This window comes from Hemitrygon akajei, chromosome 1 (genome assembly GCF_048418815.1).
Source record: "Hemitrygon akajei chromosome 1, sHemAka1.3, whole genome shotgun sequence".
NCBI classification, from domain to species: Eukaryota; Metazoa; Chordata; class Chondrichthyes; order Myliobatiformes; family Dasyatidae; genus Hemitrygon; species Hemitrygon akajei.
In genome coordinates this window covers 72,637,523-72,709,611 of record NC_133124.1, presented here as the reverse complement: position 1 = coordinate 72,709,611, position 72,089 = coordinate 72,637,523, and positions in this window count along the sequence as shown.

Here is a 72,089-nt window from a genome sequence, read left to right as displayed (position 1 = left end):
TACACCGGGCTCGCTGATATCAGAATGCTGTAGATGTACACCGGACTCACTGATATCGGGATGACATTGACGTACACCGGGCTCACTGATATCGGGATGATATAGACGTACACCGGGCTCACTGATATCGGGATGATGTAGATGTACACCGGGCTCACTGATATCGGGGATTCTGTAGATGTACACCGGGTTCACTGATATCGGGGATACTGTAGATGTACACCGGGTTCACTGACATCGGGATGATGTAGATGTACACGGGGCTCACTGATATCGGGATGATGTAGATGTACACCGGGCTCACTGATATGGGGATGATGTAGACGTACACCGGGCTCACTGATCTCAGAATGCTGTATATGTACACCGGACTCACTAATATCGGGATGTTGCAGATGTACACTGGGCTCACTGATATTGGGATGATGTAGACTTACACAGGGCTCACTGATATCGGGATGATGTTGAGATACACCGTGCTCACTGATATCCGGATGATGTCGAGGTACACCGGGCTCACTGATATCGGGCGATGTAGATGTACACCGGGCTCCCTGATATTGGGATGATGTAGAGATACACCGGTATCACTGATATCTGGATGATGTAGATGTACACCGGGCTCACTGATATCGGGATGATGTAGATGTACACCGGGCTCTCTGATATCGGGGATTCTGTAGATGTACACCGGGCTCACTGATATCGGGATGATGTAGACGTACACCGGGCTCACTGATATCAGAATGCTGTAGATGTACACCGGACTCACTAATATCGAGATGATGTAGACGTACACTGGGCTCACTGATATCGGGATGATGTTGATGTACACCAGGCTCACTGATATCGGGATGATGTTGATGTACACCGGACTCATTGATATCGGGATGATGTTGATGTAAACCGGACTCACTAATATTGGGATGATGTAGACGTACACTGGGCTCACTGATATCGAGATGATGTAGACGTACAACGGGCTCACTGATATCGGGATGATGTAGACGTACACCGGTCTCACTGATATCGGGATGATGTAGATGTAATCCGGTCTCACTGATATCGGGATGCAGTAGGCGTACACCGGGCTCACTGATATCGGGATGATGTAGACGGACACTGGGCTCACTGATATCGAGCTGATGTAGACGTACACCGGGCTCACTGATATCGGGATGATGTAGATGTACACAGGGCACTCTGATATCGGGGATACTGTAGATGTACACCGGGTTCACTGATATCGGGGATACTGTAGATGTACAATGGGCTCACTGATATCGGGATGATGTAGATGTACACCGGGCTCACTGATTTCGGGATGATGTAGAAGTTCACAGGGCTCAATGATATCGGGATGATGTAGACATACACCGTTCTCACTGATATTGGGATGATGTAGAAGTACACCGGACTCACTGATATCGGGAAGATGTAGACGTACACCGTTCTCACTGAAATTGGGATGATGTAGATGTACACCGGGCTCACTGATATCGGGATGATGTAGATGTACACCAGGCTCACTGATATCGGAAAGATGTAGATGTACACCGTACTCACTGATATCGGGATGACATTGAGGTACACTGGGCTCACTGATATCGGGATGATATAGACGTACACCGGGATCACTGATATCGGGATGTTGCAGATGTACACTGGGCTCACTGATATTGGGATGATGTAGACATACACAGGGCTCACTGATATCGGGTTGATGTTGAGATACACCGTGCTCACTGATATCCGGATGATGTCGAGGTACACCGGGCTCACTGACATCGGGATGATGTAGATGTACACCGGGCTCACTGATATCGGGATGTTGTAAATGTACACGGGCCTCACTGATATCGGGATGATGTAGACGTACACTGGGCTCACTGATATCGGGATGATGTTGATGTAAACCAGACTCACTAATATCGGGATGATGTAGACGTTCACTGAGCTCACTGATATCGGGATGATGTAGACGTACACCGGGCTCACTGATATCAGAATGTTGTACAGGTACACCAGAATCACTAATATCCGGATGATGTAGATGTACACTGGGCTCACTGATATCGGAATGATGTAGATGTACACCGTACTCACTGATATCGGGATGACATTTACGTACACCGGGCTCACTGATATCGGGATGATATAGACGTACACCGAGCTCACTGATATCGGGATGATATAGACGTACAACGGGATCACTGATATCGGGATGTTGCAGATGTACACTGGGCTCACTGATATCGGGATGATGTAGATACACACCGATCTCACTGATATCGGGATGATGTAGACGTACACCGTGCTCACTGATTTCGGGATGATGTTGAGATACACCGTGCTCACTGATATCCGGATGATGTAGACGTACACCGGTCTCACTGATATCGGGATGATGTAGATGTACACCGGGCTCACTGATATCGGGATCATGTAGATGTACACCGGGCTCACTGATATCGGGGATACTGTAGATGTACAACGGGTTCACTGATATCGGGGATACTGTAGATGTACACCGGGCTCACTGATATCGGGAATTCTATAGATGTACACCGGGTTCACTGACATCGGGATGATGTAGATGTACACGGGGCTCAATGATATCGGGATGATGTAGATGTACACCGGGATCACTGATGTCGGGATGATGTAGATGTACACGGGCCTCACTGATATTGGGATGATGTAGATGTACACCGGACTCACTGATATCGGGATGATGTTGATGTACACCAGGCTCACTGATATCGGGATGATGTTGGTGTAAACTGGACTCACTGATATCGGGATGATGTAGACGTACACTGGGCTCATTGATATCAGGATGATGCAGATGTACAACGGGCTCACTGATATCAGGATGATGTAGACGTACACCGGTCTCACTGATGTAGGGATGATGTAGACGGACACTGGGCTCACTGATATCGAGCTGATGTAGACGTACACCGTGCTCACTGATTTCGTGATCATGTTCACGTACACCGGTCTCACTGATATCGGGATGATGTAGATGTACACCGGGCTCACTGATATCGGGATGATGTAGACATGTACCAGTCTCACTGATTTCGGGATGATGTAGATGTACACCGGGCTCACTGATATCGGGATGATGTAGACGTACACCGTGCTCACTGATATCGGGATGATGTTGACGTACGCCGGTCTCACTGATATCAGGATAATGTAGACGTACTCCGGGCTCACTGATATCGGGATGTTGTAGATACACACCGATCTCACTGATATCGGGATGATGTAGACGTACACCGGGCTCACTGACATCGGGATGATGTAGATGTACACGGGGCTCACTGATATCGGGATGATGTAGATGTACACCGGGCTCACTGATATGGGGATGATGTAGACGTACACCGGGCTCACTGATCTCAGAATGCTGTATATGTACACCGGACTCACTAATATCGGGATGTTGCAGATGTACACTGGGCTCACTGATATTGGGATGATGTAGACTTACACAGGGCTCACTGATATCGGGATGATGTTGAGATACACCGTGCTCACTGATATCCGGATGATGTCGAGGTACACCGGGCTCACTGATATCGGGCGATGTAGATGTACACCGGGCTCCCTGATATTGGGATGATGTAGAGATACACCGGTATCACTGATATCTGGATGATGTAGATGTACACCGGGCTCACTGATATCGGGATGATGTAGAGATACACCGGGCTCACTGATATCGGGATGATGTAGACGTACACCGGGCTCACTGATATCAGGATGATGTTGATGTACACCGGGCTCACTGATATCGGGATGATGTAGACGTACACCGGGCTCACTGATATCAGAATGCTGTAGGTGTACACCGGACTCACTGATATCGGAATGACATTGACGTACACCGGGCTGACTGATATCGGGATGATATAGACGTTCACCGGGCTCACTGATATCGGGATGATGTAGATGTACACCGGGCTCTCTGATATCGGGGATTCTGTAGATGTACACCGGGCTCACTGATATCGGGATGATGTAGACGTACACCGGGCTCACTGATATCAGAATGCTGTAGATGTACACCGGACTCACTAATATCGAGATGATGTAGACGTACACTGGGCTCACTGATATCGGGATGATGTTGATGTACACCAGGCTCACTGATATCGGGATGATGTTGATGTACACCGGACTCATTGATATCGGGATGATGTTGATGTAAACCGGACTCACTAATATTGGGATGATGTAGACGTACACTGGGCTCACTGATATCGAGATGATGTAGACGTACAACGGGCTCACTGATATCGGGATGATGTAGACGTACACCGGTCTCACTGATATCGGGATGATGTAGATGTAATCCGGTCTCACTGATATCGGGATGCAGTAGGCGTACACCGGGCTCACTGATATCGGGATGATGTAGACGGACACTGGGCTCACTGATATCGAGCTGATGTAGACGTACACCGGGCTCACTGATATCGGGATGATGTAGATGTACACAGGGCACTCTGATATCGGGGATACTGTAGATGTACACCGGGTTCACTGATATCGGGGATACTGTAGATGTACACCGGGCTCACTGATATCGGGGATACTGTAGATGTACACCGGGTTCACTGACATCGGGATGATGTAGATGTACACGGGGCTCACTGATATCGGGATGATGTAGATGTACACCGGGCTCACAGATATGGGGATGATGTAGACGTACACCGGGCTCACTGATCTTAGAATGCTGTAGATGTACACCGAACTCACTAATATCGGGATGATGTAGATGTACACCGGGCTCACTGCTATCGGAAAGATGTAGATGTACACCGTACTCACTGATATCGGGATGACATTGACGAAAACACGGCGCTCACTGATATCGGGAAGATATAGACGTACACCGGCTCACTGATATCGGGATCATGTTGATGTAAACCGGACTCACTAATATCGGGATGATGTAGATGTACACCGGGCTCACTGATATCGGGGATACTGCAGATGTACACCGGTTTCACTGATATCAGGATGATGTAGACGTACACCGGGCTCACTTATATCAGGATAATGTAGAGATACACCGGGCTCACTGATATCGGGATGATGTAGACGTACACCGGGCTCACTTATATCAGGATGATGTTGATGTAGACCGGGCTCACTGATATCGGGATGATGTAGACGTACACCGGGCTCGCTGATATCAGAATGCTGTAGATGTACACCGGACTCACTGATATCGGGATGACATTGACGTACACCGGGCTCACTGATATCGGGATGATATAGACGTACACCGGGCTCACTGATATCGGGATGATGTAGATGTACACCGGGCTCACTGATATCGGGGATTCTGTAGATGTACACCGGGTTCACTGATATCGGGGATACTGTAGATGTACACCGGGTTCACTGACATCGGGATGATGTAGATGTACACGGGGCTCACTGATATCGGGATGATGTAGATGTACACCGGGCTCACTGATATGGGGATGATGTAGACGTACACCGGGCTCACTGATCTCAGAATGCTGTATATGTACACCGGACTCACTAATATCGGGATGTTGCAGATGTACACTGGGCTCACTGATATTGGGATGATGTAGACTTACACAGGGCTCACTGATATCGGGATGATGTTGAGATACACCGTGCTCACTGATATCCGGATGATGTCGAGGTACACCGGGCTCACTGATATCGGGCGATGTAGATGTACACCGGGCTCCCTGATATTGGGATGATGTAGAGATACACCGGTATCACTGATATCTGGATGATGTAGATGTACACCGGGCTCACTGATATCGGGATGATGTAGATGTACACCGGGCTCTCTGATATCGGGGATTCTGTAGATGTACACCGGGCTCACTGATATCGGGATGATGTAGACGTACACCGGGCTCACTGATATCAGAATGCTGTAGATGTACACCGGACTCACTAATATCGAGATGATGTAGACGTACACTGGGCTCACTGATATCGGGATGATGTTGATGTACACCAGGCTCACTGATATCGGGATGATGTTGATGTACACCGGACTCATTGATATCGGGATGATGTTGATGTAAACCGGACTCACTAATATTGGGATGATGTAGACGTACACTGGGCTCACTGATATCGAGATGATGTAGACGTACAACGGGCTCACTGATATCGGGATGATGTAGACGTACACCGGTCTCACTGATATCGGGATGATGTAGATGTAATCCGGTCTCACTGATATCGGGATGCAGTAGGCGTACACCGGGCTCACTGATATCGGGATGATGTAGACGGACACTGGGCTCACTGATATCGAGCTGATGTAGACGTACACCGGGCTCACTGATATCGGGATGATGTAGATGTACACAGGGCACTCTGATATCGGGGATACTGTAGATGTACACCGGGTTCACTGATATCGGGGATACTGTAGATGTACAATGGGCTCACTGATATCGGGATGATGTAGATGTACACCGGGCTCACTGATTTCGGGATGATGTAGAAGTTCACAGGGCTCAATGATATCGGGATGAATTAGACATACACCGTTCTCACTGATATTGGGATGATGTAGAAGTACACCGGACTCACTGATATCGGGAAGATGTAGACGTACACCGTTCTCACTGAAATTGGGATGATGTAGATGTACACCGGGCTCACTGATATCGGGATGATGTAGATGTACACCAGGCTCACTGATATCGGAAAGATGTAGATGTACACCGTACTCACTGATATCGGGATGACATTGAGGTACACTGGGCTCACTGATATCGGGATGATATAGACGTACACCGGGATCACTGATATCGGGATGTTGCAGATGTACACTGGGCTCACTGATATTGGGATGATGTAGACATACACAGGGCTCACTGATATCGGGTTGATGTTGAGATACACCGTGCTCACTGATATCCGGATGATGTCGAGGTACACCGGGCTCACTGACATCGGGATGATGTAGATGTACACCGGGCTCACTGATATCGGGATGTTGTAAATGTACACGGGCCTCACTGATATCGGGATGATGTAGACGTACACTGGGCTCACTGATATCGGGATGATGTTGATGTAAACCAGACTCACTAATATCGGGATGATGTAGACGTTCACTGAGCTCACTGATATCGGGATGATGTAGACGTACACCGGGCTCACTGATATCAGAATGTTGTACAGGTACACCAGAATCACTAATATCCGGATGATGTAGATGTACACTGGGCTCACTGATATCGGAATGATGTAGATGTACACCGTACTCACTGATATCGGGATGACATTTACGTACACCGGGCTCACTGATATCGGGATGATATAGACGTACACCGAGCTCACTGATATCGGGATGATATAGACGTACAACGGGATCACTGATATCGGGATGTTGCAGATGTACACTGGGCTCACTGATATCGGGATGATGTAGATACACACCGATCTCACTGATATCGGGATGATGTAGACGTACACCGTGCTCACTGATTTCGGGATGATGTTGAGATACACCGTGCTCACTGATATCCGGATGATGTAGACGTACACCGGTCTCACTGATATCGGGATGATGTAGATGTACACCGGGCTCACTGATATCGGGATCATGTAGATGTACACCGGGCTCACTGATATCGGGGATACTGTAGATGTACAACGGGTTCACTGATATCGGGGATACTGTAGATGTACACCGGGCTCACTGATATCGGGAATTCTATAGATGTACACCGGGTTCACTGACATCGGGATGATGTAGATGTACACGGGGCTCAATGATATCGGGATGATGTAGATGTACACCGGGATCACTGATGTCGGGATGATGTAGATGTACACGGGCCTCACTGATATTGGGATGATGTAGATGTACACCGGACTCACTGATATCGGGATGATGTTGATGTACACCAGGCTCACTGATATCGGGATGATGTTGGTGTAAACTGGACTCACTGATATCGGGATGATGTAGACGTACACTGGGCTCATTGATATCAGGATGATGCAGATGTACAACGGGCTCACTGATATCAGGATGATGTAGACGTACACCGGTCTCACTGATGTAGGGATGATGTAGACGGACACTGGGCTCACTGATATCGAGCTGATGTAGACGTACACCGTGCTCACTGATTTCGTGATCATGTTCACGTACACCGGTCTCACTGATATCGGGATGATGTAGATGTACACCGGGCTCACTGATATCGGGATGATGTAGACATGTACCAGTCTCACTGATTTCGGGATGATGTAGATGTACACCGGGCTCACTGATATCGGGATGATGTAGACGTACACCGTGCTCACTGATATCGGGATGATGTTGACGTACGCCGGTCTCACTGATATCAGGATAATGTAGACGTACTCCGGGCTCACTGATATCGGGATGTTGTAGATACACACCGATCTCACTGATATCGGGATGATGTAGACGTACACCGGGCTCACTGATATCGGGATGATGTAGATGTACACCGGGCTCACTGATATCGGGATGTTGTAGATACACACTGATCTCACTGATATCGGGATGATGTAGATACACACCGATCTCACTGATATCGGGATGATGTAGACGTACACCGGTCTCACTGATTTCGGGATGATGTAGATGTACACCGGGCTCACTGATATCAGGATGTTGCAGATGTACACTGGGCTCACTGATATTTGGATGACATTGACCTACACCGGGCTCACTGATATCGGGATGATATAGACGTACACCGGGCTCACTGATATCAGGATGATGTAGATGTACACCGGACTCACTGATATCGGGATGATGTTGGTGTTAACTGGACTCACTGATATCGGGATGATGTAGACGTACACTGGGCTCACTGATATCAGGATGATGTAGATGTACACTGGGCTCACTGATATCGGGATGATGTAGACTTACACCGGTCTCACTGATATCGGGATGATGTAGACGTGTACCGGTCTCACTGATTTCGGGATGATGTAGATGTACACCGGGCTCACTGATATCGGGATGTTGCAGATGTACACTGGGCTCACTGATATTTGGATGACATTGACCTACACCGGGCTCACTGATATCGGGATGATGTAGATGTACACCGGGCTCACTGATATCGGGATAATGTAGATACACACCGATCTCACTGATATCCGGATGATGTAGACGTACACCGGGCTCACTGATATCAGAATGCTGTAGGTGTACACCGGACTCACTGATATTTGGATGACATTGACGTACACCGGGCTGACTGATATCGGGATGATATAGACGTACACCGGGCTCACTGATATCGGGATGATGTAGATGTACACCGGGCTCACTGATATCGGGGATTCTGTAGATGTACACCGGGCTCACTGATATCGGGATGATGTAGACGTACACCGGGCTCACTGATATCAGAATGCTGTAGATGTACACCGGACTCACTAATATCGAGATGATGTAGTCGTACACTGGGCTCACTGATATCGGGATGATGTTGATGTACACCAGGCTCACTGATATCGGGATGATGTTGATGTACACCGGACTCATTGATATCGGGATGATGTTGATGTAAACCGGACTCACTAATATTGGGATGATGTAGACGTACACTGGGCTCACTGATATCGAGATGATGTAGACGTACAACGGGCTCACTGATATCGGGATGATGTAGACGTACACCGGTCTCACTGATATCGGGATGATGTAGACGTGTACCAGTCTCACTGATTTCGGGATGATGTAGATGTACACCGGGCTCACTGATATCGGGGATACTGCAGATGTACACCGGTTTCACTGATATCAGGATGATGTAGACGTACACCGGGCTCACTTATATCAGGATAATGTAGAGATACACCGGGCTCACTGATAACGGGATGATGTAGACGTACACCGGGCTCACTTATATCAGGATGATGTTGATGTAGACCGGGCTCACTGATATCGGGATGATGTAGACGTACACCGGGCTCGCTGATATCAGAATGCTGTAGATGTACACCGGACTCACTGATATCGGGATGACATTGACGTACACCGGGCTCACTGATATCGGGATGATATAGACGTACACCGGGCTCACTGATATCGGGATGATGTAGATGTACACCGGGCTCACTGATATCGGGGATTCTGTAGATGTACACCGGGTTCACTGATATCGGGGATACTGTAGATGTACACCGGTTTCACTGACATCGGGATGATGTAGATGTACACGGGGCTCACTGATATCGGGATGATGTAGATGTACACCGGGCTCACTGATATGGGGATGATGTAGACGTACACCGGGCTCACTGATCTCAGAATGCTGTATATGTACACCGGACTCACTAATATCGGGATGTTGCAGATGTACACTGGGCTCACTGATATTGGGATGATGTAGACTTACACAGGGCTCACTGATATCGGGATGATGTTGAGATACACCGTGCTCACTGATATCCGGATGATGTCGAGGTACACCGGGCTCACTGATATCGGGCGATGTAGATGTACACCGGGCTCCCTGATATTGGGATGATGTAGAGATACACCGGTATCACTGATATCTGGATGATGTAGATGTACACCGGGCTCACTGATATCGGGATGATGTAGAGATACACCGGGCTCACTGATATCGGGATGATGTAGACGTACACCGGGCTCACTGATATCAGGATGATGTTGATGTACACCGGGCTCACTGATATCGGGATGATGTAGACGTACACCGGGCTCACTGATATCAGAATGCTGTAGGTGTACACCGGACTCACTGATATCGGAATGACATTGACGTACACCGGGCTGACTGATATCGGGATGATATAGACGTTCACCGGGCTCACTGATATCGGGATGATGTAGATGTACACCGGGCTCTCTGATATCGGGGATTCTGTAGATGTACACCGGGCTCACTGATATCGGGATGATGTAGACGTACACCGGGCTCACTGATATCAGAATGCTGTAGATGTACACCGGACTCACTAATATCGAGATGATGTAGACGTACACTGGGCTCACTGATATCGGGATGATGTTGATGTACACCAGGCTCACTGATATCGGGATGATGTTGATGTACACCGGACTCATTGATATCGGGATGATGTTGATGTAAACCGGACTCACTAATATTGGGATGATGTAGACGTACACTGGGCTCACTGATATCGAGATGATGTAGACGTACAACGGGCTCACTGATATCGGGATGATGTAGACGTACACCGGTCTCACTGATATCGGGATGATGTAGATGTAATCCGGTCTCACTGATATCGGGATGCAGTAGGCGTACACCGGGCTCACTGATATCGGGATGATGTAGACGGACACTGGGCTCACTGATATCGAGCTGATGTAGACGTACACCGGGCTCACTGATATCGGGATGATGTAGATGTACACAGGGCACTCTGATATCGGGGATACTGTAGATGTACACCGGGTTCACTGATATCGGGGATACTGTAGATGTACACCGGGCTCACTGATATCGGGGATACTGTAGATGTACACCGGGTTCACTGACATCGGGATGATGTAGATGTACACGGGGCTCACTGATATCGGGATGATGTAGATGTACACCGGGCTCACAGATATGGGGATGATGTAGACGTACACCGGGCTCACTGATCTTAGAATGCTGTAGATGTACACCGAACTCACTAATATCGGGATGATGTAGATGTACACCGGGCTCACTGCTATCGGAAAGATGTAGATGTACACCGTACTCACTGATATCGGGATGACATTGACGAAAACACGGCGCTCACTGATATCGGGAAGATATAGACGTACACCGGCTCACTGATATCGGGATCATGTTGATGTAAACCGGACTCACTAATATCGGGATGATGTAGATGTACACCGGGCTCACTGATATCGGGGATACTGCAGATGTACACCGGTTTCACTGATATCAGGATGATGTAGACGTACACCGGGCTCACTTATATCAGGATAATGTAGAGATACACCGGGCTCACTGATATCGGGATGATGTAGACGTACACCGGGCTCACTTATATCAGGATGATGTTGATGTAGACCGGGCTCACTGATATCGGGATGATGTAGACGTACACCGGGCTCGCTGATATCAGAATGCTGTAGATGTACACCGGACTCACTGATATCGGGATGACATTGACGTACACCGGGCTCACTGATATCGGGATGATATAGACGTACACCGGGCTCACTGATATCGGGATGATGTAGATGTACACCGGGCTCACTGATATCGGGGATTCTGTAGATGTACACCGGGTTCACTGATATCGGGGATATTGTAGATGTACACCGGGTTCACTGACATCGGGATGATGTAGATGTACACGGGGCTCACTGATATCGGGATGATGTAGATGTACACCGGGCTCACTGATATGGGGATGATGTAGACGTACACCGGGCTCACTGATCTCAGAATGCTGTATATGTACACCGGACTCACTAATATCGGGATGTTGCAGATGTACACTGGGCTCACTGATATTGGGATGATGTAGACTTACACAGGGCTCACTGATATCGGGATGATGTTGAGATACACCGTGCTCACTGATATCCGGATGATGTCGAGGTACACCGGGCTCACTGATATCGGGCGATGTAGATGTACACCGGGCTCCCTGATATTGGGATGATGTAGAGATACACCGGTATCACTGATATCTGGATGATGTAGATGTACACCGGGCTCACTGATATCGGGATGATGTAGATGTACACCGGGCTCTCTGATATCGGGGATTCTGTAGATGTACACCGGGCTCACTGATATCGGGATGATGTAGACGTACACCGGGCTCACTGATATCAGAATGCTGTAGATGTACACCGGACTCACTAATATCGAGATGATGTAGACGTACACTGGGCTCACTGATATCGGGATGATGTTGATGTACACCAGGCTCACTGATATCGGGATGATGTTGATGTACACCGGACTCATTGATATCGGGATGATGTTGATGTAAACCGGACTCACTAATATTGGGATGATGTAGACGTACACTGGGCTCACTGATATCGAGATGATGTAGACGTACAACGGGCTCACTGATATCGGGATGATGTAGACGTACACCGGTCTCACTGATATCGGGATGATGTAGATGTAATCCGGTCTCACTGATATCGGGATGCAGTAGGCGTACACCGGGCTCACTGATATCGGGATGATGTAGACGGACACTGGGCTCACTGATATCGAGCTGATGTAGACGTACACCGGGCTCACTGATATCGGGATGATGTAGATGTACACAGGGCACTCTGATATCGGGGATACTGTAGATGTACACCGGGTTCACTGATATCGGGGATACTGTAGATGTACACCGGGCTCACTGATATCGGGGATACTGTAGATGTACACCGGGTTCACTGACATCGGGATGATGTAGATGTACACGGGGCTCACTGATATCGGGATGATGTAGATGTACACCGGGCTCACAGATATGGGGATGATGTAGACGTACACCGGGCTCACTGATCTTAGAATGCTGTAGATGTACACCGAACTCACTAATATCGGGATGATGTAGATGTACACCGGGCTCACTGATATCGGAAAGATGTAGATGTACACCGTACTCACTGATATCGGGATGACATTGACGAAAACACGGCGCTCACTGATATCGGGATGATATAGACGTACACCGGCTCACTGATATCGGGATCATGTTGATGTAAACCGGACTCACTAATATCGGGATGATGTAGACGTACACTGGGCTCACTGATATCGGGATGATGTAGACGTACAACTGGCTCACTGATATCGGGATGATGTAGACGCACACCGGGATCACTGATATCGGGATGATGTAGATGTAATCCGGTCTCACTGATATCGGGATGCAGTAGACGTACACCGGGCTCACTGATATCGGGATGCAGTAGACGTACACCGGGCTCACTGATATTGGGATGATGTAGACGGACACTGGGCTCACTGATATCGAGCTAATGTAGACGTACACTTGGCTCACTGATATCGGGATGATGCAGATACACTCCGATCTCACTGATATCGGGATGATGTAGACGTACACCGTGCTCACTGATATCGGGATGATGTTGACGTACGCCGGTCTCACTGATATCAGGATAATGTAGACGTACTCCGGGCTCACTGATATCGGGATGTTGTAGATACACACCGATCTCACTGATATCAGGATTCTGTAGATGTACACCGGGCTCATTGATATTGGTATGATGTAGACGTACACCGGTCTCACTGATATCCGGATGATGTAGATCTACACCGGGCTCACTGATATCGGGATGATGTAGACGTACACCGGTCTCAATGATTTCGGGTTGATGTAGACGTACACCGGGCTCACTGATATCGGGATGATGTAGAGATACACCGGGCTCACTGATATCGGGATGATGTTGAGATACACCGTGCTCACTGATATCCGGATGATATCGAGGTACACCGGGCTCACTGATATCGCGATGATGTCGATGTAACCCGGGCTCACTGATATCTGGATGATGTAGATGTACACCGGGCTCACTGATATCGGGATGACATTGACGTACACCGGGCTCACTGATATCGGGATGATATAGACGTACACCGGGCTCACTGATATCGGGATGATGTAGATGTACACCGGGCTCACTGATATCGGAGATACTGCAGATGTACACCGGTTTCACTGATCTTAGAATGCTGTAGATGAACACCGAACTCACTAATATCGGGATGATGTAGATGTACACCGGGCTCACTGATATCGGAAAGATGTATATGTACACCGTACTCTCTGATATCGGGATGACATTTACGAAAACACGGCGCTCACTGATATCGTGATGATATAGACGTACACCGGCTCACTGATATCGGGATGATGTTGATGTAAACCGGACTCACTAATATCGGGATGATGTAGACGTACACTGGGCTCACTGATATCGGGATGATGTAGACGTACAACTGGCTCACTGATATCGGGATGATGTAGACGCACACCGGGATCACTGATATCGGGATGATGTAGATGTAATCCGGTCTCACTGATATCGGGATGCAGTAGACGTACACCGGGCTCACTGATATCGGGATGACATTGACGTACACCGGGCTCACTGATATCGGGATGATGTAGATGTACACCGGGCTCACTGATATCGGAGATACTGCAGATGTACACCGGTTTCACTGATATCGGGATGATGTAGATGTACACGGGGCTCACTGATATCGGGATGATGTAGATGTACACCGGGCTCACAGATATGGGGATGATGTAGACGTACACCGGGCTCACTGATCTTAGAATGCTGTAGATGTACACCGAACTCACTAATATCGGGATGATGTAGATGTACACCGGGCTCACTGATATCGGAAAGATGTAGATGTACACCGTACTCACTGATATCGGGATGACATTGACGAAAACACGGCGCTCACTGATATCGTGATGATATAGACGTACACCGGCTCACTGATATCGGGATGATGTTGATGTAAACCGGACTCACTAATATCGGGATGATGTAGACGTACACTGGGCTCACTGATATCGGGATGATGTAGACGTACAACTGGCTCACTGATATCGGGATGATGTAGACGCACACCGGGATCACTGATATCGGGATGATGTAGATGTAATCCGGTCTCACTGATATCGGGATGCAGTAGACGTACACCGGGCTCACTGATATCGGGATGCAGTAGACGTACACCGGGCTCACTGATATCGGGATGATGTAGATGTACACCGGACTCACTGATATCGAGCTAATGTAGACGTACACCGGGCTCACTGATTTCGTGATGATGTTGGTGTAAACTGGACTCACTGATATCGGGATGATGTAGACGTACACTTGGCTCACTGATATCGGGATGATGCAGATACACTCCGATCTCACTGATATCGGGATGATGTAGACGTACACCGTGCTCACTGATATCGGGATGATGTTGACGTACGCCGGTCTCACTGATATCAGGATAATGTAGACGTACTCCGGGCTCACTGATATCGGGATGTTGTAGATCTACACCGGGCTCACTGATATCGGGATGATGTAGACGTACACCGGGCTCACTGATATCGGGTTGATGTAGAGATACACCGGGCTCACTGATATCGGGATGATGTTGAGATACACCGTGCTCACTGATATCCGGATGATATCGAGGTACACCGGGCTCACTGATATCGTGATGATGTCGATGTAACCCGGGCTCACTGATATCAGGATGTTGCAGATGTACACTGGGCTCACTGATATTTGGATGACATTGACCTACACCGGGCTCACTGATATCGGGATGATATAGACGTACACCGGGCTCACTGATATCAGGATGATGTAGATGTACACCGGGCTCACTGATATCGGGATGATATAGACGTACACCGGGCTCACTGATATCGGGATGATGTAGACGTACACCGGACTCACTGATATCGGGATGATGTTGGTGTTAACTGGACTCACTGATATCGGGATGATGTAGACGTACACTGGGCTCACTGATATCAGGATGATGTAGATGTACACTGGGCTCACTGATATCGGGATGATGTAGACTTACACCGGTCTCACTGATATCGGGATGATGTAGACGTGTACCGGTCTCACTGATTTCGGGATGATGTAGATGTACACCGGGCTCACTGATATCGGGATGTTGCAGATGTACACTGGGATCACTGATATTTGGATGACATTGACCTACACCGGGCTCACTGATATCGGGATGATGTAGATGTACACCGGGCTCACTGATATCGGGATAATGTAGATACACACCGATCTCACTGATATCCAGATGATGTAGACGTACACCGGGCTCACTGATATCAGAATGCTGTAGGTGTACACCGGACTCACTGATATCGGAATGACATTGACGTACACCGGGCTGACTGATATCGGGATGATATAGACGTACACCGGGCTCACTGATATCGGGATGATGTAGATGTACACCGGGCTCACTGATATCGGGGATTCTGTAGATGTACACCGGTTTCACTGATATCAGGATGATGTAGACGTACACCGGGCTCACTTATATCAGGATAATGTAGATGTACACCGGACTCACTAATATCGAGATGATGTAGACGTACACTGGGCTCACTGATATCGGGATGATGTTGATGTACACCGGACTCATTGATATCAGGATGATGTTGATGTAAACCGGACTCACTAATATTGGGATGATGTAGACGTACACTGGGCTCACTGATATCGAGATGATGTAGACGTACAACGGGCTCACTGATATCGGGATGATGTAGACGTACACCGGTCTCACTGATATCGGAATGATGTAGACGTGTACCAGTCTCACTGATTTCGGGATGATGTAGATGTACACCGGGCTCACTGATATCGGGGATACTGCAGATGTACACCGGTTTCACTGATATCAGGATGATGTAGACGTACACCGGGCTCACTTATATCAGGATAATGTAGAGATACACCGGGCTCACTGATATCGGGATGATGTAGACGTACACCGGGCTCACTTATATCAGGATGATGTTGATGTAGACCGGGCTCACTGATATCGGGATGATGTAGACGTACACCGGGCTCGCTGATATCAGAATGCTGTAGATGTACACCGGACTCACTGATATCGGGATGATGTAGATACACACCGATCTCACTGATATCGGGATGATGTAGACGTACACCGGTCTCACTGATTTCGGGATGATGTAGATGTACACCGGGCTCACTGATATCAGGATGTTGCAGATGTACACTGGGCTCACTGATATTTGGATGACATTGACCTACACCGGGCTCACTGATATCGGGATGATATAGACGTACACCGGGCTCACTGATATCAGGATGATGTAGATGTACACCGGACTCACTGATATCGGGATGATGTTGGTGTTAACTGGACTCACTGATATCGGGATGATGTAGACGTACACTGGGCTCACTGATATCAGGATGATGTAGATGTACACTGGGCTCACTGATATCGGGATGATGTAGACGTGTACCGGTCTCACTGATTTCGGGATGATGTAGATGTACACCGGGCTGACTGATATCGGGATGTTGCAGATGTACACTGGGCTCACTGATATTTGGATGACATTGACCTACACCGGGCTCACTGATATCGGGATGATGTAGATGTACACCGGGCTCACTGATATCGGGATAATGTAGATACACACCGATCTCACTGATATCCGGATGATGTAGACGTACACCGGGCTCACTGATATCAGAATGCTGTAGGTGTACACCGGACTCACTGATATTTGGATGACATTGACGTACACCGGGCTGACTGATATCGGAATGACATTGACGTACACCGGGCTGACTGATATCGGGATGATATAGACGTACACCGGGCTCACTGATATCGGGATGATGTAGATGTACACCGGGCTCACTGATATCGGGGATTCTATAGATGTACACCGGGCTCACTGATATCGGGATGATGTAGACGTACAGCGGGCTCACTGATATCAGAATGCTGTAGATGTACACCGGACTCACTAATATCGAGATGATGTAGTCGTACACTGGGCTCACTGATATCGGGATGATGTTGATGTACACCAGGCTCACTGATATCGGGATGATGTTGATGTACACCGGACTCATTGATATCGGGATGATGTTGATGTAAACCGGACTCACTAATATTGGGATGATGTAGACGTACACTGGGCTCACTGATATCGAGATGATGTAGACGTACAACGGGCTCACTGATATCGGGATGATGTAGACGTACACCGGTCTCACTGATATCGGGATGATGTAGACGTGTACCAGTCTCACTGATTTCGGGATGATGTAGATGTACACCGGGCTCACTGATATCGGGGATACTGCAGATGTACACCGGTTTCACTGATATCAGGATGATGTAGACGTACACCGGGCTCACTTATATCAGGATAATGTAGAGATACACCGGGCTCACTGATAACGGGATGATGTAGACGTACACCGGGCTCACTTATATCAGGATGATGTTGATGTAGACCGGGCTCACTGATATCGGGATGATGTAGACGTACACCGGGCTCGCTGATATCAGAATGCTGTAGATGTACACCGGACTCACTGATATCGGGATGACATTGACGTACACCGGGCTCACTGATATCGGGATGATATAGACGTACACCGGGCTCACTGATATCGGGATGATGTAGATGTACACCGGGCTCACTGATATCGGGGATTCTGTAGATGTACACCGGGTTCACTGATATCGGGGATACTGTAGATGTACACCGGTTTCACTGACATCGGGATGATGTAGATGTACACGGGGCTCACTGATATCGGGATGATGTAGATGTACACCGGGCTCACTGATATGGGGATGATGTAGACGTACACCGGGCTCACTGATCTCAGAATGCTGTATATGTACACCGGACTCACTAATATCGGGATGTTGCAGATGTACACTGGGCTCACTGATATTGGGATGATGTAGACATACACAGGGCTCACTGATATCGGGATGATGTTGAGATACACCGTGCTCACTGATATCCGGATGATGTCGAGGTACACCGGGCTCACTGATATCGGGCGATGTAGATGTACACCGGGCTCCCTGATATTGGGATGATGTAGAGATACACCGGTATCACTGATATCTGGATGATGTAGATGTACACCGGGCTCACTGATATCGGGATGATGTAGAGATACACCGGGCTCACTGATATCGGGATGATGTAGACGTACACCGGGCTCACTGATATCAGGATGATGTTGATGTACACCGGGCTCACTGATATCGGGATGATATAGACGTACACCGGGCTCACTGATATCGGGATGATGTAGACGTACACCGGGCTCACTGATATCAGGATGATGTTGATGTACACCGGGCTCACTGATATCGGGATGATGTAGACGTACACCGGGCTCACTGATATCGGGATGCTGTAGGTGTACACCGGACTCAGTGATATCGGAATGACATTGACGTACACCGGGCTGACTGATATCGGGATGATATAGACGTACACCGGGCTCACTGATATCGGGATGATGTAGATGTACACCGGGCTCACTGATATCGGGATGATGTAGATGTACACCGGGCTCACTGATATCTGGATGATGTAGATGTACACCGGGCTGACTGATATCGGGATGATATAGACGTACACCGGGCTCACTGATATCGGGATGATGTAGATGTACACCGGGCTCACTGATATCGGGATGATGTAGATGTACACCGGGCTCACTGATATCTGGATGATGTAGATGTACACCGGGCTGACTGATATCGGGATGATATAGACGTACACCGGGCTCACTGATATCGGGATGATGTAGATGTACACCGGGCTCACTGATATCGGGATGATGTAGATGTACACCGGGCTCACTGATATCTGGATGATGTAGATGTACACCGGGCTGACTGATATCGGGATGATATAGACGTACACCGGGCTCACTGATATCGGGATGATGTAGATGTACACCGGGCTCACTGATATCGGGATGATGTAGATGTACACCGGGCTCACTGATATCTGGATGATGTAGATGTACACCGGGCTGACTGATATCGGGATGATATAGACGTACACCGGGCTCACTGATATCGGGATGATGTAGATGTACACCGGGCTCACTGATATCAGGATGATGTTGAGATACACCGGGCTCACTGATATCGGGATGATGTAGACGTACACCGGGCTCACTGATATCAGGATGATGTTGATGTACACCGGGCTCACTGATATCCGGATGATGTAGACGTACACCGGGCTCACTGATATCAGGATGATGTTGATGTACACCGGGCTCACTGATATCCGGATGATGTAGACGTACACCGGGCTCACTGATATCAGAATGCTGTAGGTGTACACCGGACTCACTGATATCGGAATGACATTGACGTACACCGGGCTGACTGATATCGGGATGATATAGACGTACACCGGGCTCACTGATATCGGGATGATGTAGATGTACACCGGGCTCTCTGATATCGGGGATTCTGTAGATGTACACCGGGCTCACTGATATCGGGATGATGTAGACGTACACCGGGCTCACTGATATCAGAATGCTGTAGATGTACACCGGACTCACTAATATCGAGATGATGTAGACGTACACTGGGCTCACTGATATCGGGATGATGTTGATGTACACCAGGCTCACTGATATCGGGATGATGTTGATGTACACCGGACTCATTGATATCGGGATGATGTTGATGTAAACCGGACTCACTAATATTGGGATGATGTAGACGTACACTGGGCTCACTGATATCGAGATGATGTAGACGTACAACGGGCTCACTGATATCGGGATGATGTAGACGTACACCGGTCTCACTGATATCGGGATGATGTAGATGTAATCCGGTCTCACTGATATCGGGATGCAGTAGGCGTACACCGGGCTCACTGATATCGGGATGATGTAGACGGACACTGGGCTCACTGATATCGAGCTGATGTAGACGTACACCGGGCTCACTGATATCGGGATGATGTAGATGTACACAGGGCACTCTGATATCGGGGATACTGTAGATGTACACCGGGTTCACTGATATCGGGGATACTGTAGATGTACACCGGGCTCACTGATATCGGGGATACTGTAGATGTACACCGGGTTCACTGACATCGGGATGATGTAGATGTACACGGGGCTCACTGATATCGGGATGATGTAGATGTACACCGGGCTCACAGATATGGGGATGATGTAGACGTACACCGGGCTCACTGATCTTAGAATGCTGTAGATGTACACCGAACTCACTAATATCGGGATGATGTAGATGTACACCGGGCTCACTGATATCGGAAAGATGTAGATGTACACCGTACTCACTGATATCGGGATGACATTGACGAAAACACGGCGCTCACTGATATCGGGATGATATAGACGTACACCGGCTCACTGATATCGGGATCATGTTGATGTAAACCGGACTCACTAATATCGGGATGATGTAGATGTACACCGGGCTCACTGATATCGGGGATACTGCAGATGTACACCGGTTTCACTGATATCAGGATGATGTAGACGTACACCGGGCTCACTTATATCAGGATAATGTAGAGATACACCGGGCTCACTGATATCGGGATGATGTAGACGTACACCGGGCTCACTTATATCAGGATGATGTTGATGTAGACCGGGCTCACTGATATCGGGATGATGTAGACGTACACCGGGCTCGCTGATATCAGAATGCTGTAGATGTACACCGGACTCACTGATATCGGGATGACATTGACGTACACCGGGCTCACTGATATCGGGATGATATAGACGTACACCGGGCTCACTGATATCGGGATGATGTAGATGTACACCGGGCTCACTGATATCGGGGATTCTGTAGATGTACACCGGGTTCACTGATATCGGGGATACTGTAGATGTACACCGGGTTCACTGACATCGGGATGATGTAGATGTACACGGGGCTCACTGATATCGGGATGATGTAGATGTACACCGGGCTCACTGATATGGGGATGATGTAGACGTACACCGGGCTCACTGATCTCAGAATGCTGTATATGTACACCGGACTCACTAATATCGGGATGTTGCAGATGTACACTGGGCTCACTGATATTGGGAAGATGTAGACATACACAGGGCTCACTGATATCGGGATGATGTTGAGATACACCGTGCTCACTGATATCCGGATGATGTCGAGGTACACCGGGCTCACTGATATCGGGCGATGTAGATGTACACCGGGCTCCCTGATATTGGGATGATGTAGAGATACACCGGTATCACTGATATCTGGATGATGTAGATGTACACCGGGCTCACTGATATCGGGATGATGTAGAGATACACCGGGCTCACTGATATCGGGATGATGTAGACGTACACCGGGCTCACTGATATCAGGATGATGTTGATGTACACAGGGCTCACTGATATCGGGATGATGTAGACGTACACCGGGCTCACTGATATCAGAATGCTGTAGGTGTACACCGGACTCACTGATATCGGAATGACATTGACGTACACCGGGCTGACTGATATCGGGATGATATAGACGTACACCGGGCTCACTGATATCGGGATGATGTAGACGTACACCGGGCTCACTGATATCAGAATGCTGTAGATGTAAACCGGACTCACTAATATTGGGATGATGTAGACGTACACTGGGCTCACTGATATCGAGATGATGTAGACGTACAACGGGCTCACTGATATCGGGATGATGTAGACGTACACCGGTCTCACTGATATCGGGATGATGTAGATGTAATCCGGTCTCACTGATATCGGGATGCAGTAGGCGTACACCGGGCTCACTGATATCGGGATGATGTAGACGGACACTGGGCTCACTGATATCGAGCTGATGTAGACGTACACCGGGCTCACTGATATCGGGATGATGTAGATGTACACAGGGCACTCTGATATCGGGGATACTGTAGATGTACACCGGGTTCACTGATATCGGGGATACTGTAGATGTACACCGGGCTCACTGATATCGGGGATACTGTAGATGTACACCGGGTTCACTGACATCGGGATGATGTAGATGTACACGGGGCTCACTGATATCGGGATGATGTAGATGTACACCGGGCTCACAGATATGGGGATGATGTAGACGTACACCGGGCTCACTGATCTTAGAATGCTGTAGATGTACACCGAACTCACTAATATCGGGATGATGTAGATGTACACCGGGCTCACTGATATCGGAAAGATGTAGATGTACACCGTACTCACTGATATCGGGATGACATTGACGAAAACACGGCGCTCACTGATATCGGGATGATATAGACGTACACCGGCTCACTGATATCGGGATCATGTTGATGTAAACCGGACTCACTAATATCGGGATGATGTAGACGTACACTGGGCTCACTGATATCGGGATGATGTAGACGTACAACTGGCTCACTGATATCGGGATGATGTAGACGCACACCGGGATCACTGATATCGGGATGATGTAGATGTAATCCGGTCTCACTGATATCGGGATGCAGTAGACGTACACCGGGCTCACTGATATCGGGATGCAGTAGACGTACACCGGGCTCACTGATATCGGGATGATGTAGACGGACACTGGGCTCATTGATATCGAGCTAATGTAGACGTACACTTGGCTCACTGATATCGGGATGATGCAGATACACTCCGATCTCACTGATATCGGGATGATGTAGACGTACACCGTGCTCACTGATATCGGGATGATGTTGACGTACGCCGGTCTCACTGATATCAGGATAATGTAGACGTACTCCGGGCTCACTGATATCGGGATGTTGTAGATACACACCGATCTCACTGATATCAGGATTCTGTAGATGTACACCGGGCTCATTGATATTGGTATGATGTAGACGTACACCGGTCTCACTGATATCCGGATGATGTAGATCTACACCGGGCTCACTGATGTCGGGATGATGTAGACGTACACCGGTCTCAATGATTTCGGGTTGATGTAGACGTACACCGGGCTCACTGATATCGGGATGATGTAGAGATACACCGGGCTCACTGATATCGGGATGATGTTGAGATACACCGTGCTCACTGATATCCGGATGATATCGAGGTACACCGGGCTCACTGATATCGCGATGATGTCGATGTAACCCGGGCTCACTGATATCTGGATGATGTAGATGTACACCGGGCTCACTGATATCGGGATGACATTGACGTACACCGGGCTCACTGATATCGGGATGATATAGACGTACACCGGGCTCACACCGGGCTCAGTGATATCGGAGATACTGCAGATGTACACCGGTTTCACTGATCTTAGAATGCTGTAGATGTACACCGAACTCACTAATATCGGGATGATGTAGATGTACACCGGGCTCACTGATATCGGAAAGATGTATATGTACACCGTACTCACTGATATCGGGATGACATTTACGAAAACACGGCGCTCACTGATATCGTGATGATATAGACGTACACCGGCTCACTGATATCGGGATGATGTTGATGTAAACCGGACTCACTAATATCGGGATGATGTAGACGTACACTGGGCTCACTGATATCGGGATGATGTAGACGTACAACTGGCTCACTGATATCGGGATGATGTAGACGCACACCGGGATCACTGATATCGGGATGATGTAGATGTAATCCGGTCTCACTGATATCGGGATGCAGTAGACGTACACCGGGCTCACTGATATCGGGATGACATTGACGTACACCGGGCTCACTGATATCGGGATGATATAGACGTACACCGGGCTCACTGATATCGGGATGATGTAGATGTACACCGGGCTCACTGATATCGGAGATACTGCAGATGTACACCGGTTTCACTGATATCGGGATGATGTAGATGTACACGGGGCTCACTGATATCGGGATGATGTAGATGTACACCGGGCTCACAGATATGGGGATGATGTAGACGTACACCGGGCTCACTGATCTTAGAATGCTGTAGATGTACACCGAACTCACTAATATCGGGATGATGTAGATGTACACCGGGCTCACTGATATCGGAAAGATGTAGATGTACACCGTACTCACTGATATCGGGATGACATTGACGAAAACACGGCGCTCACTGATATCGTGATGATATAGACGTACACCGGCTCACTGATATCGGGATGATGTTGATGTAAACCGGACTCACTAATATCGGGATGATGTAGACGTACACTGGGCTCACTGATATCGGGATGATGTAGACGTACAACTGGCTCACTGATATCGGGATGATGTAGACGCACACCGGGATCACTGATATCGGGATGATGTAGATGTAATCCGGTCTCACTGATATCGGGATGCAGTAGACGTACACCGGGCTCACTGATATCGGGATGCAGTAGACGTACACCGGGCTCACTGATATCGGGATGATGTAGATGTACACCGGACTCACTGATATCGAGCTAATGTAGACGTACACCGGGCTCACTGATTTCGTGATGATGTTGGTGTAAACTGGACTCACTGATATCGGGATGATGTAGACGTACACTTGGCTCACTGATATCGGGATGATGCAGATACACTCCGATCTCACTGATATCGGGATGATGTAGACGTACACCGTGCTCACTGATATCGGGATGATGTTGACGTACGCCGGTCTCACTGATATCAGGATAATGTAGACGTACTCCGGGCTCACTGATATCGGGATGTTGTAGATCTACACCGGGCTCACTGATATCGGGATGATGTAGACGTACACCGGGCTCACTGATATCGGGTTGATGTAGAGATACACCGGGCTCACTGATATCGGGATGATGTTGAGATACACCGTGCTCACTGATATCCGGATGATATCGAGGTACACCGGGCTCACTGATATCGTGATGATGTCGATGTAACCCGGGCTCACTGATATCAGGATGTTGCAGATGTACACTGGGCTCACTGATATTTGGATGACATTGACCTACACCGGGCTCACTGATATCGGGATGATATAGACGTACACCGGGCTCACTGATATCAGGATGATGTAGATGTACACCGGGCTCACTGATATCGGGATGATATAGACGTACACCGGGCTCACTGATATCGGGATGATGTAGACGTACACCGGACTCACTGATATCGGGATGATGTTGGTGTTAACTGGACTCACTGATATCGGGATGATGTAGACGTACACTGGGCTCACTGATATCAGGATGATGTAGATGTACACTGGGCTCACTGATATCGGGATGATGTAGACTTACACCGGTCTCACTGATATCGGGATGATGTAGACGTGTACCGGTCTCACTGATTTCGGGATGATGTAGATGTACACCGGGCTCACTGATATCGGGATGTTGCAGATGTACACTGGGATCACTGATATTTGGATGACATTGACCTACACCGGGCTCACTGATATCGGGATGATGTAGATGTACACCGGGCTCACTGATATCGGGATAATGTAGATACACACCGATCTCACTGATATCCAGATGATGTAGACGTACACCGGGCTCACTGATATCAGAATGCTGTAGGTGTACACCGGACTCACTGATATCGGAATGACATTGACGTACACCGGGCTGACTGATATCGGGATGATATAGACGTACACCGGGCTCACTGATATCGGGATGATGTAGATGTACACCGGGCTCACTGATATCGGGGATTCTGTAGATGTACACCGGGCTCACTGATATCGGGATGATGTAGACGTACACCGGGCTCACTGATATCAGAATGCTGTAGATGTACACCAGGCTCACTAATATCGAGATGATGTAGACGTACACTGGGCTCACTGATATCGGGATGATGTTGATGTACACCGGACTCATTGATATCAGGATGATGTTGATGTAAACCGGACTCACTAATATTGGGATGATGTAGACGTACACTGGGCTCACTGATATCGAGATGATGTAGACGTACAACGGGCTCACTGATATCGGGATGATGTAGACGTACACCGGTCTCACTGATATCGGAATGATGTAGACGTGTACCAGTCTCACTGATTTCGGGATGATGTAGATGTACACCGGGCTCACTGATATCGGGGATACTGCAGATGTACACCGGTTTCACTGATATCAGGATGATGTAGACGTACACCGGGCTCACTTATATCAGGATAATGTAGAGATACACCGGGCTCACTGATATCGGGATGATGTAGACGTACACCGGGCTCACTTATATCAGGATGATGTTGATGTAGACCGGGCTCACTGATATCGGGATGATGTAGACGTACACCGGGCTCGCTGATATCAGAATGCTGTAGATGTACACCGGACTCACTGATATCGGGATGATGTAGACTTACACCGGTCTCACTGATATCGGGATGATGTAGACGTGTACCGGTCTCACTGATTTCGGGATGATGTAGATGTACACCGGGCTCACTGATATCGGGATGTTGCAGATGTACACTGGGATCACTGATATTTGGATGACATTGACCTACACCGGGCTCACTGATATCGGGATGATGTAGATGTACACCGGGCTCACTGATATCGGGATAATGTAGATACACACCGATCTCACTGATATCCAGATGATGTAGACGTACACCGGGCTCACTGATATCAGAATGCTGTAGGTGTACACCGGACTCACTGATATCGGAATGACATTGACGTACACCGGGCTGACTGATATCGGGATGATATAGACGTACACCGGGCTCACTGATATCGGGATGATGTAGATGTACACCGGGCTCACTGATATCGGGGATTCTGTAGATGTACACCGGGCTCACTGATATCGGGATGATGTAGACGTACACCGGGCTCACTGATATCAGAATGCTGTAGATGTACACCGGACTCACTAATATCGAGATGATGTAGACGTACACTGGGCTCACTGATATCGGGATGATGTTGATGTACACCGGACTCATTGATATCAGGATGATGTTGATGTAAACCGGACTCACTAATATTGGGATGATGTAGACGTACACTGGGCTCACTGATATCGAGATGATGTAGACGTACAACGGGCTCACTGATATCGGGATGATGTAGACGTACACCGGTCTCACTGATATCGGAATGATGTAGACGTGTACCAGTCTCACTGATTTCGGGATGATGTAGATGTACACCGGGCTCACTGATATCGGGGATACTGCAGATGTACACCGGTTTCACTGATATCAGGATGATGTAGACGTACACCGGGCTCACTTATATCAGGATAATGTAGAGATACACCGGGCTCACTGATATCGGGATGATGTAGACGTACACCGGGCTCACTTATATCAGGATGATGTTGATGTAGACCGGGCTCACTGATATCGGGATGATGTAGACGTACACCGGGCTCGCTGATATCAGAATGCTGTAGATGTACACCGGACTCACTGATATCGGGATGATGTAGATACACACCGATCTCACTGATATCGGGATGATGTAGACGTACACCGGTCTCACTGATTTCGGGATGATGTAGATGTACACCGGGCTCACTGATATCAGGATGTTGCAGATGTACACTGGGCTCACTGATATTTGGATGACATTGACCTACACCGGGCTCACTGATATCGGGATGATATAGACGTACACCGGGCTCACTGATATCAGGATGATGTAGATGTACACCGGACTCACTGATATCGGGATGATGTTGGTGTTAACTGGAGTCACTGATATCGGGATGATGTAGACGTACACTGGGCTCACTGATATCAGGATGATGTAGATGTACACTGGGCTCACTGATATCGGGATGATGTAGACGTGTACCGGTCTCACTGATTTCGGGATGATGTAGATGTACACCGGGCTCACTGATATCGGGGATTCTGTAGATGTACACCGGGTTCACTGATATCGGGGATACTGTAGATGTACACCGGGCTCACTGATATCGGGATAATGTAGATACACACCGATCTCACTGATATCCGGATGATGTAGACGTACACCGGGCTCACTGATATCAGAATGCTGTAGGTGTACACCGGACTCACTGATATTTGGATGACATTGACGTACACCGGGCTGACTGATATCGGGATGATATAGACGTACACCGGGCTCACTGATATCGGGATGATGTAGATGTACACCGGGCTCACTGATATCGGGGATTCTGTAGATGTACACCGGGCTCACTGATATCGGGATGATGTAGACGTACAGCGGGCTCACTGATATCAGAATGCTGTAGATGTACACCGGACTCACTAATATCGAGATGATGTAGTCGTACACTGGGCTCACTGATATCGGGATGATGTTGATGTACACCAGGCTCACTGATATCGGGATGATGTTGATGTACACCGGACTCATTGATATCGGGATGATGTTGATGTAAACCGGACTCACTAATATTGGGATGATGTAGACGTACACTGGGCTCACTGATATCGAGATGATGTAGACGTACAACGGGCTCACTGATATCGGGATGATGTAGACGTACACCGGTCTCACTGATATCGGGATGATGTAGACGTGTACCAGTCTCACTGATTTCGGGATGATGTAGATGTACACCGGGCTCACTGATATCGGGGATACTGCAGATGTACACCGGTTTCACTGATATCAGGATGATGTAGACGTACACCGGGCTCACTTATATCAGGATAATGTAGAGATACACCGGGCTCACTGATAACGGGATGATGTAGACGTACACCGTGCTCACTTATATCAGGATGATGTTGATGTAGACCGGGCTCACTGATATCGGGATGATGTAGACGTACACCGGGCTCGCTGATATCAGAATGCTATAGATGTACACCGGACTCACTGATATCGGGATGACATTGACGTACACCGGGCTCACTGATATCGGGATGATGTAGACGTGTACCAGTCTCACTGATTTCGGGATGATGTAGATGTACACCGGGCTCACTGATATCGGGGATACTGCAGATGTACACCGGTTTCACTGATATCAGGATGATGTAGACGTACACCGGGCTCACTTATATCAGGATAATGTAGAGATACACCGGGCTCACTGATATCGGGATGATGTAGACGTACACCGGGCTCACTTATATCAGGATGATGTTGATGTAGACCGGGCTCACTGATATCGGGATGATGTAGACGTACACCGGGCTCGCTGATATCAGAATGCTGTAGATGTACACCGGACTCACTGATATCGGGATGATGTAGATACACACCGATCTCACTGATATCGGGATGATGTAGACGTACACCGGTCTCACTGATTTCGGGATGATGTAGATGTACACCGGGCTCACTGATATCAGGATGTTTCAGATGTACACTGGGCTCACTGATATTTGGATGACATTGACCTACACCGGGCTCACTGATATCGGGATGATATAGACGTACACCGGGCTCACTGATATCAGGATGATGTAGATGTACACCGGACTCACTGATATCGGGATGATGTTGGTGTTAACTGGACTCACTGATATCGGGATGATGTAGACGTACACTGGGCTCACTGATATCAGGATGATGTAGATGTACACTGGGCTCACTGATATCGGGATGATGTAGACGTGTACCGGTCTCACTGATTTCGGGATGATGTAGATGTACACCGGGCTCACTGATATCGGGATGTTGCAGATGTACACTGGGCTCACTGATATTTGGATGACATTGACCTACACCGGGCTCACTGATATCGGGATGATGTAGATGTACACCGGGCTCACTGATATCGGGATAATGTAGATACACACCGATCTCACTGATATCCGGATGATGTAGACGTACACCGGGCTCACTGATATCGGGATGATGTAGATGTACACCGGGCTCACTGATATCGGGATGATGTAGACGTACACCGGGCTCACTGATATCAGAATGCTGTAGGTGTACACCGGACTCACTGATATTTGGATGACATTGACGTACACCGGGCTGACTGATATCGGGATGATATAGACGTACACCGGGCTCACTGATATCGGGATGATGCAGATGTACACCGGGCTCACTGATATCGGGGATTCTGTAGATGTACACCGGGCTCACTGATATCGGGATGATGTAGACGTACAGCGGGCTCACTGATATCAGAATGCTGTAGATGTACACCGGACTCACTAATATCGAGATGATGTAGTCGTACACTGGGCTTACTGATATCGGGATGATGTTGATGTACACCAGGCTCACTGATATCGGGATGATGTTGATGTACACCGGACTCATTGATATCGGGATGATGTTGATGTAAACCGGACTCACTAATATTGGGATGATGTAGACGTACACTGGGCTCACTGATATCGAGATGATGTAGACGTACAACGGGCTCACTGATATCGGGATGATGTAGACGTACACCGGTCTCACTGATATCGGGATGATGTAGACGTGTACCAGTCTCACTGATTTCGGGATGATGTAGATGTACACCGGGCTCACTGATATCGGGGATACTGCAGATGTACACCGGTTTCACTGATATCAGGATGATGTAGACGTACACCGGGCTCACTTATATCAGGATAATGTAGAGATACACCGGGCTCACTGATAACGGGATGATGTAGACGTACACCGGGCTCACTTATATCAGGATGATGTTGATGTAGACCGGGCTCACTGATATCGGGATGATGTAGACGTACACCGGGCTCGCTGATATCAGAATGCTGTAGATGTACACCGGACTCACTGATATCGGGATGACATTGACGTACACCGGGCTCACTGATATCGGGATGATATAGACGTACACCGGGCTCACTGATATCGGGATGATGTAGATGTACACCGGGCTCACTGATATCGGGGATTCTGTAGATGTACACCGGGTTCACTGATATCGGGGATACTGTAGATGTACACCGGTTTCACTGACATCGGGATGATGTAGATGTACACGGGGCTCACTGATATCGGGATGATGTAGATGTACACCGGACTCACTGATATGGGGATGATGTAGACGTACACCGGGCTCACTGATCTCAGAATGCTGTATATGTACACCGGACTCACTAATATCGGGATGTTGCAGATGTACACTGGGCTCACTGATATTGGGATGATGTAGACTTACACAGGGCTCACTGATATCGGGATGATGTTGAGATACACCGTGCTCACTGATATCCGGATGATGTCGAGGTACACCGGGCTCACTGATATCGGGCGATGTAGATGTACACCGGGCTCCCTGATATTGGGATGATGTAGAGATACACCGGTATCACTGATATCTGGATGATGTAGATGTACACCGGGCTCACTGATATCGGGATGATGTAGAGATACACCGGGCTCACTGATATCGGGATGATGTAGACGTACACCGGGCTCACTGATATCAGGATGATGTTGATGTACACCGGGCTCACTGATATCGGGATGATGTAGACGTACACCGGGCTCACTGATATCAGAATGCTGTAGGTGTACACCGGACTCACTGATATCGGGATGACATTGACGTACACCGGGCTGACTGATATCGGGATGATATAGACGTACACCGGGCTCACTGATATCGGGATGATGTAGATGTACACCGGGCTCTCTGATATCGGGGATTCTGTAGATGTACACCGGGCTCACTGATATCGGGATGATGTAGACGTACACCGGGCTCACTGATATCAGAATGCTGTAGATGTACACCGGACTCACTAATATCGAGATGATGTTGATGTACACCGGACTCATTGATATCGGGATGATGTTGATGTAAACCGGACTCACTAATATTGGGATGATGTAGACGTACACTGGGCTCACTGATATCGAGATGATGTAGACGTACAACGGGCTCACTGATATCGGGATGATGTAGACGTACACCGGTCTCACTGATATCGGGATGATGTAGATGTAATCCGGTCTCACTGATATCGGGATGCAGTAGGCGTACACCGGGCTCACTGATATCGGGATGATGTAGACGGACACTGGGCTCACTGATATCGAGCTGATGTAGACGTACACCGGGCTCACTGATATCGGGATGATGTAGATGTACACAGGGCACTCTGATATCGGGGATACTGTAGATGTACACCGGGTTCACTGATATCGGGGATACTGTAGATGTACACCGGGCTCACTGATATCGGGGATACTGTAGATGTACACCGGGTTCACTGACATCGGGATGATGTAGATGTACACGGGGCTCACTGATATCGGGATGATGTAGATGTACACCGGGCTCACAGATATGGGGATGATGTAGACGTACACCGGGCTCACTGATCTTAGAATGCTGTAGATGTACACCGAACTCACTAATATCGGGATGATGTAGATGTACACCGGGCTCACTGATATCGGAAAGATGTAGATGTACACCGTACTCACTGATATCGGGATGACATTGACGAAAACACGGCGCTCACTGATATCGGGATGATATAGACGTACACCGGCTCACTGATATCGGGATCATGTTGATGTAAACCGGACTCACTAATATCGGGATGATGTAGATGTACACCGGGCTCACTGATATCGGGGATACTGCAGATGTACACCGGTTTCACTGATATCAGGATGATGTAGACGTACACCGGGCTCACTTATATCAGGATAATGTAGAGATACACCGGGCTCACTGATATCGGGATGATGTAGACGTACACCGGGCTCACTTATATCAGGATGATGTTGATGTAGACCGGGCTCACTGATATCGGGATGATGTAGACGTACACCGGGCTCGCTGATATCAGAATGCTGTAGATGTACACCGGACTCACTGATATCGGGATGACATTGACGTACACCGGGCTCACTGATATCGGGATGATATAGACGTACACCGGGCTCACTGATATCGGGATGATGTAGATGTACACCGGGCTCACTGATATCGGGGATTCTGTAGATGTACACCGGGTTCACTGATATCGGGGATACTGTAGATGTATACCGGGTTCACTGACATCGGGATGATGTAGATGTACACGGGGCTCACTGATATCGGGATGATGTAGATGTACACCGGGCTCACTGATATGGGGATGATGTAGACGTACACCGGGCTCACTGATCTCAGACTGCTGTATATGTACACCGGACTCACTAATATCGGGATGTTGCAGATGTACACTGGGCTCACTGATATTGGGGATACTGTAGATGTACACCGGGATCACTGATATCGGGATGTTGCAGATGTACACTGGGCTCACTGATATTGGGATGATGTAGACTTACACAGGGCTCACTGATATCGGGATGATGTTGAGATACACCGTGCTCACTGATATCCGGATGATGTCGAGGTACACCGGGCTCACTGATATCGGGCGATGTAGATGTACACCGGGCTCCCTGATATTGGGATGATGTAGAGATACACCGGTATCACTGATATCTGGATGATGTAGATGTACACCGGGCTCACTGATATCGGGATGATGTTGATGTACACCAGGCTCACTGATATCGGGATGATGTTGATGTACACCGGACTCATTGATATCAGGATGATGTTGATGTAAACCGGACTCACTAATATTGGGATGATGTAGACGTACACTGGGCTCACTGATATCGGGATGATGTTGAGATACACCGTGCTCACTGATATCCGGATGATGTAGATGTACACAGGGCACTCTGATATCGGGGATACTGTAGATGTACACCGGGTTCACTGATATCGGGGATACTGTAGATGTACACCGGGCTCACTGATATCGGGGATACTGTAGATGTACACCGGGTTCACTGACATCGGGATGATGTAGATGTACACGGGGCTCACTGATATCGGGATGATGTAGATGTACACCGGGCTCACAGATATGGGGATGATGTAGACGTACACCGGGCTCACTGATCTTAGAATGCTGTAGATGTACACCGAACTCACTAATATCGGGATGATGTAGATGTACACCGGGCTCACTGATATCGGAAAGATGTAGATGTACACCGTACTCACTGATATCGGGATGACATTGACGAAAACACGGCGCTCACTGATATCGGGATGATATAGACGTACACCGGCTCACTGATATCGGGATCATGTTGATGTAAACCGGACTCACTAATATCGGGATGATGTAGATGTACACCGGGCTCACTGATATCGGGGATACTGCAGATGTACACCGGTTTCACTGATATCAGGATGATGTAGACGTACACCGGGCTCACTTATATCAGGATAATGTAGAGATACACCGGGCTCACTGATATCGGGATGATGTAGACGTACACCGGGCTCACTTATATCAGGATGATGTTGATGTAGACCGGGCTCACTGATATCGGGATGATGTAGACGTACACCGGGCTCGCTGATATCAGAATGCTGTAGATGTACACCGGACTCACTGATATCGGGATGACATTGACGTACACCGGGCTCACTGATATCGGGATGATATAGACGTACACCGGGCTCACTGATATCGGGATGATGTAGATGTACACCGGGCTCACTGATATCGGGGATTCTGTAGATGTACACCGGGTTCACTGATATCGGGGATACTGTAGATGTATACCGGGTTCACTGACATCGGGATGATGTAGATGTACACGGGGCTCACTGATATCGGGATGATGTAGATGTACACCGGGCTCACTGATATGGGGATGATGTAGACGTACACCGGGCTCACTGATCTCAGAATGCTGTATATGTACACCGGACTCACTAATATCGGGATGTTGCAGATGTACACTGGGCTCACTGATATTGGGATGATGTAGAGATACACCGGTATCACTGATATCTGGATGATGTAGATGTACACCGGGCTCACTGATATCGGGATGATGTAGAGATACACCGGGCTCACTGATATCGGGATGATGTAGACGTACACCGGGCTCACTGATATCAGGATGATGTTGATGTACACAGGGCTCACTGATATCGGGATGATGTAGACGTACACCGGGCTCACTGATATCAGAATGCTGTAGGTGTACACCGGACTCACTGATATCGGAATGACATTGACGTACACCGGGCTGACTGATATCGGGATGATATAGACGTACACCGGGCTCACTGATATCGGGATGATGTAGATGTACACCGGGCTCTCTGATATCGGGGATTCTGTAGATGTACACCGGGCTCACTGATATCGGGATGATGTAGACGTACACCGGGCTCACTGATATCAGAATGCTGTAGATGTACACCGGACTCACTAATATCGAGATGATGTAGACGTACACTGGGCTCACTGATATCGGGATGATGTTGATGTACACCAGGCTCACTGATATCGGGATGATGTTGATGTACACCGGACTCATTGATATCGGGATGATGTTGATGTAAACCGGACTCACTAATATTGGGATGATGTAGACGTACACTGGGCTCACTGATATCGAGATGATGTAGACGTACAACGGGCTCACTGATATCGGGATGATGTAGACGTACACCGGTCTCACTGATATCGGGATGATGTAGATGTAATCCGGTCTCACTGATATCGGGATGCAGTAGGCGTACACCGGGCTCACTGATATCGGGATGATGTAGACGGACACTGGGCTCACTGATATCGAGCTGATGTAGACGTACACCGGGCTCACTGATATCGGGATGATGTAGATGTACACAGGGCACTCTGATATCGGGGATACTGTAGATGTACACCGGGTTCACTGATATCGGGGATACTGTAGATGTACACCGGGCTCACTGATATCGGGGATACTGTAGATGTACACCGGGTTCACTGACATCGGGATGATGTAGATGTACACGGGGCTCACTGATATCGGGATGATGTAGATGTACACCGGGCTCACAGATATGGGGATGATGTAGACGTACACCGGGCTCACTGATCTTAGAATGCTGTAGATGTACACCGAACTCACTAATATCGGGATGATGTAGATATACACCGGGCTCACTGATATCGGAAAGATGTAGATGTACACCGTACTCACTGATATCGGGATGACATTGACGAAAACACGGCGCTCACTGATATCGGGATGATATAGACGTACACCGGCTCACTGATATCGGGATCATGTTGATGTAAACCGGACTCACTAATATCGGGATGATGTAGACGTACACTGGGCTCACTGATATCGGGATGATGTAGACGTACAACTGGCTCACTGATATCGGGATGATGTAGACGCACACCGGGATCACTGATATCGGGATGATGTAGATGTAATCCGGTCTCACTGATATCGGGATGCAGTAGACGTACACCGGGCTCACTGATATCGGGATGCAGTAGACGTACACCGGGCTCACTGATATCGGGATGATGTAGACGGACACTGGGCTCACTGATATCGAGCTAATGTAGACGTACACTTGGCTCACTGATATCGGGATGATGCAGATACACTCCGATCTCACTGATATCGGGATGATGTAGACGTACACCGTGCTCACTGATATCGGGATGATGTTGACGTACGCCAGTCTCACTGATATCAGGATAATGTAGACGTACTCCGGGCTCACTGATATCGGGATGTTGTAGATACACACCGATCTCACTGATATCAGGATTCTGTAGATGTACACCGGGCTCATTGATATTGGTATGATGTAGACGTACACCGGTCTCACTGATATCCGGATGATGTAGATCTACACCGGGCTCACTGATATCGGGATGATGTAGACGTACACCGGTCTCAATGATTTCGGATTGATGTAGACGTACACCGGGCTCACTGATATCGGGATGATGTAGAGATACACCGGGCTCACTGATATCGGGATGATGTTGAGATACACCGTGCTCACTGATATCCGGATGATATCGAGGTACACCGGGCTCACTGATATCGCGATGATGTCGATGTAACCCGGGCTCACTGATATCTGGATGATGTAGATGTACACCGGGCTCACTGATATCGGGATGACATTGACGTACACCGGGCTCACTGATATCGGGATGATATAGACGTACACCGGGCTCACACCGGGCTCACTGATATCGGAGATACTGCAGATGTACACCGGTTTCACTGATCTTAGAATGCTGTAGATGTACACCGAACTCACTAATATCGGGATGATGTAGATGTACACCGGGCTCACTGATATCGGAAAGATGTATATGTACACCGTACTCACTGATATCGGGATGACATTTACGAAAACACGGCGCTCACTGATATCGTGATGATATAGACGTACACCGGCTCACTGATATCGGGATGATGTTGATGTAAACCGGAATCACTAATATCGGGATGATGTAGACGTACACTGGGCTCACTGATATCGGGATGATGTAGACGTACAACTGGCTCACTGATATCGGGATGATGTAGACGCACACCGGGATCACTGATATCGGGATGATGTAGATGTAATCCGGTCTCACTGATATCGGGATGCAGTAGACGTACACCGGGCTCACTGATATCGGGATGACATTGACGTACACCGGGCTCACTGATATCGGGATGATATAGACGTACACCGGGCTCACTGATATCGGGATGATGTAGATGTACACCGGGCTCACTGATATCGGAGATACTGCAGATGTACACCGGTTTCACTGATATCGGGATGATGTAGATGTACACGGGAGTCACTGATATCGGGATGATGTAGATGTACACCGGGCTCACAGATATGGGGATGATGTAGACGTACACCGGGCTCACTGATCTTAGAATGCTGTAGATGTACACCGAACTCACTAATATCGGGATGATGTAGATGTACACCGGGCTCACTGATATCGGAAAGATGTAGATGTACACCGTACTCACTGATATCGGGATGACATTGACGAAAACACGGCGCTCACTGATATCGTGATGATATAGACGTACACCGGCTCACTGATATCGGGATGATGTTGATGTAAACCGGACTCACTAATATCGGGATGATGTAGACGTACACTGGGCTCACTGATATCGGGATGATGTAGACGTACAATTGGCTCACTGATATCGGGATGATGTAGACGCACACCGGGATCACTGATATCGGGATGATGTAGATGTACTCCGATCTCACTGATATCGGGATGATGTAGACGTACACCGTGCTCACTGATATCGGGATGATGTTGACGTACGCCGGTCTCACTGATATCAGGATAATGTAGACGTACTCCGGGCTCACTGATATCGGGATGATGTAGACGTACAACTGGCTCACTGATATCGGGATGATGTAGACGCACACCGGGATCACTGATATCGGGATGATGTAGATGTAATCCGGTCTCACTGATATCGGGATGCAGTAGACGTACACCGGGCTCACTGATATCGGGATGCAGTAGACGTACACCGGGCTCACTGATATCGGGATGATGTAGATGTACACCGGACTCACTGATATCGAGCTAATGTAGACGTACACCGGGCTCACTGATTTCGTGATGATGTTGGTGTAAACTGGACTCACTGATATCGGGATGATGTAGACGTACACTTGGCTCACTGATATCGGGATGATGCAGATACACTCCGATCTCACTGATATCGGGATGATGTAGACGTACACCGTGCTCACTGATATCGGGATGATGTTGACGTACGCCGGTCTCACTGATATCAGGATAATGTAGACGTACTCCGGGCTCACTGATATCGGGATGTTGTAGATTACACCGGGCTCACTGATATCGGGATGATGTAGACGTACACCGGGCTCACTGATATCGGGTTGATGTAGAGATACACCGGGCTCACTGATATCGGGATGATGTTGAGATACACCGTGCTCACTGATATCCGGATGATATCGAGGTACACCGGGCTCACTGATATCGTGATGATGTCGATGTAACCCGGGCTCACTGATATCGGGATGATGTTGATGTAACCCGTGCTCACTGATTTCGGGATGATGTAGATGTACACCGGGCTCACTGATATCGGGATGTTGCAGATGTACACTGGGCTCACTGATATTTGGATGACATTGACCTACACCGGGCTCACTGATATCGGGATGATATAGACGTACACCGGGCTCACTGATATCAGGATGATGTAGATGTACACCGGGCTCACTGATATCGGGATGATATAGACGTACACCGGGCTCACTGATATCGGGATGATGTAGACGTACACCGGACTCACTGATATCGGGATGATGTTGGTGTTAACTGGACTCACTGATATCGGGATGATGTAGACGTACACTGGGCTCACTGATATCAGGATGATGTAGATGTACACTGGGCTCACTGATATCGGGATGATGTAGACTTACACCGGTCTCACTGATATCGGGATGATGTAGACGTGTACCGGTCTCACTGATTTCGGGATGATGTAGATGTACACCGGGCTCACTGATATCGGGATGTTGCAGATGTACACTGGGATCACTGATATTTGGATGACATTGACCTACACCGGGCTCACTGATATCGGGATGATGTAGATGTACACCGGGCTCACTGATATCGGGATAATGTAGATACACACCGATCTCACTGATATCCAGATGATGTAGACGTACACCGGGCTCACTGATATCAGAATGCTGTAGGTGTACACCGGACTCACTGATATCGGAATGACATTGACGTACACCGGGCTGACTGATATCGGGATGATATAGACGTACACCGGGCTCACTGATATCGGGATGATGTAGATGTACACCGGGCTCACTGATATCGGGGATTCTGTAGATGTACACCGGGCTCACTGATATCGGGATGATGTAGACGTACACCGGGCTCACTGATATCAGAATGCTGTAGATGTACACCGGACTCACTAATATCGAGATGATGTAGACGTACACTGGGCTCACTGATATCGGGATGATGTTGATGTACACCGGACTCATTGATATCAGGATGATGTTGATGTAAACCGGACTCACTAATATTGGGATGATGTAGACGTACACTGGGCTCACTGATATCGAGATGATGTAGACGTACAACGGGCTCACTGATATCGGGGATACTGCAGATGTACACCGGTTTCACTGATATCAGGATGATGTAGACGTACACCGGGCTCACTGATATCGGGATGATGTAGACGTACACCGGGCTCACTTATATCAGGATGATGTTGATGTAGACCGGGCTCACTGATATCGGGATGATGTAGACGTACACCGGGCTCGCTGATATCAGAATGCTGTAGATGTACACCGGACTCACTGATATCGGGATGACATTGACGTACACCGGGCTCACTGATATCGGGATGATATAGACGTACACCGGGCTCACTGATATCGGGATGATGTAGATGTACACCGGGCTCACTGATATCGGGGATTCTGTAGATGTACACCGGGCTCACTGATATCGGGATGATGTAGACGTACACCGGGCTCACTGATATCAGAATGCTGTAGATGTACACCGGACTCACTAATATCGAGATGATGTAGTCGTACACTGGGCTCACTGATATCGGGATGATGTTGATGTACACCAGGCTCACTGATATCGGGATGATGTTGATGTACAACGGACTCATTGATATCGGGATGATGTTGATGTAAACCGGACTCACTAATATTGGGATGATGTAGACGTACACTGGGCTCACTGATATCGAGATGATGTAGACGTACAACGGGCTCACTGATATCGGGATGATGTAGACGTACACCGGTCTCACTGATATCGGGATGATGTAGACGTGTACCAGTCTCACTGATTTCGGGATGATGTAGATGTACACCGGGCTCACTGATATCGGGGATACTGCAGATGTACACCGGTTTCACTGATATCAGGATGATGTAGACGTACACCGGGCTCACTTATATCAGGATAATGTAGAGATACACCGGGCTCACTGATATCGGGATGATGTAGACGTACACCGGGCTCACTTATATCAGGATGATGTTGATGTAGACCGGGCTCACTGATATCGGGATGATGTAGACGTACACCGGGCTCGCTGATATCAGAATGCTGTAGATGTACACCGGACTCACTGATATCGGGATGACATTGACGTACACCGGGCTCACTGATATCGGGATGATATAGACGTACACCGGGCTCACTGATATCGGGATGATGTAGATGTACACCGGGCTCACTGATATCGGGGATTCTGTAGATGTACACCGGGTTCACTGATATCGGGGATACTGTAGATGTATACCGGGTTCACTGACATCGGGATGATGTAGATGTACACGGGGCTCACTGATATCGGGATGATGTAGATGTACACCGGGCTCACTGATATGGGGATGATGTAGACGTACACCGGGCTCACTGATCTCAGAATGCTGTATATGTACACCGGACTCACTAATATCGGGATGTTGCAGATGTACACTGGGCTCACTGATATTGGGATGATGTAGATGTACACCGGGTTCACTGATATCGGGGATACTGTAGATGTACACCGGGCTCACTGATATCGGGATGATATAGACGTACACCGGGATCACTGATATCGGGATGTTGCAGATGTACACTGGGCTCACTGATATTGGGATGATGTAGACATACACAGGGCTCACTGATATCGGGATGATGTTGAGATACACCGTGCTCACTGATATCCGGATGATGTCGAGGTACACCGGGCTCACTGATATCGGGCGATGTAGATGTACACCGGGCTCCCTGATATTGGGATGATGTAGAGATACACCGGTATCACTGATATCTGGATGATGTAGATGTACACCGGGCTCACTGATATCGGGATGATGTAGAGATACACCGGGCTCACTGATATCGGGATGATGTAGACGTACACCGGGCTCACTGATATCAGGATGATGTTGATGTACACAGGGCTCACTGATATCGGGATGATGTAGACGTACACCGGGCTCACTGATATCAGAATGCTGTAGGTGTACACCGGACTCACTGATATCGGAATGACATTGACGTACACCGGGCTGACTGATATCGGGATGATATAGACGTACACCGGGCTCACTGATATCGGGATGATGTAGATGTACACCGGGCTCTCTGATATCGGGGATTCTGTAGATGTACACCGGGCTCACTGATATCGGGATGATGTAGACGTACACCGGGCTCACTGATATCAGAATGCTGTAGATGTACACCGGACTCACTAATATCGAGATGATGTAGACGTACACTGGGCTCACTGATATCGGGATGATGTTGATGTACACCAGGCTCACTGATATCGGGATGATGTTGATGTACACCGGACTCATTGATATCGGGATGATGTTGATGTAAACCGGACTCACTAATATTGGGATGATGTAGACGTACACTGGGCTCACTGATATCGAGATGATGTAGACGTACAACGGGCTCACTGATATCGGGATGATGTAGACGTACACCGGTCTCACTGATATCGGGATGATGTAGATGTAATCCGGTCTCACTGATATCGGGATGCAGTAGGCGTACACCGGGCTCACTGATATCGGGATGATGTAGACGGACACTGGGCTCACTGATATCGAGCTGATGTAGACGTACACCGGGCTCACTGATATCGGGATGATGTAGATGTACACAGGGCACTCTGATATCGGGGATACTGTAGATGTACACCGGGTTCACTGATATCGGGGATACTGTAGATGTACACCGGGCTCACTGATATCGGGGATACTGTAGATGTACACCGGGTTCACTGACATCGGGATGATGTAGATGTACACGGGGCTCACTGATATCGGGATGATGTAGATGTACACCGGGCTCACAGATATGGGGATGATGTAGACGTACACCGGGCTCACTGATCTTAGAATGCTGTAGATGTACACCGAACTCACTAATATCGGGATGATGTAGATATACACCGGGCTCACTGATATCGGAAAGATGTAGATGTACACCGTACTCACTGATATCGGGATGACATTGACGAAAACACGGCGCTCACTGATATCGGGATGATATAGACGTACACCGGCTCACTGATATCGGGATCATGTTGATGTAAACCGGACTCACTAATATCGGGATGATGTAGACGTACACTGGGCTCACTGATATCGGGATGATGTAGACGTACAACTGGCTCACTGATATCGGGATGATGTAGACGCACACCGGGATCACTGATATCGGGATGATGTAGATGTAATCCGGTCTCACTGATATCGGGATGCAGTAGACGTACACCGGGCTCACTGATATCGGGATGCAGTAGACGTACACCGGGCTCACTGATATCGGGATGATGTAGACGGACACTGGGCTCACTGATATCGAGCTAATGTAGACGTACACTTGGCTCACTGATATCGGGATGATGCAGATACACTCCGATCTCACTGATATCGGGATGATGTAGACGTACACCGTGCTCACTGATATCGGGATGATGTTGACGTACGCCGGTCTCACTGATATCAGGATAATGTAGACGTACTCCGGGCTCACTGATATCGGGATGTTGTAGATACACACCGATCTCACTGATATCAGGATTCTGTAGATGTACACCGGGCTCATTGATATTGGTATGATGTAGACGTACACCGGTCTCACTGATATCCGGATGATGTAGATCTACACCGGGCTCACTGATATCGGGATGATGTAGACGTACACCGGTCTCAATGATTTCGGATTGATGTAGACGTACACCGGGCTCACTGATATCGGGATGATGTAGAGATACACCGGGCTCACTGATATCGGGATGATGTTGAGATACACCGTGCTCACTGATATCCGGATGATATCGAGGTACACCGGGCTCACTGATATCGCGATGATGTCGATGTAACCCGGGCTCACTGATATCTGGATGATGTAGATGTACACCGGGCTCACTGATATCGGGATGACATTGACGTACACCGGGCTCACTGATATCGGGATGATATAGACGTACACCGGGCTCACACCGGGCTCACTGATATCGGAGATACTGCAGATGTACACCGGTTTCACTGATCTTAGAATGCTGTAGATGTACACCGAACTCACTAATATCGGGATGATGTAGATGTACACCGGGCTCACTGATATCGGAAAGATGTATATGTACACCGTACTCACTGATATCGGGATGACATTTACGAAAACACGGCGCTCACTGATATCGTGATGATATAGACGTACACCGGCTCACTGATATCGGGATGATGTTGATGTAAACCGGACTCACTAATATCGGGATGATGTAGACGTACACTGGGCTCACTGATATCGGGATGATGTAGACGTACAACTGGCTCACTGATATCGGGATGATGTAGACGCACACCGGGATCACTGATATCGGGATGATGTAGATGTAATCCGGTCTCACTGATATCGGGATGCAGTAGACGTACACCGGGCTCACTGATATCGGGATGACATTGACGTACACCGGGCTCACTGATATCGGGATGATATAGACGTACACCGGGCTCACTGATATCGGGATGATGTAGATGTACACCGGGCTCACTGATATCGGAGATACTGCAGATGTACACCGGTTTCACTGATATCGGGATGATGTAGATGTACACGGGAGTCACTGATATCGGGATGATGTAGATGTACACCGGGCTCACAGATATGGGGATGATGTAGACGTACACCGGGCTCACTGATCTTAGAATGCTGTAGATGTACACCGAACTCACTAATATCGGGATGATGTAGATGTACACCGGGCTCACTGATATCGGAAAGATGTAGATGTACACCGTACTCACTGATATCGGGATAACATTGACGAAAACACGGCGCTCACTGATATCGTGATGATATAGACGTACACCGGCTCACTGATATCGGGATGATGTTGATGTAAACCGGACTCACTAATATCGGGATGATGTAGACGTACACTGGGCTCACTGATATCGGGATGATGTAGACGTACAACTGGCTCACTGATATCGGGATGATGTAGACGCACACCGGGATCACTGATATCGGGATGATGTAGATGTAATCCGGTCTCACTGATATCGGGATGCAGTAGACGTACACCGGGCTCACTGATATCGGGATGCAGTAGACGTACACCGGGCTCACTGATATCGGGATGATGTAGATGTACACCGGACTCACTGATATCGAGCTAATGTAGACGTACACCGGGCTCACTGATTTCGTGATGATGTTGGTGTAAACTGGACTCACTGATATCGGGATGATGTAGACGTACACTTGGCTCACTGATATCGGGATGATGCAGATACACTCCGATCTCACTGATATCGGGATGATGTAGACGTACACCGTGCTCACTGATATCGGGATGATGTTGACGTACGCCGGTCTCACTGATATCAGGATAATGTAGACGTACTCCGGGCTCACTGATATCGGGATGTTGTAGATTACACCGGGCTCACTGATATCGGGATGATGTAGACGTACACCGGGCTCACTGATATCGGGTTGATGTAGAGATACACCGGGCTCACTGATATCGGGATGATGTTGAGATACACCGTGCTCACTGATATCCGGATGATATCGAGGTACACCGGGCTCACTGATATCGTGATGATGTCGATGTAACCCGGGCTCACTGATATCGGGATGATGTTGATGTAACCCGTGCTCACTGATTTCGGGATGATGTAGATGTACACCGGGCTCACTGATATCGGGATGTTGCAGATGTACACTGGGCTCCCTGATATTTGGATGACATTGACCTACACCGGGCTCACTGATATCGGGATGATATAGACGTACACCGGGCTCACTGATATCAGGATGATGTAGATGTACACCGGGCTCACTGATATCGGGATGATATAGACGTACACCGGGCTCACTGATATCGGGATGATGTAGACGTACACCGGACTCACTGATATCGGGATGATGTTGGTGTTAACTGGACTCACTGATATCGGGATGATGTAGACGTACACTGGGCTCACTGATATCAGGATGATGTAGATGTACACTGGGCTCACTGATATCGGGATGATGTAGACTTACACCGGTCTCACTGATATCGGGATGATGTAGACGTGTACCGGTCTCACTGATTTCGGGATGATGTAGATGTACACCGGGCTCACTGATATCGGGATGTTGCAGATGTACACTGGGATCACTGATATTTGGATGACATTGACCTACACCGGGCTCACTGATATCGGGATGATGTAGATGTACACCGGGCTCACTGATATCGGGATAATGTAGATACACACCGATCTCACTGATATCCAGATGATGTAGACGTACACCGGGCTCACTGATATCAGAATGCTGTAGGTGTACACCGGACTCACTGATATCGGAATGACATTGACGTACACCGGGCTGACTGATATCGGGATGATATAGACGTACACCGGGCTCACTGATATCGGGATGATGTAGATGTACACCGGGCTCACTGATATCGGGGATTCTGTAGATGTACACCGGGCTCACTGATATCGGGATGATGTAGACGTACACCGGGCTCACTGATATCAGAATGCTGTAGATGTACACCGGACTCACTAATATCGAGATGATGTAGACGTACACTGGGCTCACTGATATCGGGATGATGTTGATGTACACCGGACTCATTGATATCAGGATGATGTTGATGTAAACCGGACTCACTAATATTGGGATGATGTAGACGTACACTGGGCTCACTGATATCGAGATGATGTAGACGTACAACGGGCTCACTGATATCGGGATGATGTAGACGTACACCGGTCTCACTGATATCGGAATGATGTAGACGTGTACCAGTCTCACTGATTTCGGGATGATGTAGATGTACACCGGGCTCACTGATATCGGGGATACTGCAGATGTACACCGGTTTCACTGATATCAGGATGATGTAGACGTACACCGGGCTCACTTATATCAGGATAATGTAGAGATACACCGGGCTCACTGATATCGGGATGATGTAGACGTACACCGGGCTCACTTATATCAGGATGATGTTGATGTAGACCGGGCTCACTGATATCGGGATGATGTAGACGTACACCGGGCTCGCTGATATCAGAATGCTGTAGATGTACACCGGACTCACTGATATCGGGATGACATTGACGTACACCGGGCTCACTGATATCGGGATGATATAGACGTACACCGGGCTCACTGATATCGGGATGATGTAGATGTACACCGGGCTCACTGATATCGGGGATTCTGTAGATGTACACCGGGCTCACTGATATCGGGATGATGTAGACGTACACCGGGCTCACTGATATCAGAATGCTGTAGATGTACACCGGACTCACTAATATCGAGATGATGTAGTCGTACACTGGGCTCACTGATATCGGGATGATGTTGATGTACACCAGGCTCACTGATATCGGGATGATGTTGATGTACACCGGACTCATTGATATCGGGATGATGTTGATGTAAACCGGACTCACTAATATTGGGATGATGTAGACGTACACTGGGCTCACTGATATCGAGATGATGTAGACGTACAACGGGCTCACTGATATCGGGATGATGTAGACGTACACCGGTCTCACTGATATCGGGATGATGTAGACGTGTACCAGTCTCACTGATTTCGGGATGATGTAGATGTACACCGGGCTCACTGATATCGGGGATACTGCAGATGTACACCGGTTTCACTGATATCAGGATGATGTAGACGTACACCGGGCTCACTTATATCAGGATAATGTAGAGATACACCGGGCTCACTGATATCGGGATGATGTAGACGTACACCGGGGTCACTTATATCAGGATGATGTTGATGTAGACCGGGCTCACTGATATCGGGATGATGTAGACGTACACCGGGCTCGCTGATATCAGAATGCTGTAGATGTACACCGGACTCACTGATATCGGGATGACATTGACGTACACCGGGCTCACTGATATCGGGATGATATAGACGTACACCGGGCTCACTGATATCGGGATGATGTAGATGTACACGGGCTCACTGATATCGGGGATTCTGTAGATGTACACCGGGTTCACTGATATCGGGGATACTGTAGATGTACACCGGGTTCACTGACATCGGGATGATGTAGATGTACACGGGGCTCACTGATATCGGGATGATGTAGATGTACACCGGCTCACTGATATGGGGATGATGTAGACGTACACCGGGCTCACTGATCTCAGAATGCTGTATATGTACACCGGACTCACTGATATCGGGATGATGTGGATGTACACCGGGCTCACTGATATCGGGATGATATAGACGTACACCGGGCTCACTGATATCGGGATGATGTAGATGTACACGGGCTCACTGATATCGGGGATTCTGTAGATGTACACCGGGTTCACTGATATCGGGGATACTGTAGATGTACACCGGGTTCACTGACATCGGGATGATGTAGATGTACACTGGGCTCACTGATATCGGGATGATGTAGATGTACACCGGACTCACTAATATCGGGATGTTGCAGATGTACACTGGGCTCACTGATATTGGGATGATGTAGACTTACACAGGGCTCACTGATATCCGGATGATGTCGAGGTACACCGGGCTCACTGATATCGGGCGATGTAGATGTACACCGGGCTCCCTGATATTGGGATGATGTAGAGATACACCGGTATCACTGATATCTGGATGATGTAGATGTACACCGGGCTCACTGATATCGGGATGATGTAGAGATACACCGGGCTCACTGATATCGGGATGATGTAGACGTACACCGGGCTCACTGATATCAGGATGATGTTGATGTACACCGGGCTCACTGATATCGGGATGATGTAGACGTACACCGGGCTCACTGATATCAGAATGCTGTAGGTGTACACCGGACTCACTGATATCGGGATGACATTGACGTACACCGGACTCACTGATATCGGGATGATGTAGACGTACACCGGGCTCACTGATATCGGGATGATGTAGACGTACACCGGGCTCACTGATATCGGGATGATGTAGACGTACACCGGGCTCACTGATATCAGAATGCTGTAGGTGTACACCGGACTCACTGATATCGGAATGACATTGACGTACACCGGGCTGACTGATATCGGGATGATATAGACGTACACCGGGCTCACTGATATCGGGATGATGTAGATGTACACCGGGCTCTCTGATATCGGGGATTCTGTAGATGTACACCGGGCTCACTGATATCGGGATGATGTAGACGTACACCGGGCTCACTGATATCAGAATGCTGTAGATGTACACCGGACTCACTAATATCGAGATGATGTAGACGTACACTGGGCTCACTGATATCGGGATGATGTTGATGTACACCAGGCTCACTGATATCGGGATGATGTTGATGTACACCGGACTCATTGATATCGGGATGATGTTGATGTAAACCGGACTCACTAATATTGGGATGATGTAGACGTACACTGGGCTCACTGATATCGGGATGATGTTGATGTACACCAGGCTCACTGATATCGGGATGATGTTGATGTACACCGGACTCATTGATATCGGGATAATGTTGATGTAAACCGGACTCACTAATATTGGGATGATGTAGACGTACACTGGGCTCACTGATATCGAGATGATGTAGACGTACAACGGGCTCACTGATATCGGGATGATGTAGACGTACACCGGTCTCACTGATATCGGGATGATGTAGATGTAATCCGGTCTCACTGATATCGGGATGCAGTAGGCGTACACCGGGCTCACTGATATCGGGATGATATAGACGTACACCGGGCTCACTGATATCGGGATGATGTAGATGTACACCGGGCTCACTGATATCGGGGATTCTGTAGATGTACACCGGGTTCACTGATATCGGGGATACTGTAGATGTACACCGGGTTCACTGACATCGGGATGATGTAGATGTACACGGGGCTCACTGATATCGGGATGTTGCAGATGTACACTGGGCTCACTGATATCGGGATGATGTAGATGTACACCGGGCTCACTGATATCGGGATGATGTAGATGTACACCGGGATCACTGATATCGGGATGTTGCAGATGTACACTGGGCTCACTGATATTGGGATGATGTAGACTTACACAGGGCTCACTGATATCGGGATGATGTTGAGATACACCGTGCTCACTGATATCCGGATGATGTCGAGGTACACCGGGCTCACTGATATCGGGCGATGTAGATGTACACCGGGCTCCCTGATATTGGGATGATGTAGAGATACACCGGTATCACTGATATCTGGATGATGTAGATGTACACCGGGCTCACTGATATCGGGATGATGTAGAGATACACCGGGCTCACTGATATCTGGATGATGTAGACGTACACCGGGCTCACTGATATCAGGATGATGTTGATGTACACCGGGCTCACTGATATCGGGATGATGTAGACGTACACCGGGCTCACTGATATCAGAATGCTGTAGGTGTACACCGGCCTCACTGATATCGGAATGACATTGACGTACACCGGGCTGACTGATATCGGGATGATATAGACGTACACCGGGCTCACTGATATCGCGATGATGTAGATGTACACCGGGCTCTCTGATATCGGGGATTCTGTAGATGTACACCGGGCTCACTGATATCGGGATGATGTAGACGTACACCGGGCTCACTGATATCAGAATGCTGTAGATGTACACCGGACTCACTAATATCGAGATGATGTAGACGTACACTGGGCTCACTGATATCGGGATGAAGTTGATGTACACCAGGCTCACTGATATCGGGATGATGTTGATGTACACCGGACTCATTGATATCGGGATGATGTTGATGTAAACCGGACTCACTAATATTGGGATGATGTAGACGTACACTGGGCTCACTGATATCGAGATGATGTAGACGTACAACGGGCTCACTGATATCGGGATGATGTAGACGTACACCGGTCTCACTGATATCGGGATGATGTAGATGTAATCCGGTCTCACTGATATCGGGATGCAGTAGGCGTACACCGGGCTCACTGATATCGGGATGATGTAGACGGACACTGGGCTCACTGATATCGAGCTGATGTAGACGTACACCGGGCTCACTGATATCGGGATGATGTAGATGTACACAGGGCACTCTGATATCGGGGATACTGTAGATGTACACCGGGTTCACTGATATCGGGGATACTGTAGATGTACACCGGGCTCACTGATATCGGGGATACTGTAGATGTACACCGGGTTCACTGACATCGGGATGATGTAGACGTACACCGGGCTCACTGATATCAGAATGCTGTAGATGTACACCGGACTCACTAATATCGAGATGATGTAGACGTACACTGGGCTCACTGATATAGGGATGATGTTGATGTACACCAGGCTCACTGATATCGGGATGATGTTGATGTACACCGGACTCATTGATATCGGGATGATGTTGATGTAAACCGGACTCACTAATATTGGGATGATGTAGACGTACACTGGGCTCACTGATATCGAGATGATGTAGACGTACACCGGTCTCACTGATATCGGGATGATGTAGATGTAATCCGGTCTCACTGATATCGGGATGCAGTAGGCGTACACCGGGCTCACTGATATCGGGATGATGTAGACGGACACTGGGCTCACTGATATCGAGCTGATGTAGACGTACACCGGGCTCACTGATATCGGGATGATGTAGATGTACACAGGGCACTCTGATATCGGTGATACTGTAGATGTACACCGGGTTCACTGATATCGGGGATACTGTAGATGTACACCGGGCTCACTGATATCGGGGATACTGTAGATGTACACCGGGTTCACTGACATCGGGATGATGTAGATGTACACGGGGCTCACTGATATCGGGATGATGTAGATGTACACCGGGCTCACAGATATGGGGATGATGTAGACGTACACCGGGCTCACTGATCTTAGAATGCTGTAGATGTACACCGAACTCACTAATATCGGGATGATGTAGATGTACACCGGGCTCACTGATATCGGAAAGATGTAGATGTACACCGTATTCACTGATATCGGGATGACATTGACGAAAACACGGCGCTCACTGATATCGGGATGATATAGACGTACACCGGCTCACTGATATCGGGATCATGTTGATGTAAACCGGACTCACTAATATCGGGATGATGTAGACGTACACTGGGCTCACTGATATCGGGATGATGTAGACGTACAACTGGCTCACTGATATCGGGATGATGTAGACGCACACCGGGATCACTGATATCGGGATGATGTAGATGTAATCCGGTCTCACTGATATCGGGATGCAGTAGACGTACACCGGGCTCACTGATATCGGGATGCAGTAGACGTACACCGGGCTCACTGATATCGGGATGATGTAGACGGACACTGGGCTCACTGATATCGAGCTAATGTAGACGTACACTTGGCTCACTGATATCGGGATGATGCAGATACACTCCGATCTCACTGATATCGGGATGATGTAGACGTACACCGTGCTCACTGATATCGGGATGATGTTGACGTACGCCGGTCTCACTGATATCAGGATAATGTAGACGTACTCCGGGCTCACTGATATCGGGATGTTGTAGATACACACCGATCTCACTGATATCAGGATTCTGTAGATGTACACCGGGCTCATTGATATTGGTATGATGTAGACGTACACCGGTCTCACTGATATCCGGATGATGTAGATCTACACCGGGCTCACTGATATCGGGATGATGTAGACGTACACCGGTCTCAATGATTTCGGGTTGATGTAGACGTACACCGGGCTCACTGATATCGGGATGATGTAGAGATACACCGGGCTCACTGATATCGGGATGATGTTGAGATACACCGTGCTCACTGATATCCGGATGATATCGAGGTACACCGGGCTCACTGATATCGCGATGATGTCGATGTAACCCGGGCTCACTGATATCTGGATGATGTAGATGTACACCGGGCTCACTGATATCGGGATGACATTGACGTACACCGGGCTCACTGATATCGGGATGATATAGACGTACACCGGGCTCACTGATATCGGGATGATGTAGATGTACACCGGGCTCACTGATATCGGAGATACTGCAGATGTACACCGGTTTCACTGATCTTAGAATGCTGTAGATGTACACCGAACTCACTAATATCGGGATGATGTAGATGTACACCGGGCTCACTGATATCGGAAAGATGTATATGTACACCGTACTCACTGATATCGGGATGACATTTACGAAAACACGGCGCTCACTGATATCGTGATGATATAGACGTACACCGGCTCACTGATATCGGGATGATGTTGATGTAAACCGGACTCACTAATATCGGGATGATGTAGACGTACACTGGGCTCACTGATATCGGGATGATGTAGACGTACAACTGGCTCACTGATATCGGGATGATGTAGACGCACACCGGGATCACTGATATCGGGATGATGTAGATGTAATCCGGTCTCACTGATATCGGGATGCAGTAGACGTACACCGGGCTCACTGATATCGGGATGACATTGACGTACACCGGGCTCACTGATATCGGGATGATATAGACGTACACCGGGCTCACTGATATCGGGATGATGTAGATGTACACCGGGCTCACTGATATCGGAGATACTGCAGATGTACACCGGTTTCACTGATATCGGGATGATGTAGATGTACACGGGGCTCACTGATATCGGGATGATGTAGATGTACACCGGGCTCACAGATATGGGGATGATGTAGACGTACACCGGGCTCACTGATCTTAGAATGCTGTAGATGTACACCGAACTCACTAATATCGGGATGATGTAGATGTACACCGGGCTCACTGATATCGGAAAGATGTAGATGTACACCGTACTCACTGATATCGGGATGACATTGACGAAAACACGGCGCTCACTGATATCGGGATGATATAGACGTACACCGGCTCACTGATATCGGGATCATGTTGATGTAAACCGGACTCACTAATGTCGGGATGATGTAGACGTACACTGGGCTCACTGATATCGGGATGATGTAGACGTACAACTGGCTCACTGATATCGGGATGATGTAGACGCACACCGGGATCACTGATATCGGGATGATGTAGATGTAATCCGGTCTCACTGATATCGGGATGCAGTAGACGTACACCGGGCTCACTGATATCGGGATGCAGTAGACGTACACCGGGCTCACTGATATCGGGATGATGTAGACGGACACTGGGCTCACTGATATCGAGCTAATGTAGACGTACACTTGGCTCACTGATATCGGGATGATGCAGATACACTCCGATCTCACTGATATCGGGATGATGTAGACGTACACCGTGCTCACTGATATCGGGATGATGTTGACGTACGCCGGTCTCACTGATATCAGGATAATGTAGACGTACTCCGGGCTCACTGATATCGGGATGTTGTAGATACACACCGATCTCACTGATATCAGGATTCTGTAGATGTACACCGGGCTCATTGATATTGGTATGATGTAGACGTACACCGGTCTCACTGATATCCGGATGATGTAGATCTACACCGGGCTCACTGATATCGGGATGATGTAGACGTACACCGGTCTCAATGATTTCGGGTTGATGTAGACGTACACCGGGCTCACTGATATCGGGATGATGTAGAGATACACCGGGCTCACTGATATCGGGATGATGTTGAGATACACCGTGCTCACTGATATCCGGATGATATCGAGGTACACCGGGCTCACTGATATCGCGATGATGTCGATGTAACCCGGGCTCACTGATATCTGGATGATGTAGATGTACACCGGGCTCACTGATATCGGGATGACATTGACGTACACCGGGCTCACTGATATCGGGATGATATAGACGTACACCGGTCTCACTGATATCGGGATGATGTAGATGTACACCGGGCTCACTGATATCGGAGATACTGCAGATGTACACCGGTTTCACTGATCTTAGAATGCTGTAGATGTACACCGAACTCACTAATATCGGGATGATGTAGATGTACACCGGGCTCACTGATATCGGAAAGATGTATATGTACACCGTACTCACTGATATCGGGATGACATTTACGAAAACACGGCGCTCACTGATATCGTGATGATATAGACGTACACCGGCTCACTGATATCGGGATGATGTTGATGTAAACCGGACTCACTAATATCGGGATGATGTAGACGTACACCGGTCTCACTGATATCGGAATGATGTAGACGTGTACCAGTCTCACTGATTTCGGGATGATGTAGATGTACACCGGGCTCACTGATATCGGGGATACTGCAGATGTACACCGGTTTCACTGATATCAGGATGATGTAGACGTACACCGGGCTCACTTATATCAGGATAATGTAGAGATACACCGGGCTCACTGATATCGGGATGATGTAGACGTACACCGGGCTCACTTATATCAGGATGATGTTGATGTAGACCGGGCTCACTGATATCGGGATGATGTAGACGTACACCGGGCTCGCTGATATCAAAATGCTGTAGATGTACACCGGACTCACTGATATCGGGATGATGTAGATACACACCGATCTCACTGATATCGGGATGATGTAGACGTACACCGGTCTCACTGATTTCGGGATGATGTAGACGTGTACCGGTCTCACTGATTTCGGGATGATGTAGATGTACACCGGGCTCACTGATATCGGGATGTTGCAGATGTACACTGGGCTCACTGATATTTGGATGACATTGACCTACACCGGGCTCACTGATATCGGGATGATATAGACGTACACCGGGCTCACTGATATCAGGATGATGTAGATGTACACCGGACTCACTGATATCGGGATGATGTTGGTGTTAACTGGACTCACTGATATCGGGATGATGTAGACGTACACTGGGCTCACTGATATCGGGATGATGTAGACGTACACTGGACTCACTGATATCGGGATGATGTAGATGTACACCGGGCTCACTGATATCGGGATGATGTAGACGTACACCGGGCTCACTGATATCAGAATGCTGTAGGTGTACACCGGACTCACTGATATCGGGATGATGTAGATGTACACTGGGCTCACTGATATTTGGATGACATTGACCTACACCGGGCTCACTGATATCGGGATGATATAGACGTACACCGGGCTCACTGATATCAGGATGATGTAGATGTACACCGGACTCACTGATATCGGGATGATGTTGGTGTTAACTGGACTCACTGATATCGGGATGATGTAGACGTACACTGGGCTCACTGATATCAGGATGATGTAGATGTACACTGGGCTCACTGATATCGGGATGATGTAGACGTGTACCGGTCTCACTGATTTCGGGATGATGTAGATGTACACCGGGCTCACTGATATCGGGATGTTGCAGATGTACACTGGGCTCACTGATATTTGGATGACATTGACCTACACCGGGCTCACTGATATCGGGATGATGTAGATGTACACCGGGCTCACTGATATCGGGATAATGTAGATACACACCGATCTCACTGATATCCGGATGATGTAGACGTACACCGGACTCACTGATATCGGAATGATGTCGAGGTACACCGGGCTCACTGATATCGGGATGATGTCGAGGTACACCGGGCTCACTGATATCGGGATGATGTAGGTGTACACCGGACTCACTGATATCGGAATGATGTCGAGGTACACCGGGCTCACTGATATCGGGATGATGTCGAGGTACACCGGGCACACTGATATCTGGATGATGTAGATGTACACCGGACTCACTGATATCGGAATGATGTCGAGGTACACCGGGCTCACTGATATCGGGATGATGTCGAGGTACACCGGGCTCACTGATATCGGAATGATGTCGAGGTACACCGGACTCACTGATATCGGGATGATGTCGAGGTACACCGGGCTCACTGATATCGGGATGATGTAGATGTACACCGGACTCATTGATATCGGGATGCTGTAGGTGTACACTGGGCTCACTGATATCGGGATGATGTAGACGTACACCGGGCTCGCTGATATCAGAATGCTGTAGATGTACACCGGACTCACTGATATCGGGATGACATTGACGTACACCGGGCTCACTGATATCGGGATGATATAGACGTACACCGGGCTCACTGATATCGGGATGATGTAGATGTACACCGGGCTCACTGATATCGGGGATTCTGTAGATGTACACCGGGTTCACTGATATCGGGGATACTGTAGATGTACACCGGTTTCACTGACATCGGGATGATGTAGATGTACACGGGGCTCACTGATATCGGGATGATGTAGATGTACACCGGGCTCACTGATATGGGGATGATGTAGACGTACACCGGGCTCACTGATCTCAGAATGCTGTATATGTACACCGGACTCACTAATATCGGGATGTTGCAGATGTACACTGGGCTCACTGATATTGGGATGATGTAGACTTACACAGGGCTCACTGATATCGGGATGATGTTGAGATACACCGTGCTCACTGATATCCGGATGATGTCGAGGTACACCGGGCTCACTGATATCGGGCGATGTAGATGTACACCGGGCTCCCTGATATTGGGATGATGTAGAGATACACCGGTATCACTGATATCTGGATGATGTAGATGTACACCGGGCTCACTGATATCGGGATGATGTAGAGATACACCGGGCTCACTGATATCGGGATGATGTAGACGTACACCGGGCTCACTGATATCAGGATGATGTTGATGTACACCGGGCTCACTGATATCGGGATGATGTAGACGTACACCGGGCTCACTGATATCAGAATGCTGTAGGTGTACACCGGACTCACTGATATCGGAATGACATTGACGTACACCGGGCTGACTGATATCGGGATGATATAGACGTACACCGGGCTCACTGATATCGGGATGATGTAGATGTACACCGGGCTCTCTGATATCGGGGATTCTGTAGATGTACACCGGGCTCACTGATATCGGGATGATGTAGACGTACACCGGGCTCACTGATATCAGAATGCTGTAGATGTACACCGGACTCACTAATATCGAGATGATGTAGACGTACACTGGGCTCACTGATATCGGGATGATGTTGATGTACACCAGGCTCACTGATATCGGGATGATGTTGATGTACACCGGACTCATTGATATCGGGATGATGTTGATGTAAACCGGACTCACTAATATTGGGATGATGTAGACGTACACTGGGCTCACTGATATCGAGATGATGTAGACGTACAACGGGCTCACTGATATCGGGATGATGTAGACGTACACCGGTCTCACTGATATCGGGATGATGTAGATGTAATCCGGTCTCACTGATATCGGGATGCAGTAGGCGTACACCGGGCTCACTGATATCGGGATGATGTAGACGGACACTGGGCTCACTGATATCGAGCTGATGTAGACGTACACCGGGCTCACTGATATCGGGATGATGTAGATGTACACAGGGCACTCTGATATCGGGGATACTGTAGATGTACACCGGGTTCACTGATATCGGGGATACTGTAGATGTACACCGGGTTCACTGACATCGGGATGATGTAGATGTACACGGGGCTCACTGATATCGGGATGATGTAGATGTACACCGGGCTCACAGATATGGGGATGATGTAGACGTACACCGGGCTCACTGATCTTAGAATGCTGTAGATGTACACCGAACTCACTAATATCGGGATGATGTAGATGTACACCGGGCTCACTGATATCGGAAAGATGTAGATGTACACCGTACTCACTGATATCGGGATGACATTGACGAAAACACGGCGCTCACTGATATCGGGATGATATAGACGTACACCGGCTCACTGATATCGGGATCATGTTGATGTAAACCGGACTCACTAATATCGGGATGATGTAGATGTACACCGGGCTCACTGATATCGGGGATACTGCAGATGTACACCGGTTTCACTGATATCAGGATGATGTAGACGTACACCGGGCTCACTTATATCAGGATAATGTAGAGATACACCGGGCTCACTGATATCGGGATGATGTAGACGTACACCGGGCTCACTTATATCAGGATGATGTTGATGTAGACCGGGCTCTCTGATATCGGGATGATGTAGACGTACACCGGGCTCGCTGATATCAGAATGCTGTAGATGTACACCGGACTCACTGATATCGGGATGACATTGACGTACACCGGGCTCACTGATATCGGGATGATATAGACGTACACCGGGCTCACTGATATCGGGATGATGTAGATGTACACCGGGCTCACTGATATCGGGGATTCTGTAGATGTACACCGGGTTCACTGATATCGGGGATACTGTAGATGTACACCGGGTTCACTGACATCGGGAAGATGTAGATGTACACGGGGCTCACTGATATCGGGATGATGTAGATGTACACCGGGCTCACTGATATGGGGATGATGTAGACGTACACCGGGCTCGCTGATATCAGAATGCTGTAGATGTACACCGGACTCACTGATATCGGGATGACATTGACGTACACCGGGCTCACTGATATCGGGATGATATAGACGTACACCGGGCTCACTGATATCGGGATGATGTAGATGTACACCGGGCTCACTGATATCGGGGATTCTGTAGATGTACACCGGGTTCACTGATATCGGGGATACTGTAGATGTACACCGGGTTCACTGACATCGGGAAGATGTAGATGTACACGGGGCTCACTGATATCGGGATGATGTAGATGTACACCGGGCTCACTGATATGGGGATGATGTAGACGTACACCGGGCTCACTGATCTCAGAATGCTGTATATGTAAACCGGACTCACTAATATCGGGATGTTGCAGATGTACACTGGGCTCACTGATATTGGGATGATATAGACGTACACCGGGATCACTGATATCGGGATGTTGCAGATGTACACTGGGCTCACTGATATTGGGATGATGTAGACATACACAGGGCTCACTGATATCGGGATGATGTTGAGATACACCGTGCTCACTGATATCCGGATGATGTCGAGGTACACCGGGCTCACTGATATCGGGCGATGTAGATGTACACCGGGCTCCCTGATATTGGGATGATGTAGAGATACACCGGTATCACTGATATCTGGATGATGTAGATGTACACCGGGCTCACTGATATCGGGATGATGTAGAGATACACCGGGCTCACTGATATCGGGATGATGTAGACGTACACCGGGCTCACTGATATCAGGATGATGTTGATGTACACAGGGCTCACTGATATCGGGATGATGTAGACGTACACCGGGCTCACTGATATCAGAATGCTGTAGGTGTACACCGGACTCACTGATATCGGAATGACATTGACGTACACCGGGCTGACTGATATCGGGATGATATAGACGTACACCGGGCTCACTGATATCGGGATGATGTAGATGTACACCGGGCTCTCTGATATCGGGGATTCTGTAGATGTACACCGGGCTCACTGATATCGGGATGATGTAGACGTACACCGGGCTCACTGATATCAGAATGCTGTAGATGTACACCGGACTCACTAATATCGAGATGATGTAGACGTACACTGGGCTCACTGATATCGGGATGATGTTGATGTACACCAGGCTCACTGATATCGGGATGATGTTGATGTACACCGGACTCATTGATATCGGGATGATGTTGATGTAAACCGGACTCACTAATATTGGGATGATGTAGACGTACACTGGGCTCACTGATATCGAGATGATGTAGACGTACAACGGGCTCACTGATATCGGGATGATGTAGACGTACACCGGTCTCACTGATATCGGGATGATGTAGATGTAATCCGGTCTCACTGATATCGGGATGCAGTAGGCGTACACCGGGCTCACTGATATCGGGATGATGTAGACGGACACTGGGCTCACTGATATCGAGCTGATGTAGACGTACACCGGGCTCACTGATATCGGGATGATGTAGATGTACACAGGGCACTCTGATATCGGGGATACTGTAGATGTACACCGGGTTCACTGATATCGGGGATACTGTAGATGTACACCGGGCTCACTGATATTGGGGATACTGTAGATGTACACCGGGTTCACTGACATCGGGATGATGTAGATGTACACGGGGCTCACTGATATCGGGATGATGTAGATGTACACCGGGCTCACAGATATGGGGATGATGTAGACGTACACCGGGCTCACTGATCTTAGAATGCTGTAGATGTACACCGAACTCACTAATATCGGGATGATGTAGATGTACACCGGGCTCACTGATATCGGAAAGATGTAGATGTACACCGTACTCACTGATATCGGGATGACATTGACGAAAACACGGCGCTCACTGATATCGGGATGATATAGACGTACACCGGCTCACTGATATCGGGATCATGTTGATGTAAACCGGACTCACTAATATCGGGATGATGTAGACGTACACTGGGCTCACTGATATCGGGATGATGTAGACGTACAACTGGCTCACTGATATCGGGATGATGTAGACGCACACCGGGATCACTGATATCGGGATGATGTAGATGTAATCCGGTCTCACTGATATCGGGATGCAGTAGACGTACACCGGGCTCACTGATATCGGGATGCAGTAGACGTACACCGGGCTCACTGATATCGGGATGATGTAGACGGACACTGGGCTCACTGATATCGAGCTAATGTAGACGTACACTTGGCTCACTGATATCGGGATGATGCAGATACACTCCGATCTCACTGATATCGGGATGATGTAGACGTACACCGTGCTCACTGATATCGGGATGATGTTGACGTACGCCGGTCTCACTGATATCAGGATAATGTAGACGTACTCCGGGCTCACTGATATCGGGATGTTGTAGATACACACCGATCTCACTGATATCAGGATTCTGTAGATGTACACCGGGCTCATTGATATTGGTATGATGTAGACGTACACCGGTCTCACTGATATCCGGATGATGTAGATCTACACCGGGCTCACTGATATCGGGATGATGTAGACGTACACCGGTCTCAATGATTTCGGGTTGATGTAGACGTACACCGGGCTCACTGATATCGGGATGATGTAGAGATACACCGGGCTCACTGATATCGGGATGATGTTGAGATACACCGTGCTCACTGATATCCGGATGATATCGAGGTACACCGGGCTCACTGATATCGCGATGATGTCGATGTAACCCGGGCTCACTGATATCTGGATGATGTAGATGTACACCGGGCTCACTGATATCGGGATGACATTGACGTACACCGGGCTCACTGATATCGGGATGATATAGACGTACACCGGGCTCACACCGGGCTCACTGATATCGGAGATACTGCAGATGTACACCGGTTTCACTGATCTTAGAATGCTGTAGATGTACACCGAACTCACTAATATCGGGATGATGTAGATGTACACCGGGCTCACTGATATCGGAAAGATGTATATGTACACCGTACTCACTGATATCGGGATGACATTTACGAAAACACGGCGCTCACTGATATCGTGATGATATAGACGTACACCGGCTCACTGATATCGGGATGATGTTGATGTAAACCGGACTCACTAATATCGGGATGATGTAGACGTACACTGGGCTCACTGATATCGGGATGATGTAGACGTACAACTGGCTCACTGATATCGGGATGATGTAGACGCACACCGGGATCACTGATATCGGGATGATGTAGATGTAATCCGGTCTCACTGATATCGGGATGCAGTAGACGTACACCGGGCTCACTGATATCGGGATGACATTGACGTACACCGGGCTCACTGATATCGGGATGATATAGACGTACACCGGGCTCACTGATATCGGGATGATGTAGATGTACACCGGGCTCACTGATATCGGAGATACTGCAGATGTACACCGGTTTCACTGATATCGGGATGATGTAGATGTACACGGGGCTCACTGATATCGGGATGATGTAGATGTACACCGGGCTCACAGATATGGGGATGATGTAGACGTACACCGGGCTCACTGATCTTAGAATGCTGTAGATGTACACCGAACTCACTAATATCGGGATGATGTAGATGTACACCGGGCTCACTGATATCGGAAAGATGTAGATGTACACCGTACTCACTGATATCGGGATGACATTGACGAAAACACGGCGCTCACTGATATCGTGATGATATAGACGTACACCGGCTCACTGATATCGGGATGATGTTGATGTAAACCGGACTCACTAATATCGGGATGATGTAGACGTACACTGGGCTCACTGATATCGGGATGATGTAGACGTACAACTGGCTCACTGATATCGGGATGATGTAGACGCACACCGGGATCACTGATATCGGGATGATGTAGATGTAATCCGGTCTCACTGATATCGGGATGCAGTAGACGTACACCGGGCTCACTGATATCGGGATGCAGTAGACGTACACCGGGCTCACTGATATCGGGATGATGTAGATGTACACCGGACTCACTGATATCGAGCTAATGTAGACGTACACCGGGCTCACTGATTTCGTGATGATGTTGGTGTAAACTGGACTCACTGATATCGGGATGATGTAGACGTACACTTGGCTCACTGATATCGGGATGATGCAGATACACTCCGATCTCACTGATATCCGGATGATGTAGACGTACACCGTGCTCACTGATATCGGGATGATGTTGACGTACGCCGGTCTCACTGATATCAGGATAATGTAGACGTACTCCGGGCTCACTGATATCGGGATGTTGTAGATCTACACCGGGCTCACTGATATCGGGATGATGTAGACGTACACCGGGCTCACTGATATCGGGTTGATGTAGAGATACACCGGGCTCACTGATATCGGGATGATGTTGAGATACACCGTGCTCACTGATATCCGGATGATATCGAGGTACACCGGGCTCACTGATATCGTGATGATGTCGATGTAACCCGGGATCACTGATATCGGGATGTTGCAGATGTACACTGGGCTCACTGATATTTGGATGACATTGACCTACACCGGGCTCACTGATATCGGGATGATATAGACGTACACCGGGCTCACTGATATCAGGATGATGTAGATGTACACCGGGCTCACTGATATCGGGATGATATAGACGTACACCGGGCTCACTGATATCGGGATGATGTAGACGTACACCGGACTCACTGATATCGGGATGATGTTGGTGTTAACTGGACTCACTGATATCGGGATGATGTAGACGTACACTGGGCTCACTGATATCAGGATGATGTAGATGTACACTGGGCTCACTGATATCGGGATGATGTAGACTTACACCGGTCTCACTGATATCGGGATGATGTAGACGTGTACCGGTCTCACTGATTTCGGGATGATGTAGATGTACACCGGGCTCACTGATATCGGGATGTTGCAGATGTACACTGCGATCACTGATATTTGGATGACATTGACCTACACCGGGCTCACTGATATCGGGATGATGTAGATGTACACCGGGCTCACTGATATCGGGATAATGTAGATACACACCGATCTCACTGATATCCAGATGATGTAGACGTACACCGGGCTCACTGATATCAGAATGCTGTAGGTGTACACCGGACTCACTGATATCGGAATGACATTGACGTACACCGGGCTGACTGATATCGGGATGATATAGACGTACACCGGGCTCACTGATATCGGGATGATGTAGATGTACACCGGGCTCACTGATATCGGGGATTCTGTAGATGTACACCGGGCTCACTGATATCGGGATGATGTAGACGTACACCGGGCTCACTGATATCAGAATGCTGTAGATGTACACCGGACTCACTAATATCGAGATGATGTAGACGTACACTGGGCTCACTGATATCGGGATGATGTTGATGTACACCGGACTCATTGATATCAGGATGATGTTGATGTAAACCGGACTCACTAATATTGGGATGATGTAGACGTACACTGGGCTCACTGATATCGAGATGATGTAGACGTACAACGGGCTCACTGATATCGGGATGATGTAGACGTACACCGGTCTCACTGATATCGGAATGATGTAGACGTGTACCAGTCTCACTGATTTCGGGATGATGTAGATGTACACCGGGCTCACTGATATCGGGGATACTGCAGATGTACACCGGTTTCACTGATATCAGGATGATGTAGACGTACACCGGGCTCACTTATATCAGGATAATGTAGAGATACACCGGGCTCACTGATATCGGGATGATGTAGACGTACACCGGGCTCACTTATATCAGGATGATGTTGATGTAGACCGGGCTCACTGATATCGGGATGATGTAGACGTACACCGGGCTCGCTGATATCAGAATGCTGTAGATGTACACCGGACTCACTGATATCGGGATGATGTAGACTTACACCGGTCTCACTGATATCGGGATGATGTAGACGTGTACCGGTCTCACTGATTTCGGGATGATGTAGATGTACACCGGGCTCACTGATATCGGGATGTTGCAGATGTACACTGGGATCACTGATATTTGGATGACATTGACCTACACCGGGCTCACTGATATCAGGATGATGTTGATGTACACCGGGCTCACTGATATCGGGATGATGTAGATGTACACCGGGCTCACTGATATCAGAATGCTGTAGGTGTACACCGGACTCACTGATATCGGAATGACATTGACGTACACCGGGCTGACTGATATCGGGATGATATAGACGTACACCGGGCTCACTGATATCGGGATGATGTAGATGTACACCGGCTCACTGATATCGGGGATTCTGTAGATGTACACCGGGCTCACTGATATCGGGATGATGTAGACGTACACCGGGCTCACTGATATCAGAATGCTGTAGATGTACACCGGACTCACTAATATCGAGATGATGTAGACGTACACTGGGCTCACTGATATCGGGATGATGTTGATGTACACCGGACTCATTGATATCAGGATGATGTTGATGTAAACCGGACTCACTAATATTGGGATGATGTAGACGTACACTGGGCTCACTGATATCGAGATGATGTAGACGTACAACGGGCTCACTGATATCGGGATGATGTAGACGTACACCGGTCTCACTGATATCGGAATGATGTAGACGTGTACCAGTCTCACTGATTTCGGGATGATGTAGATGTACACCGGGCTCACTGATATCGGGGATACTGCAGATGTACACCGGTTTCACTGATATCAGGATGATGTAGACGTACACCGGGCTCACTTATATCAGGATAATGTAGAGATACACCGGGCTCACTGATATCGGGATGATGTAGACGTACACCGGGCTCACTTATATCAGGATGATGTTGATGTAGACCGGGCTCACTGATATCGTGATGATGTAGACGTACACCGGGCTCGCTGATATCAGAATGCTGTAGATGTACACCGGACTCACTGATATCGGGATGATGTAGATACACACCGATCTCACTGATATCGGGATGATGTAGACGTACACCGGTCTCACTGATTTCGGGATGATGTAGATGTACACCGGGCTCACTGATATCAGGATGTTGCAGATGTACACTGGGCTCACTGATATTTGGATGACATTGACCTACACCGGGCTCACTGATATCGGGATGATATAGACGTACACCGGGCTCACTGATATCAGGATGATGTAGATGTACACCGGACTCACTGATATCGGGATGATGTTGGTGTTAACTGGAGTCACTGATATCGGGATGATGTAGACGTACACTGGGCTCACTGATATCAGGATGATGTAGATGTACACTGGGCTCACTGATATCGGGATGATGTAGACGTGTACCGGTCTCACTGATTTCGGGATGATGTAGATGTACACCGGGCTCACTGATATCGGGATGTTGCAGATGTACACTGGGCTCACTGATATTTGGATGACATTGACCTACACCGGGCTCACTGATATCGGGATGATGTAGATGTACACCGGGCTCACTGATATCGGGATAATGTAGATACACACCGATCTCACTGATATCCGGATGATGTAGACGTACACCGGGCTCACTGATATCAGAATGCTGTAGGTGTACACCGGACTCACTGATATTTGGATGACATTGACGTACACCGGGCTGACTGATATCGGGATGATATAGACGTACACCGGGCTCACTGATATCGGGATGATGTAGATGTACACCGGGCTCACTGATATCGGGGATTCTGTAGATGTACACCGGGCTCACTGATATCGGGATGATGTAGACGTACAGCGGGCTCACTGATATCAGAATGCTGTAGATGTACACCGGACTCACTAATATCGAGATGATGTAGTCGTACACTGGGCTCACTGATATCGGGATGATGTTGATGTACACCAGGCTCACTGATATCGGGATGATGTTGATGTACACCGGACTCATTGATATCGGGATGATGTTGATGTAAACCGGACTCACTAATATTGGGATGATGTAGACGTACACTGGGCTCACTGATATCGAGATGATGTAGACGTACAACGGGCTCACTGATATCGGGATGATGTAGACGTACACCGGTCTCACTGATATCGGGATGATGTAGACGTGTACCAGTCTCACTGATTTCGGGATGATGTAGATGTACACCGGGCTCACTGATATCGGGGATACTGCAGATGTACACCGGTTTCACTGATATCAGGATGATGTAGACGTACACCGGGCTCACTTATATCAGGATAATGTAGAGATACACCGGGCTCACTGATAACGGGATGATGTAGACGTACACCGGGCTCACTTATATCAGGATGATGTTGATGTAGACCGGGCTCACTGATATCGGGATGATGTAGACGTACACCGGGCTCGCTGATATCAGAATGCTGTAGATGTACACCGGACTCACTGATATCGGGATGACATTGACGTACACCGGGCTCACTGATATCGGGATGATGTAGACGTACACCGGTCTCACTGATATCGGAATGATGTAGACGTGTACCAGTCTCACTGATTTCGGGATGATGTAGATGTACACCGGGCTCACTGATATCGGGGATACTGCAGATGTACACCGGTTTCACTGATATCAGGATGATGTAGACGTACACCGGGCTCACTTATATCAGGATAATGTAGAGATACACCGGGCTCACTGATATCGGGATGATGTAGACGTACACCGGGCTCACTTATATCAGGATGATGTTGATGTAGACCGGGCTCACTGATATCGGGATGATGTAGACGTACACCGGGCTCGCTGATATCAGAATGCTGTAGATGTACACCGGACTCACTGATATCGGGATGATGTAGATACACACCGATCTCACTGATATCGGGATGATGTAGACGTACACCGGTCTCACTGATTTCGGGATGATGTAGATGTACACTGGGCTCACTGATATTTGGATGACATTGACCTACACCGGGCTCACTGATGTCGGGATGATATAGACGTACACCGGGCTCACTGATATCAGGATGTTGCAGATGTACACTGGGCTCACTGATATTTGGATGACATTGACCTACACCGGGCTCACTGATATCGGGATGATATAGACGTACACCGGGCTCACTGATATCAGGATGATGTAGATGTACACCGGACTCACTGATATCGGGATGATGTTGGTGTTAACTGGACTCACTGATATCGGGATGATGTAGACGTACACTGGGCTCACTGATATCAGGATGATGTAGATGTACACTGGGCTCACTGATATCGGGATGATGTAGACGTGTACCGGTCTCACTGATTTCGGGATGATGTAGATGTACACCGGGCTCACTGATATCGGGATGTTGCAGATGTACACTGGGCTCACTGATATTTGGATGACATTGACCTACACCGGGCTCACTGATATCGGGATGATGTAGATGTACACCGGGCTCACTGATATCGGGATAATGTAGATACACACCGATCTCACTGATATCCGGATGATGTAGACGTACACCGGGCTCACTGATATCAGAATGCTGTAGGTGTACACCGGACTCACTGATATTTGGATGACATTGACGTACACCGGGCTGACTGATATCGGGATGATATAGACGTACACCGGGCTCACTGATATCGGGATGATGTAGATGTACACCGGGCTCACTGATATCGGGGATTCTGTAGATGTACACCGGGCTCACTGATATCGGGATGATGTAGACGTACAGCGGGCTCACTGATATCAGAATGCTGTAGATGTACACCGGACTCACTAATATCGAGATGATGTAGTCGTACACTGGGCTTACTGATATCGGGATGATGTTGATGTACACCAGGCTCACTGATATCGGGATGATGTTGATGTACACCGGACTCATTGATATCGGGATGATGTTGATGTAAACCGGACTCACTAATATTGGGATGATGTAGACGTACACTGGGCTCACTGATATCGAGATGATGTAGACGTACAACGGGCTCACTGATATCGGGATGATGTAGACGTACACCGGTCTCACTGATATCGGGATGATGTAGACGTGTACCAGTCTCACTGATTTCGGGATGATGTAGATGTACACCGGGCTCACTGATATCGGGGATACTGCAGATGTACACCGGTTTCACTGATATCAGGATGATGTAGACGTACACCGGGCTCACTTATATCAGGATAATGTAGAGATACACCGGGCTCACTGATAACGGGATGATGTAGACGTACACCGGGCTCACTTATATCAGGATGATGTTGATGTAGACCGGGCTCACTGATATCGGGATCATGTAGACGTACACCGGGCTCGCTGATATCAGAATGCTGTAGATGTACACCGGACTCACTGATATCGGGATGACATTGACGTACACCGGGCTCACTGATATCGGGATGATATAGACGTACACCGGGCTCACTGATATCGGGATGATGTAGATGTACACCGGGCTCACTGATATCGGGGATTCTGTAGATGTACACCGGGTTCACTGATATCGGGGATACTGTAGATGTACACCGGTTTCACTGACATCGGGATGATGTAGATGTACACGGGGCTCACTGATATCGGGATGATGTAGATGTACACCGGGCTCACTGATATGGGGATGATGTAGACGTACACCGGGCTCACTGATCTCAGAATGCTGTATATGTACACCGGACTCACTAATATCGGGATGTTGCAGATGTACACTGGGCTCACTGATATTGGGATGATGTAGACTTACACAGGGCTCACTGATATCGGGATGATGTTGAGATACACCGTGCTCACTGATATCCGGATGATGTCGAGGTACACCGGGCTCACTGATATCGGGCGATGTAGATGTACACCGGGCTCCCTGATATTGGGATGATGTAGAGATACACCGGTATCACTGATATCTGGATGATGTAGATGTACACCGGGCTCACTGATATCGGGATGATGTAGAGATACACCGGGCTCACTGATATCGGGATGATGTTGATGTACACCGGGCTCACTGATATCGGGATGATGTAGACGTACACCGGGCTCACTGATATCGGGATGATGTAGACGTACACCGGGCTCACTGATATCAGAATGCTGTAGGTGTACACCGGACTCAGTGATATCGGAATGACATTGACGTACACCGGGCTGACTGATATCGGGATGATATAGACGTACACCGGGCTCACTGATATCGGGATGATGTAGATGTACACCGGGCTCTCTGATATCGGGGATTCTGTAGATGTACACCGGGCTCACTGATATCGGGATGATGTAGATGTACACCGGGCTCTCTGATATCGGGGATTCTGTAGATGTACACCGGGCTCACTGATATCGGGATGATGTA